Source organism: Pyxicephalus adspersus, chromosome 3 (genome assembly GCF_032062135.1).
Source record: "Pyxicephalus adspersus chromosome 3, UCB_Pads_2.0, whole genome shotgun sequence".
Lineage (NCBI taxonomy): Eukaryota > Metazoa > Chordata > Amphibia > Anura > Pyxicephalidae > Pyxicephalus > Pyxicephalus adspersus.
In genome coordinates, this window is record NC_092860.1 from 143,446,040 (window position 1) to 143,518,128 (window position 72,089).

The window sequence follows — 72,089 nt, forward strand, 5'->3', positions numbered from 1 at the left end:
GTGATTCATAAGCAGTTTGGGCTCTACAGGTTACTTCTGCACACTTTCCAGCACAAAAAATTTATGATACATTTGTTAAATATTTCTTTTATCCCCTGTGAGAAAAATGTAACAAATGTATAATATTACTGTGCGTGTTAATGAGTAAGAGATACTTGCCGGCATCTTCTCAATGATTGCAGCCGAGTCTGCAATCATTGAGAAGAGTGTGCGACCCCCAGGGCACTACATGGTCTTTTTGGCTATCTGTAAGGGTGAAATTCTTACCATTGGCAACCACACTAAAATACTGTGAGCTGTGGATATAGTAATTATAGAAGGGGTTCCCTGAAGATATAAGTTATTTCAAGGGATCCCCTTGTAAAAAAAAAAATAAAAAAAAAAAGTCAATCAAGACTGTCTGCCATAGTTATTGTAAATTAGATTTATATTCCCCCTTATTTTATGTTCAAAATTACCATCTGGATAGCTGGCAACATTTTGAGTGCACAGGAGCGACTTGTATGTCATTGTGTGCAAGAGTTAGGCATCTTGAAAGGTCAAATCTCTCTCCAGGCATGCTATGGCCATCTCCTTACTCGGAGAGCCCAAATTCTAACATGCTATGGACTTTGGTGAAGCTAGCTAGGCAAAACATGGCAGGTCTGGAAAAACATGGAACCGAATGAGGTGTAAACTGACTAAACTATACTTTGTGGAAGGGGTTGTGCAGATACAGAGACACCACTCAGGACACCATACGTACCATACGGCTATGCCCACTCACCACCACCAGTACATTAACATGCAATTCCTAACTTGCCACTACTGCTTCAAATATTCTTACTAACCGATATTGCACCAATGAGTTTGACACAACTTTGCTGACACACGTTACACCCAATCCCTGCCACTGCACAAACATGCAGAATGCCTGATAAGTTGAAGCAGGTACACCAGCATAAACTATGCCCAAAAGCCATTACTGCACCAACATGCAATGTCCCTCTTGGAAGCATGGCTAAGACACAACTTCACTCAGTGGCACTGCACTTTTTTCAGTTGTAGCAACTGCTCAACAAGGCACCTACTTGCATTCCCTCACTCCTACTGCACCACCTTGCCACTTATTCACTGTCACCTGCAAAATCAACCAATTTAATAAACAGTCATTTCAATAGGCTGCTTGTCTGGCTTTGGCTTTGAATGGCAATATGTATGAATTGTGAATAAGATACACTGAATACAAGGGGTCCCTCTTGTGGCTAAACCAGAAGACTCTATATTCTGTGCACATATAGCAGACACTTTATGCCTGATTTATTAAAGCTTTCCAAAGTTAGAGAAGATACACCTTCTTCAGTGAAGCTGTGTGATCCAGCAAATCTGGAATGGATTTCCTAAAAGTCATTTGCCATTTGTTAAATTTTTTCAACCCTGGACTAGATCCATTCCAGGTTTGCTGTGACACCCAGCTTCACTGATGAAAGTATATCCCCTAAAGCCTTGGTGAGCTTAATAAATCAGGTATATTTCTAGATTTCAGGTACAACTGCTATTGGTTTATAATATACAGTTGGGGAGTATAACAGAGTATTATACTCCCCACGAAACAGGTATCCCATTTGGAGGATTTCTCCTCACATCTTCTGGTGATAACAGTGGTTCTCCTATTATAATGACTACAGGGACAGACTGAGTCTACCAAGCAGAGTCAGAAACCGTAATAAAAAATGAAAGTGGTTCTAATTCCTCACCACTGAAAACCCTAAATGTTTGCTAAACATTTCCACAAAAAGAGTATGCAATTAAAACATAAACATAAGAAAAATTACTTTAAAACGAAAATACCGCAACATTAGCTCAAAAAAGATATTACTACTCCCCTAGATACCAAGGTACCACCCTCATAGAATATTGCAAAACCACAAACTGACAACCAACTGAATAGTCTGAACCATCTGGAAATAATGGCAAAGGGAGCTACATATTCCATACATGGGCCCTCAGTGACAAGAAGAAGAATAAGATACATGCATTGGTTGGATACAACAAAAGACAATATCTTTGTTCCCTGTAGCAATCATAATGGGAGAAGCACTGATGACACCACTTGAAAGTTCAAGGATAAAGGTCAATTTTAAGCAAATTGTGAAAAACTCAAAAAAAGGGACCTGAAGGACAAGGCAGCCATACACAGACTCAGACACCTGACACAGTGAGGTGATGTCCACCAGAAAAGACACTTTCTGGGAGAGAGGAAAGTTTCTAAAATGTTTCTGAAAACTAAAATCATTGTTCAAATGTAACTATTGCACTGTTTCTCTACATGTTTTATGGTCCCGTGGTAGTTTTATAGTGGCCTAGGATATCTGACTTTGATTGATGTTGCTGACCTCATCCACTTGTTTGTCAATTTTTTGTATTGTTATCTTTCCAGTGTAAAATTTATTAAAATACTTGTAAAAGGAAAACTAAAAGCATCCAGCTGAGGTCCTATTGGTCATCAGAAGTCGCACTGGGGGCACAATCTGTATTGCTCCTGGGATTTAGGCGAGAAGCAGACAGTGAGCGGTCAAAGGTTATTGAAGAGAAATTGCCAATGCTCAAGGCAGGATACACTGAAATAATGCCAAAGTTCTAACAACCAAAAAGGTACAAGGAGGCACTTAAAAGAGGTTTGCACAAGAGATATCTTCAAGGTGTGAGAGTAAAGCTTTGGTACCTGGATTTCAACAGGACATCATTAAGGCCAGGAATTGTTAACTAGAATGTAAGGTTTTGGCCAGGGACTGGTAGTAGCCAGGTGTGTCCATGACCAAACAGACTCCATTTGTGTAAAGTGAGACATTTAGGGTCTATGAGGACAGCCAGAATGCTCTGGAACATTGTTGGCTAATTAAGGTTCCTCATACAACCAATGACTTTGTATTGACTGAAGGCCCAATACACTTTCCCAGCTGTACAGATCATAGTGTTTTGCATACAGACCTGTCTGTGGCCCAGGACTTGCATTTAATAACTAACCAATGTCCATCTACAGCATCACAAAAGATGAACATAGCTTAGCTTCTAAAATTTAGAAAAAAAAAAACCTCAGGCCAGAATCAGCCCCACAAGCGTTATGTTCTCAAGAAGCAGAGAGTCTATTAGTTTGTAATCCCCAAGTGGGTTGAAGGTCACCTTAAGAAGATGTAACAGTTGTCCTGGGTTGATGTTCTGATGTACAGTGAAGTTCTGACCCTTCTGAGGGCTTAGAAGAGGGTGGGGGACACATCCAAAAAAAAAAAAAGGTGAATTGAAGGGTTTCTAAGGATATATCCTTTATATATATATATATATATATATATATATATATGCCTGAGACTTTGGAAGGATCTAAGAAGGATTTTGTGGAAGCTATTAGGGCCCACATACCAGAGGTTACGGGAGGGAACCTCCTTCCTCACGGGTATACTCACAGGGCACTTGCACAGGGAAAAAGCAACGCAGCTGAACCCTCCATAGGGGGAAATTGCATGCTCTCATTGGCTGGTTGGGGGGGAAAAGAGTTTACAAGAGTTTATCTAGCCAGCCGTTGATTGAAGAGTCAAATAAAACAGTGGTTGACAACCTTTTCGGACCTCCTACGGACCACGAAATGCACGGAATCTGGAGCTGTGTGTCACTCAAAGGGACATGGCCTGTGGCTCTAGCCGGTCTGCCCCCCCTGCTGAGGGGTGCACTGGCCAGAGCAGCCGACCACCAAAAGTTTATCCTGAGCCACTTGTGGTCCGGTGACCGCTGCTCTAGAAAATGGGGCAGACACCTAGGGTGTTATTTTGTACCTATGTGGTAGCACATAAACCAGTAGTCATTGGTCAAACCTTTGTTTTGTCCTTCAATAAACAGAAGAGAAAATCAACTTTTATATTTTCATGTTTACAATGATAAGCACTATGACTAATAAAATAAACAAGGAAGGGGGAGTGCTCCCTAATGCTCTCGCGCAAGCCTCCAACCTTGGTAAATGAGGACAATTGGTTATCGTATGTATGCAAGAGATGCTACTGACAAAATAACCTCAACACAAGACATTCTGTCCTCAACATAACAAAAAAGGTATCACCAACCCCAAAAGGAATACATGTAACAAGTCTGTTATTGCTTTCTTTTCCTACTTCCTAAATTAATATACAATGGTTTATAATGCTTTGCAAGTGGTTTTACCTGCCAAGCGATTTGCATCCCTGTCTAGCTAAAACTAAGAACTGAACAGGACTGATGAATAGCCAGGGCACACAATCTAAACCTCTCTGCTACAGTTTAACATTTTCAGGTCATTGCATGTAAATGGATAGTGAAATGAGAAGCAGTAAACTGATGAGCTCATCTTTATATCATTCTGCTTTCTTCTCCTGTTAACATGTTAATTGTTAGCACATGCAGCATGAGCGATTATACACTGGAACTTTTTGTCTACAGTGGTATTACACTCAGGCTTTGGCTGCAGCATAATAAAAGGAAACTAAGTTGAAAATAAGTTAGTAGGTTATATGCATAATAGGAAATTTGAAGGTCAAGCCAAACACAGAATTCTGTAGGATTTAAGGCTCACTTTCCCAATTGCATAAGAATCTGATAAAATAATTTCTTATAAATGTTTTTGGTTACTTTCATGACCCCTTATTCTATGTAGAGGAAGGGATGTGGTGTCCTGGTAGCTCACAGTACATTAGTGTGGTGAACAGTGGGAAGAATGGCATCCTTACAGAGAGCCAAAAAGATCACTGGGATCAGTAAACTGACCTAGGAGGTAAAAATTGATCATCGTCTACGAAACCCTGGTTAAGAAACGCTTGTATAGCCAAGCAGAGGTTGGTTCTGCTAGACGGAGGATGCTGTACTGCTTATTCTAATAAAAAATTGGAGTTTTATCAGAACTTTTTTGGATAAGCAGTAAATTATATTCAACCTTACAGAACAACAGACGTGGAATGTAACCAATGATAGCTGACAACACTATGGCTAAATGAGAACCTGTACAGACATGATGTTTGCCAATGGTATTATTTCTTTATTACAGTCTACGGGGAATCTTTTTGCCAACTTGTCACACCATCAATAGAGATTACTGCAGTACCAGCTGGAGAATTAGGTTGGCACTAGCTGCAGAAAATATTTATAAATTTGTGTATAGCTAGTTGTGTTGCTGATAGAATTCCAGCCAACCTATAAATCCTTCTAAACATCCAACATTTGGTTCAGTTCAAGTAAAACCAAATAAACCTCCGATTTGAGTTAACTTCATTGGCTCATCCACAGTACACTGCAGACACCACTGCCCTCTACATTGGGTTGTGAGCCTGTTAAGATATACAGTGGCAAATTCCCATTGTCCGGTGGTCATCAGGGAGGGGCAGTTAGCTGGTTGTAAAAGTTAGTTTGCTTCAGTTTTTTACATTGATAACCAGGGGCTGCAAACCAATGCAATTAATCTTAATCTTGCCAAATAGGCAATAGGAAAATAAACTCAGCTCTGTATTTGATATTCTGAATTCAAATTTTCACCCCACTTCAGATACATGGACCGCAAGACGAACTGAGGGGGAATTGCAAGCAACACTGGTGGCTAGTAGAAGTTAGCATATATTTAACTGGGCTTGATCTGAAATGTTTAAAGATGATTGCTGCTTAACCATGCAGCTTCTTCAACTAAATACCCCAACATTTAATGGCACATGGGTAACTCAGTCACCTTATATGGCAGTATGAAGTGAGATGTTGATTATCCAAGAACATGGGTATACCAATGAAACCACCTTGTGCTAACCACACAATTCAGTCTATAGCACAAGTCTAAAACATGTGCTAATCATTTCCATTACATTTTACAAATTCTGGATTGTCAAAGAGGAGATGTTAAAGCAACAATACATGTGGGTGACAGGTGGATTGAAGTTCCCCCAACTCTGATTATCACACATTTGGAGCAAATTGTACCAGGATTTTTTGCCTTCCTCTGGATCAACTATGTCTATAGAGGTTTTTATCTAGGATATGTTTATTTCACTAGTTGTTGAACTTGATGGACTTGCATATTTTTTCATCCTATGTATTTATAAAACCTATCTATTCAAACTTGCCTACCTATCCTAATACCATTTTCATACCCCCTTCTTATTGTGTGCTTCTTCCTCCTCCTCTTAGATTGTAAGCTCCTCGGGGCAGGGTTCTCTTCTCCTCCTGTGTCCCCCTGTCTGTATCTGTCTGTCATTTGCAATCCCTATTTAATGTACAGTCCTGCATAATATGTTGCCACTATATAAATACTGTATAATAATAATACTACTAATAATAGATCCAGTTTGACATAGATGGCTTTTTATCACAACTTAGCAAACCAGTTTTACTCATTCTGCAGTTGATCTTAATAATGATAAAACTCACATCACTGATTTAGGGTCCTGTTTGAATGTCTTTAAAGTTCAAAAATCTCCTGCTACAGAGGTAAATGGTAGTATGGCGTTTGGATTAAGCAGTTATAACAGCAGCTATGCTGTTCTTTGACATCATCTGCTTTGAGACATTCCAGGGACATTACATGAAGGCACTGTTTTCCAACCAGGGTTCTTGTGGAACCTTAGGGTTGCTCAAGTATCAAGCTATTTGTTTATATTATATAGTAATATGCAGTAATAGTAATTATAGCAGCGGTTACCTGAAGACCTGAAAGTTATTTTAGGCCCCCCCCAGCTATAAAGGTCAGAAATGGCTCTAAGGTGACTGCATTACCTGCATGGCTACAAATACTGGGTAGTTTCCCAACACGTGTTAGAGCTGAAGAACCTGCTTAGATGAGTAGCAAAACATCTTCATTATAGAACAAGTACAGTTCAATTTGACCATTACCATGATCTCGAGAAATTAGAACCATGACAACCTTTAAAATGGCAATATGACAGTAAGTCTATCAGAGACAATCAAACCATCATAAATTACATAACAAAAAAAAAATAGTATAAAAAATTTACCGTAAAAAAAAAAAAAAGACAAAAAACACGTATAGATGGCTCTTTTTACTGATAGAAAAAGTAGCTAACTTACTCATAAGAACATCACAAATTTATAAATCCTCTGTATAGCAGCTGAGAGACTTTAGAGCCTAAATAAAGATTAACATGTAATAAAAGAAAAACAAACAGTCCTGTCCGAAAGAAAAAAAAAAAGTTAAAAAAAAATGTAAATAAATTAGACGGCATTATAGGTGGGGCAAAAACCTGCCACAGACGCTATAAATGCCAAACAGTGGACTTCTTTCTCTTGCTGATCTCATTCATATTCAGAGACAAACTATTGCATAACAATAGCCTCCCCACTGCCAAGGTCCTGGACCTAGGATTCTCTGTATAATATATGAATTATATGTTTTTTTTAGAGTTCTTTAGAAACCCAGAATGGATTCGTCCCACAACATCTCCTCTTCTGTTCTTTGGTCCTCCACTTTTTTGGACTTTTTGTGTTTTTTGCTCTCTTTATCAGTAGACAAGTCATCTTTCTTTTTCTTTTCTTTTTTGTGTTTGGATTTGTCTGCAGAAGCTCCATCTGATTTCTTTTCCCTATCGCTGTCTTCTTTCCCTGAGTCGGTTTCCTCGATTTTCCGTTTTTTTCTCTCGCTGCTACCATTTTCCCGCTTTGATTTGCTGTGGTGTTTCCGCTCTTTGCTTCGATGTTCCCGTTTGTGACGTCTCTCCTTTTTGTAGGAGTCGCTGCTGTCATCCGAAGAAGAGGTGTCGCTGGAGTCGGAGGTAAGATGTTTTCTGGGTGGGGCATGTTTGAGGGGCATTCTTTTCGGCTTTTGTTGCCAGTAGCCAGCCTGGTCCCAGCCAGCCATTCTAGGATCAGTCATGTGAGGGGGATTATAGGATTGGTACGGCATGGCTTGATGACCAAAAAACTTGTAAGCAGCAGGATTAGGGTGCGGATGAGTTGGTGCCGGCTCAGTTTCCTCAGAACTGTCCTGCTGATCTTTTTCCGGTCTAAATTGAGTTTTAGGTTCTAAGCCACGAGCCTTCTGGACTTTTATATAATCCTGTAATTCATTCTCAAAAGAGGCATAGGTCTTCTTTGTGTTCTTCATTAAATTTGCCACTATGTTTTCTCTGGAAGATGAGAACAATTTGAATAGATTATTTATTATCTTAGCTTTGTTTTAACAAGCATTTATACAATAAAGTGTTCACAGTGACGGTGCTTTGGGTTTCCTGGATGTGAGAAATTCTACTAAAATGTGCTTAGGAACAAATGTACTAATTAATAAGAAACTGTACGCCTGTGAGTGGTGAGCTTCTGCCAAATACATCAGATATAAACAGCATACTTGCCGATTTTGGCACAAGTGGCAAATAGTAATGACAGGTCCAGGTTTCTGTTCTAGGATGCTGTCAACTGTAGGCCTTAGGTCCCACAGAGATCCACTTTGGCCATTGGATAGCCACTCATTATGCAACTCCTACGCATGCACTCGATCCCTGGGGGCTGGCTTTGTATGTGCCACTGTCACATACAGAGCCGAGCTTTACACTAGGGTGCATGTGCCGTGCAAAGCTAAAACAAAAAGTCACCAGGAACCAGCGCTTATTTTTTTCCCCCAAAAAAAGAGGAATTACATAACCTTACAGACATGCTTTTCAAAGCACACGTTCCAAGCGCTTTGCCCTGATCTTTTCACATCTGCTCCTTCCCCACCTCTTAGATTGTAAGCTCTTCGGGGCAGGGTCCTCTGCTCCTCCTGTGTCACTGTCTGTATCTGTCATTTACAACCCCTTTTTAATGTACAGCGCTGTGTAATATGTTGGCGCTTTATAAATACTGTATAATAATACCTATGAGGGGCACAATGGCCAAGAAATAAGAAACATTATCAGCAAAAGTAGCTGACAAGTGATTGTAAAGGTCCAATTTTTTCTAAAAAAAACTATAGTGTTGTCAGCTCTGCTTGAGTTTGCCATTCCTGCATTTACAGTATATATTATGATGAAGAGGGAAGTTTTATTTTGCCTGACAAATAACATTTTACAAAATTTACCAAGCACACATACTTCCACATAATATACCATACACTTGACTATTTGTTGTTTACAAAACACTAATGGAAACTACCAAAAATAACAGAGCTAGACAGTAATGAGAGAAAAAAAAAAAACCTAAGTAGACCATAAAAGCCGAAATAAAGTCTGACATGCGACCGACCTATTGGCAATCTGTTAAAGTAGCAAGTTACTTAGGGACTTGTGTAACAACGTATTTGTTTATTCAACTGACAATATGCCAGGGCTGTGGGTTATTTTGCTTGCTAATGCCGATGCCCAGTCTGCTTTTTGAATATGGAAGGTTCTCCTCCCAACAAGCTTTCAGGATGTCAAGCCTTATGTCGCTGTATTGTTTATTGAAACATACAGAGAAAAATAATGTTAAACAACAACAACAAAAAAACGAAATATATATTGTGGTATTGTGTAAATATGCTTCTACAAATGGTGGGTCAATGACTCTAGTGTGTTAAATGACACAGGCCATCATTCAATCTAAAGGACTGGTGGCATGTTGTGGTAAAAATGTCTAACTGTGGGGGTAGTTCTGGAGTCTTACTGTAATTAGGATTATTTAGAAGGGTGTAGGTTTCAATGTGACAAAAAAACTGGTCCAAGTAATGGATTCTGATTTGGCATCCCCAGGAAAGATGTATTCACCCTTCCACTGCTGATTTTGTCTTCTGACCTGTTAAATCATATAGGCCCGTTTAGTTGAGAGGGACTCCTCTGACAGCAAGTAGTTTGAGTTCAGAATTTTAGCTACTAAGAAGTAAAGAAAACGGTTTAAAATATTGTATTTGGAGGATTTTCTCTGGGCTTTGGTAAAGAACTTACTTGATTTGATGCTTGTTTCCTTGCATGTGGGATTGGTACATCTCTATGGAGGTGAGGGTAATGCTGCAGATTGGACACACGTATACTCCGTCTCCTGAAGAAAAGAGGAAAAAAAAGGAATTATTTTTTTTGCAACTAGAGAACGTAATCACACCTCTACTGAATATGTGGAGGGAGCCTTCAACAGCTGCAAATGTTCCTAGCCTAAAAAATTATAACTAATGCATATCTAGTAAATTGCTAAATATTAAATTTTGTGCTTGGGTTAAAATATCCTTTAAAGGCCTTACAGTAGAAACTGGTGGAAAAACAGGTATTCAGTAAAAATTACTCCTTTTTTTATTATATATATAATAAAAAATAATAATATATTTTAATATTTTTTTATTAAGATTATCATTGTATATACTACTTTAGGTGCATGTACAACTGCTGCAAGAGAGCTGTGTGGTGGGAAGATGTAACATTATTATTGACTGTCATATGGCCTAAAAGAGAGGAAACCAATGAGCTTGTGCCCCTTTATTCAGACTTACCCCCAGATTCCACAGGGAGCCCATTATCTCCCATCTCCTCCATCATCTTCCGTCGTAACTCATTGCGGGCATGCTTCTTGCCATTGTAATGCTGCTGGGCTACCAATGGGTTGTTGAAAGAGGCACAGCACATCTTGCAGTACTTGTTCGGGTCAGTGAGATCAATCTCATTATTATTGTTGGAGGTCGGCTCTGAATTGGCTTCGTGCTGGTTGGATTTCTCCAACAGAGGGGACATGACAGTGTCCTGCTCACTGACAGGTGGAACAGCTAGAAAAGTGCAGAGAAAGGCGAAGTAAATAGCTGAAAAAGCAACTGGCACCACAAGCTGTGCTATTTACACATATGTGAAGTAACTTAAATGAGACGATAGAGCTGAAAATGAACAATGAATTTGCAACACTCAAGCACCAAAAGCAAAACAAATTGGTCCGTCCACCCACAGGTAGAGTCTAATAAAAATGGTCAGAGTTCCACTTAAAGTCACTGTGTCTATTCAGGTCCAACTGTTGTGACATTATTGGGGTCCAGGGTTTATATAATTTCCTGACAGTTTTATCATTAGATTAGACAGTGCCTTTAATTTTTATCACGTTAGAGACAGAGCTGAATGCTTGTGGCTGCGTTCTATTTCCCACGTCTTACCATTTACTGCTAGCTGTAATGGATAATCAATGGCCATTGGTATTGTTGTATTTAATCTACATGTGCACTGTAACTCTATGGACTTTAGGAGCTATGGGGGAAATAAAAGTGGCTTGCTTGAATGTGTTTCTAGAATACAACATATATCTGAACAGTGTCATTAGCAACTCTTCTAAATAATTATATTGTGCAGAGACCACTTCAGAACACATTCTCACCTTCTTCATTCAGAACAGTAACTGTAGAATCACCAACTTCTGCCGTCCATTCATTTGGATCCCCAGATAACTGCTTCAGCTTTTTGGCATGAATCTTGCCCACATAATGTGATTGGGCAACGACTGGAGAACTGAACACCATGTTGCACAAGCTACAAAACTTGTTTTTATCCTGGGCTATTTGTTGATCCACCTGAAATCAGAAAATTATATTAGATACCTGCAAAAAAAAAGGAGAATGCCAACCAAAAACCAGGCAGTTGTAAAGTTTTACTCCTAATCATGTTACTGTTTATCCATATATTGAAGGGGATAATATTTTTATATTACCACATCCCCACATAAATTCTCTATTTTCCAAAGTTGATTTTCATGGGACTTTTACACATTACATATAAAAATATAACAATATTTTTCACTACAAATAAATATAATTTACACCAATTAAAAATACAGATCATCATTAAGATACATTTGAATACTCATTTCAGTCTTTTAATGCTTTTGTCATTGGGCTTCTTCAAAAGGACATTTTAAGAAGTCATACAGACTTTCCAAATATATTTCTGCAAGACATTATACATCAACACAAAACAAAATAAAAACACAAAAATAGAATGAGAAAAAATGAAGTAAAATTTCTATTTTTGTGTTTTATTGTTTTTTTTTTTGTGGAGTTGGGTGTTGATGTATAATGTCTACAACAGTCTGACTTTTCAATGACAGGAATAAAGGTTATTCCACCCTGGCCAATCAATATGGCCTAAGATCGAAAGGAGGAAGTGAAGCTAAAAGAAAATGAGAATGGGGACAGGTGAGAAACATGGAATTTAGTTCTGCTTAAACTTGGAACAGTAGAAAATTATTTTACTGCTTCTGCCTGTCTACAACAAAAAAACAAAAAACAAAACAAAAAACACCGATCCAATGTATCCTATATGACGGAGACAAGCACAATGCTCCTTCATCGTGCAGGGTACTTTATACTGGAGTTTCTACAGCATGGAGACTGTAGAACCGTATATTTATCTTGTTTAGTATCACATTAGTTGCTCCTGTTTAAGCGGTACTTCATATTACTTGCACATTACTAAATATATGCGATCCGGGTGAAGAACTAATTGATATTAACTTGACATAATATTTTTAGGTGTTTAAATTAAGGTATACGTAGCGTAAGGTTTTATGTTCAGCCTTTGATTTTTGGTTGTAATTTTGTATATTGCAAACTGCCATTGTGCTTTCTTTACTTTTGTTATGGTGTGGGGTGTCGCAGTTACCTTGACTGCACCATATATTAACGTTTCTAAAGTTAGTATCTGCCCAAAGCTATATGCTGCAATCCCCTGCATTAAGCTAAAGAAAATAAAAAATATGTGACACTGGGTGAACAGGAAAACTTACATGAAAATTAGTATGCTCTGTTTTCTGATCAGCTTTCTTTTTAAATGCCATTTCTTCCAGTTCTTTATTTAAGAAATAAAGGCGAACTTTCTGAGCATGTCTCTTGCCCTGCAAAGACAATAAAAATAAAATAATAAACAGTTACTCCAGTAACACCCTAAGGGTCCAATCATACCTATGAGTTTCCTAATTCAACAGCATTATACCCTAATGTAGAGGAACTCAAATTGTCTCCTAAAGATAAAAGATTCTGAATAAAATTAAACCTGGGCTGAATATGTTCTGCCAAATTCAAGAAAGACAAACGGTAATCATTCTCTTTACACTGCTTAAAAGCTGACTAAAAGTAGAACGAAATTTTCACTTAAAATTTTGCATTAGACAGAGCTTTATTGCTTTATTGGTGACTTCCCCTTTGCAATGAGTATTCTTACCTGCCTGAATGCTGCAATAATTTGCATATGCGGCTTAGCATTGGTTACCAGGGGAAGCCAGGACTAATTGTACTCCCAAATACATGTGCGGGAGTTACGTCATCCTGGCCGGGCCAATCAATAAAGAAAAAGATTGGAATTCAGATGAGATGGTGGCATCCGTATTAGAAGGGGGATAGGTGAGTACCCTTCCTAAGAGGATTAACCCCCCTAGCGTTCTAATTCTGTCAGTTTTTTGATGCAAAACGTGATCCTATTTTTTTTTGCATAGAAATTTTTGTTTATATTGTGGGCCTGTAATTCTTAGGATTAACTCCCGGGTATGATAAATATATTTATTTATTATATTATAATCATAAATTATAATATAATACATAAATATAAATAATAATTTTAAAAAATAATGAAATAATAGACAACAATGTAATCTTAAAATAAAATATAAAATTAAAAATGTACTTTTATTTCATGTTGTGTGGTGTTTTTGTACTGTAAAAACCATTTAAAAGCAGATTACATTGTAATCTGCTTTTAAATTTCCCGCCCGGACACCCCCCCCAATACATCACCAATCGCATCAACCGGAAGATGACACCCCAAAGCTGGAGCTGCTGCTCTGCATCTCCAGAGAGATGCAAAGCACAATGCAGGACTTCTGCATTGTGCTTCGCATCTCACTGCTGATGCGAGCAGCAGCGTGGCCGGGACCCGGGTGGTATTTAAAAGCAGATTACTCAGTAATCTGCTTTTAAATTTCTCGCCTGCCTACGGCCCCCGACGGACCAGCACCCCGGCATCACAGCGGGACCATCCGATTGCCACTGGAGCGCGGGGCAAAGGTAAGGGGGGCTTCTAAAGTTACCCCGAGTGTGACTTGGGATTACCGCTTTTTGCATGTAAAAGCCACCTCGAGTCACACTCGGGTTTACCGCTAGGGCGGTTAATTCCTCTTTAAAACCCCTACAGATAAAAGAGATCTGGTGCCCCACAACTTCCTATTTTCTAAATACTTTATACTCTTAGGTTACGAGTTCAGGCCTGATGGCTAGCTGGGTAAAGAGCACTACTTTTAAGGTAGGGAAAGTGTAACTGACATTAAGAAAGTCTAAATTTGGAAATAATTAGTGGCAGGTTTCTGTTTTCTTAAGAAACAATATCAGATCAGCCTGGTGAGTAAGAAATCATTTGAATAAATATTAGTAATTAGTAACATACCTCATAATGTGCATTTCTGTGGGATTCAAATTGTAGAACTGCTCCGCAAACTCTACAGAATGTGTCTGTGAAGAGTTCCTTTTTGGTTTTCTCATCCAAAACAACTTCTGTGGAGAAGGAAAGGAAATAATTAGTAATTAACAAATAATATGTCAGGTGTCAGATTGTGGAACTCTACCCATTTTTGCTAGAACCTTTTCTGTGCACATCAAGGAATCCCAATCCCACCGAACACCACCCATCTGAAAACACAAGTTGAATCACAGATCTAGGTCTAAAATTGTTTTTCAGAAATAAAGTAATTTACATTCTTCATCCACTGTAGTCAACAAAAATATTCTAAAGCAATCAAGATGGCAAAAGATCGGAACAAGGAAAAGAAGACAATGGCTACGCGTGCCAAAGAACAGAGAAAAGAGTATAAAAAGGCTTTTGTTTCGATTTATTGACTAAAACAGACTTAACTCAGTCCCCTTTGGGATAAGATACCTGTAGCAAAGCCAAAAAATTCCCTGACTATGAACGCATAATCTACTATTCTGTTTTTTGGGGTTCTCGTTATCCAAGAGCCAAAAAGAATGACTTTACATTTTCACTTTATATGTGAGTATGGGAAGAGAAAAAAAGATGCTCACAGTGATGTTTGCAACATTTGGCGATTAGAGATAGGATATCAAATGTCTTGCTTTCGACTATTGTACTTTTGCTGATTGTTAAAAAGCTATAGAGGGCTACAAACACTAAGGCTGGGTACACACGTGCAATAATTGTCCCTGGAAAGGATTTTTCACGATTCTTTCCAACGACAAAAGACTGCACTATGAATGAACAAGTGCTGTACATACAGCTCCATTCTGCTACACAGAAAGGTAAGGGGGAAGAATCAGTGAGCGTTACCCCGCTGCACTCTCTTCCCTTCACTTTCAATATGATCGTTTGTCATCCATGGATCTGCCAGGATGGACGACCAGCACTGTACATGTCAGATTCCCGTCCGATATCAGCACTGAGGCGAAGAATAATCTGACGTGTGTACATAGGCTAAGTGGTGGCTAGTCATCAAGTATAATCAGTTCTATTGCATTTTTATCTTTTTCTACCTTTAGAGAATGGACAGTCCAGCACGTGGGAATCCATTTAGGAAAAAATACTTTTAGGTTTTAAACAGCCGGGATTTTGAGCCTGTAAATGCAGTTTATTCTGTTTCCTAGCAAGAACAGCAGCCTTGACCAGACACATTGAAACATTGACTGACATCCACCCAGGATCACAGTGAAAAGCCTGATAATTAATAGTTACAATATAACATTAAAGGTAATCTAAACCACTGTGTTCAATTTGGCCCTCAGAAGGTTTTTGCTATAAACTGCAGGTGTACACAGCATGTCCGCCTGTACCCCGACCTGAGCATATAGGGCTCAGAGTACATTATCAGGACTGAGACCTGACAAGCAGGTACAATGGTATATGAAGGGAAACGACTCACACAGACAGTAAGTAATATGAAGAGAAGTGATTACATGCTTCACACACTCCATATCACATTCACTTTTGAAGAACTTCTAGGAGCAGGCCATGTTTTCCAGTGATCTAAACTTACACCGATGATATCCAGATTTAAAGAACTTTTAATTCCTACCCCATTCCAGCAGGCTTTCATCCTTCTGCCAAAACAAAGTGTAGACATCTGTCTAGGCTTTGTATCACACTAACAAAACTGGATTTCATAACCACAAGACACAGGGTTGAGAGGTTCAAAGGGACCAAGAGATTGGTGGTTCTATCAATTCAGTGTAGTAAGGCTCAGGCTAAACCTGTCAATGTATAGCTCAACATACACTTGAGGTTAGTATACTGCTATTAATAATAAACAGGATTTATATAGCGCCAACATATAACGCAGCGCTGTACATTAAACACTACAAGCTGATTTTCATTAATGGAAAAGTGCAAGGAGACTTACCACCGTGCTGAGGTTTCATAAACCTGCATCTTCATAGTGCTAATTTCCATAAATGATGTGCCCCCTTTCTGCAATTCTCTTATGTCTTAGTTGATGCTAGGACCCCTATAGAAATCTATAAATCTGATCTGGATCAAAGCTATAAAAACCTGCTGCAGACATAACAGTACTCGAATAATAGAAGCTTTTCATGCAGAGCAGACTAGAAAATAAAAGTGCAGATCTTCTGATCCCCAGGGTTTATCTAAATGCCGTAGAGCGTTGTTTTGTTTCTCACACCTGGGCCAGGTAACACCTGAGCGCCCTCATTGTACTGCTGTGTAAATTGCTCATTGTACTGCTCACTGTTAATTAATAGCAGCATGAGTTTTGTAGAACCTAAACTTCAGCTCCTTTACATAGATTACAAATATCTGATCAAATGGTATTGGACTATAAAGAATAAATTTAAAACATTTTTAAAAAGCCTTTAGATCAACATTTCTTTACAAGTCACTCTTATGCACTTGAAATGTTGCTATTGCATCTAAATCTGAAAAAAAGGGGCAATGCAATCTAATTTTAATTGACTTTGGCATAGGACAGCACATATAGACTTTTTACTGTGAGGGAACCCTAGAATTAATTTCAGTTCTTAGGGAGCCTTCTATAGTTATTATATCCACAAGTCACAGTATATTAGTGTGGTGGTGATTAGGAAGAATGCCTCTTACATTGCTGGCCAGTGGAAATAATGTCACCATTACAGATAAAAGATCATTAATGTCTGTAGTAAATGACTCGAGTGTCACAAATTACTTATTGCTTAAGGAACCCTGGAAACATCTGGAGTAACTCATCATATGTATATCTCCTACTTTGCTCTCCATGCCTTGCATTGACACAAATAGAGACAGATCTGTTCCAGAAGTTGTTATTCTTACTAAAAAGCGGAATTCAGGATTTTTGCAACCCCCACCTCCCCTTTCCTGAACACACATTGTGGGATAATGGAGACCTGCACGTATGTCTATGCCGATCGTACACATAGGTAAGCATGCTTTCCATCTGTCTTTATGGACAAATAGGTAAAAATATCAATTAATTGGGAATCTGTATAGAGGCAGAAGATTACAGTAGCAATATCAAACAAATGCTAACTTCTACATTTGATGGTGCTGAACATATGGAAGGGGCTTACAAGTTTTGCAACAATTTTGTGTTTGGGGGGGATGAAAGTCTTGAGAAATTACAAGGCACTGGACCCAGAACATTACTTGCAACATTGCAGACAATTGTAATATACAATGTTGGAAGGTGAGTACTTGCAAGCATTTAGCACATAAGGCTTCCAAAGTTGGGCTTTCTGAACTTGTCCAGGCTTTCGAGTTTGGTGTTGCGATTAGCAGGTTGTTAGTTTTAGGAAGAAATTGATGCTTGGGATGGGCTGGGATGAAAAGGAATGGTATGCAGTATTCTCCCCAGACATTTTTTTTTTAGGCCCTATGTATTTTCATTTCCCAGATGTCACTATTCTGCACTTTCTACCACTTTACAATCTGCTTGAAGACTTAATGCATTTTTCACCAGATAGGACTTTAATAAGTTTGGGTTTTATTAGGCATAAATAGTGAACATATGACGTTATATGTGGGATTTTACTGCTAAAGACACTCTACATTTGTCATATCTTTGTGAGTCACTGGAAGAATGTAAATAGAAATGAGTTTGCAAAAAAATTATTTTGTATGCAAATAGTAATCACAATCAAACTCAGCTTCAAAGTCTGCTTGGCCCATTTGCAGGTCACTTTGGTTTGCATGCTCTTTGCATACAAAAGTCACATTTTCTGCATCTCCATCAGCATCTATGGTTTTAACACCTAAAGCTGGGTACATATGTGCAATAATCTTTAAAGACTGAATGAGAAACCTGCAAGGTCCAAAGGTTGGCCATGTGCAGAAGGGGCTTTCCTGGGATGTAAAATAAAGTGCCAATCTCACACATGTGCAGCACGAGATCGGGTGATGTAAGAAGGAAGAAGCTGGCGACGCCACTGTCCAGTCTGTGCCAGGAAGCCAAAACAGGACCAACTGGACTCAGTTGGTACATACACCCCGCTGCGCTCTCCCCTTCACTTTTATTATAATCCTTCCTCATTCGTGGATCTGCCAGGACGGACGATGAGCACTATACACTGCTGATGACATTTCTAAATCTGCTTGGCTGACCCTCTTCTTTCAACACTTGCAGACAATGACCTAAAACACGTATTTATGAAAATCTATTTAGATAATTTTTTTGTATGCTTTGTATACTTATTGTAGGGACACAAAGTACTGAAAACTAGGGTTCAGTCTAAGGCTGCGTACACACGTCCAATAATTGTCTTTGAAAGGATTGTGAAAGATCCTTTCCAACGACAAAAGACTGAACGAGCGCCGTACATACAGCTCCGTTCTGCTCTATGGAATAGGGGGGAGAGAGCGGCACTCTCTCCCCTTCACTTTTATTAAATTGGTTCCTCACTCGTGTAACCATAAGGATGGATGCTGTACACAAGCAAGATTCCCGTCCGATACCAGCCCTGAGGCTATTACTGGATGAGAATCAACTTATGTGTGTGTAGGTAGCCTAACACCCAGGCACTGAGGTTAGCCCTTGGCAAGTCTGCTTTTCTCAAAGAAAGCTTACTTTTAAGTTTCCCTTTGTAATCTAATCTTGTGCTGAGTCTTCATGTCGAAGTGCAGACTCTCAGCACAAGTAAACCCAAATTCCTGATGCCCAAAAATTACCTTGGGGGAAGCGGCTGGGGGTAAAAGGTTTTTAAATATGATTAATATATATAAAATTAAAATATAAATAAAAAAATAATAAACATTTGTTTGAGTTTATGGTTATTGTCCTGCTCCTCCTGGTTGCGGTTGCTGGGCAGTGGGTAGATTACTGAAGACAGCTTAAGTGTGGTTGGCAGGCAGGGGTAGGATATCAGAAACTGCTGACACAGCGTGTGTGCCTGGTGTTATGAAACCTAAACCATTTTTACCCCATTTGGAGTAGGTAAGAAACCAACATCTTTCAGAATGTTGACTGCAATCTTTGTCAGGCAGTGCAGCCTGATAAAAATATTGTTGGAGGACCCAAAATTCATATGAAATGTTTGTTTTGACTTTCCTTATATGTATACTTATTTTGGGCCAGTAATACAGAAAGATCCAAAGCCATTGGTTTGGCATAACAGATCGGCAGTTTTCATAATAAGGAAACAGCAGCAGACTCATTTTCCTTGTGATAGGTCTGTTTTAAATTATGACCAAGACCAAGACTAGTGGCCAAAGTCAATCTACTCATAGAAGTGTAAAATACTGCTGAGATAAAACAATATAAATGCTAATAATAAAGAACAACTGCACCTATGGCGCTTTGGGTATGATCTGGCCATAACTGGCTTATCAGGACTGGGGGAAAAAGGGGCGAGCAGCAGCCCACTGCACTCTCTCCCCTTCGCTTGTATTACAATCAATAGTCAATCTGCCAGGACGGTTTCATGAATGACGACCGCTGTACACGTCAGATTTTTAATCCATACCAGCCCTGAAACGATATTCTGATTAGAACTATCTGACAGCCTAGTTGCTCTCAGCTGCCCCTCTTCAACTACTTAGCTTTCAGCCACAATGTCTAACAACTGCTCTGTCATGCAGTTGAGTGAGGCTGAGATGTAGCTCTTCCTTCAGAAGAAATGCAACCACATGGCCAGAAGCCACTTGTTACTTTTAGGATCCGCAGCCACATGCAAACTTGTACACAAATTGGTTCCCAAACACTCCCATTCAGTTGAATAGGATTGAAGTTCACTGCATAACACTGTGGTTACCTGCAAGTTTAAAATGGCCCTAAAGAATTTATTACACTTCAGGAAATGTTGAAGTTGGATTGTCATAGAACACTGAATCTGCCAAGAACAGTACACCAACAATGAGTGAAAGAGGAGACAAATGATAGTGGCCACCAAAAGACCAGGAGTTACAAGTCTTGTGTAAGTCTGGAGTGACTAGAGACAGATTATGGTTGCTGGAAATGAGGGCTTGTGCTGGACATGGGCGAAAATCTGTCGTGTACAGCATCCTTACCGATCAGGTAGAACCACTGTGCATTTCAATGGAGGAAAGCAAAGCAAGGTGCTACCTGCTTGTCCTCCCACTCTCTCACACAGAATCGGCGCTCATTCATTCATCTGTCACTGGAAATGATCACAAAACATCATTCTCAGCAACAAAAATTGGACATATTTTCTACGTATGCATTTACCAGTTGCCTAGGTGTTTTACCTATTGCAGATTTATGGGAAAGTGAAAAAGCTACTGCTCTCTAGAACTGTGGAAGTTGAAGAGACAAAAATGAAGATACTTAGCCACCAGAATGCCAATAAACTGCACATAAACCTAACATCCTAACTATAAAGCATTGTGGTGGCATCTTCAAGCTGTGGAAAATCTTCAAGCTAAGAAGTCCAGAAGGACATCTGAACTAAACCTGAGGCCTTTAGGAGATAATTTGTTGTCCCGCAGGCCAAAACACGAAAATGGCTTAAAATAATGGTAAAGTATTGCAATGGTGTAGCCAAAGGCCACAAAAAAAAATGGGAAAATTGCAGCATCAAAATGTGCATTGTTGGTACAGACCTATCCAGACTAAAGCCTGGTTCACATATGTGGGTGAATATTTCTTACAGGAACCATATGTGACACAAGTTGAACTACTATAGGTCTTAGGATTAACCCTCATATGGGACAGTTCTGTATGGTTTGTATGCTTATATTATGTGGTTTCTTTGGTCCTCTCCCGACATTCCTAACTATACTAGTAGTATAGAAAGCTTCTTCATGAAGCTGCTCTGACTCTATTAGGTACATTTGACTTGATAAAGAAGATTTGTAATGGTCACTCGATTACATATATATGTATGAGATTCCTGAAACTTTGTCTCAAAATGGGAGTCCTTTGCAGTATAAATGAAAGCTCTTGTAAGCCAACGTGGGTTTACGAATTGCGTCACAAAAAAATAGAATTTGCCATTGCCAAGCAAATACTAGTGTTCTACATGTGATGCTTGCCCAATGACTTGGAATAGACATTTAGATAACTTGTGGCAGCACGGTGGCTCAAGGGTTAGCACCCTGGCCTTTGCAGTGCTAGGTCCCAGGTTCAAATCCCAACTGCATGGAGTTTGCAGGTTCTCCCGATGTGTGCGTGGGTTTCCTTCAGGTACGCCGGTAGGGACATTAGATTGTCGACCCCTTTGAGGGACAGTTAGTGACATGACTATGGACTTTGTACAGCACTGCGTAATATGATGGTGGTAAATAAATACTGTGTAATAATAATAACCTCTGACTTTTCCTTGTCTGGGTGAGTCACTAAAGGGCAAGTATAACTTTCTCTAACGCTAAATCCTTTTGCCCCTTTTAGGAAACTTCACCATTCAAAATGTTAATATTGGAGTTGACATTGTTTGTAATACAGAGGGGCTGGGGGGGAAGTTAGGATTCATTTAGAGAAAATTGGTGTTGTCCTTGAAACCCAGGGTCTGGAAATGGCAACCCCTAAGCATCTCATTCATAACTTGGAAATAGAAGCCCCCATAAATCTCGTTTCTATCTTAGCAATGGCAAGCCATCATGTCAGAACAGATTTACATTTGACTGAACTAGTCAGTTCAGTCTTAAATCCAATTTGATTGCTTACAAACACAATCTAAAGCCCGTACAGTGAAGATGTCAACTTGGCATTTCTTTTTAGCAAAGTGATTATTAAGGGAACATCACAGCTCTCAAGACACCAATGATACAGATAGGCTTTAAAAGGTGTCAGCTACTTTTATAAAGAAAGGTCACTTCTGTGCGTACCCGACAATAGTTGTAGTGTTCAATAAAAATCATCATGGCACACATTTATTCTGAAAAAGGGGGTAATGTGTGTTTCCTAGTTTGTTACATGCACCACAACAGACCACAATAGTTTGAATTCAATCCAAAGTATGGATGATTCCATTGCTGATCTCTTTCTAAAAATGCTGGGTGCCAGGATGTCAAGACAGCTTTCAGTAAGTAGATCTTCCTTCCTACCCAAAAATAAAACCAGTTGCTTCAGGTACTCTTTCTGTGGGATAAAAATAAAAAAAATGTAAACACATACTGGTCCATGGAGTCCAGCGCAGTCTTCTATGCACCAATATTTCCCTTATCTTTTTGCTGCATATCACTATCTTGGATTTGGAAGCCAGCTGTCAATTCCTGATGTTCACAACAGGCCTTCTGCTGGTGTACCGCTGTGTTTGCGTGACACCTGAAGACTTAAGAAGGTTTGACACCACTTGGGATGTGTAAGGTTGATGTCCTAGGTGGGTAAAGTGGAACTACACTCGTTGATTGGTGGTGAGCCTCTGCCATGATCAGCAGGTATGCACAGCGTACTTGCCAATTATGGAACATACTTGTCTTGTGTTATCGCCTTGCAGTGATGACATATCCAGGGCCTGTCATTGCTGTAGGGATGGGAACCGCCGTCCTCACTGCTGGCTCTATGGCGGACTTCTGATCCTGTTCATTGAATGGATAATGTAGCTACTGCCTATGCATAGAGTTGCATTACCCTCAGAAGTTGTGTGCTGCATCTGAGCATGTGGCATGCACCGTGTAGATTAGAGCAAAAAAAGTCCCCAGGAGCCAGGGAGTTGGTTATTGCATGTCTCTTGTCAAATAGTACTACCTCCCGGTGGTTTTTTGTTTTCTCGGTTTAAGTCCACTTTAAGGTTTAGTCTAAACAGACTGTTTTTGTAAACACCTATACTACTTCTAAATGGGAGTTATCCAAGTCCAAATTGCTTTTATGGGTGTTTGTAAGAGTTTACAAACATTTAAAACACTTCTAAATGCCAGTAAACTTTTTTTTTTTTTAATGGAAGTCTTTTTAAACGTTTATAAACACTGCCATTGGTTTAAATAAAAAAGGTTTATAGGCACTCATGTTTACAAGCGGTTCAAAAAATTTAAAACGCAGCAAAAAGCATTCTCCTAAACACTCACAAACGTGCCTCCTACAAATGCCATGGTGTAGAATAGCCCATTGGAATGCATGGTAAATTTAAAGAGGGTAAACGCTAGGGAAACAGTACATGTAGACCAATCCTTAATCAACCTTGCCTAGCTGAAGAAGTCAGACACAGCACCTCTAATTAGGGTATTTGCTGTAAGTTACTGAGAATGGAGCCTGGTGGCAAGACGATAAAATTCCAGCAAGCACGCATAGATGCTACATCATCACTTGCAGCCCAATGGCTAAACCACGAAGAAGCCGGATGTGGAAGAAACCTGGGAAAAGATGTTGCCAAAGGGGAGCAGATTGTGCATGGCTAAAAAAAGACCAAACCGGGGGATAAAGCCTATAATGTGCAAGTATTCTAAAACACATTATGCAAACTGTTCTTGGGGCACACTACAGATTTATTTCTTTGTTAGGACTCCTATAAAAAGGAGTATGCAGATTAAATTTTTTAATTCTGCAGGCTTAAAGGATACCTGCACTTATAAAGAACAGTTATCCATTGGCCCTCACTTGTACTTAAATGGCTCTCCCTATCTGGTGTGCACCAATAAATAGATATAGCTACCGTGGAATTCCTGACTTCAGTCCTCCGAGCAGTATACCAACATACGCAGGATCCATTTACAGCTCCAAATTCTACTGAGAATAGAAGCTGGGACTCCTTTGAAGCTGAAAATAGACCTGCATGGTTTTTGACTTTGGACGGCCAAAAATTAGGGCACAGCAGTTTGTGCAAAGTATATTTTATATAAAATTATATCCCAAATAGAGAGTGCCATTTACATTTAAGCATAGGTAGGGGACAATGGGTATCTGTACATGTCTCATGCAGGTTTGGCTTCCCGAAAGATGATTGAAGAAAAAACTGCATGCCTGGTTCATGTTCTAATCCATTTTTAATAGCGTTAAAGCAAACCAAACAGCAATGAGGAGAAAGTTATTTACCCAGGTGGGCTGCATTAAATTGGATGGGGATATTACTATATGTAAAGAGTGTTTATCTGGGATATGTTGATTTCCCTATTGGTTGAACTTGATGGACTTTTTGTTTGAATGTCTTTTTTTCAACATATGAAACTATAATTAATGGACTGCTGTATCAATACATGACAACCAGGTAGTTCTGATTTTTAAAACATGGTCCTCAATGGAAGCCACTATAGTTTACAATGTCTAACTGTCTAAAGATTAACTATATTGAAATCTTCAATGTGTTTTTTTTTTTTTACTAGGCAGCCAACCTATTACTATACTGAGTGCACCCTGACCAGGAAATGTACATTAGGTTTCCCTATTTCAGTTAGTAGGATTTGTCATTGGCAGTAAAATGGCATATCCAGTATGCCATCTGCATAGGCTATGAAAATTCACTGGTAGAAGTATGCCCAGTGATCTGCTTCTAATGTTTATTGGGATGTCAACAAAAGAAGTGCTAAATTCACCCTCATTTAGTGGAATGTACAATGAATATTGCTTGGCATTTAATGGTATATGTAATGCCCCAAGTCCACATTATACAGTGCTCTATGGTGTGAGTCACTGTGCCCAACTTATTCTAGTGATATAGATGCAATGCTCTTCTGGATCTACTGGTATATAAAAACACCAAAATTCCCAGTATGTAGTGATACAATGTCCTATTTCCTGGTATGTAGTTGGTGTACACAGTAAAGCAGTGTTTTTCAATCAGCACTCTGTGGAGCCATAGGGTTCCTCCAGAGGTTCTTTGAGCAATTTGTGTCTCCCATGTCAGGTTACCTCACACCAAGGGTGCCATTCCTCCTACAGACCATCATGCCAATATGTGAGATGCGGATGTTATATTTATAATAGGGGCTCCTACTATACACCGACCTAAAGGTAAGGTTCCTGGTACCTTACTGTTACTTAGCTCTACCACATGCCGGTCTTTTTTTTACCCAGAACTAGAAGCCATGCTGCATGAATGACTGATGTGTGCATAGGGATTTACGCTTTTGTTCTATGGATACAAAAAATAAACAAAGTTGCTAACACTCATATCCAGTATATGTCTACTGATACAAAAACGCTCCATCTACGCCTAGCTAGTGAAGTGTACAATTCCATGGTATCTTAGGCCCACAGTAGGCAGTGCTTGGTATGCTATAGACCCCAGGTGCACAACATGCAGCCGTTTGGTATGTGTGTGATCCTTAGACCCCACCAGTCAGTAAAGTGGGAATTTCAGGGATTTCTACCAGCCTAGACTTGCTTATAAAGAACGTCTCCATTGACATCTACAGCATATTCAGAGCCGGATCATCCTTTCCTATTGTGTCTGCAGTCCGACAGTCCTCACAATCATTATTCTGAATATTACATACAATTCTTGGTGATATCAGGGGCCAACCACTATTGTAGATACTTACCTCTGGTATGCCTCCTTGTAAATTCCCAAAACTATATCATGGATTGTTATGAAATAAAACACTGCCAGGCACAATGCTGGAAGAATTTAGATTCTATTTGTGCAGGGACCTTCATAAAAATGTGTACAAAGATAAAAATAGGACACTGGTGACCACCTTCCATAAACGCTAGATGCATTTTAAGGCCGTTCCTTACGTGTCATCATATGTGCTTGCAAAAGTGCCTGTCATGGTGCTGGAAAAGCAAAACTAACAGTCAGCCTTATTCAGCTATATCATATTACCCCAATATAAATAAAGCCCAAATACAGAGTGTAAAACTGAATGAAAAGATCAGCTTTAATCAGCTGATCCTAAAAACTAAAATGCCATCCAGCGTCCTAATGAGATTATTTGACCTACAAATAATAGGAATCTATATTTTCCTCAAGACCTTTTAGCCGGGTGTACCACCCAGCTATTTTTGGGTGGTTACTGAGAAGCTGGGTGGCAAAACAGAGGTATCGAGCCACCTACCGCTTTTCCACTCAGCTAAAAAAAAATTCAAATGTACCAAACATGATTCTGAGTTATACAAAGCCCTGTAGGGTCCAGTGTCTGAAGCAGCCAGGGAAAATCTTCCTCTGACATCAAATGATGCTCAAAAATTGTGTTTGGTTACAATTAGGTTTATTGGCTAAAGCAGTGAGCGTGCATATCCAGCCCTATTTCTAATAACACAGAAGGTGTAGACGGTTGGGTCATCTCTGATTATATCAAAGGATACAAACACAATGCTAAGCAAAAACAGTATATTTAAGTCATAATGCATGGAGAGGCCGTCAGGGAGGGTGTGCTTAACTTTATTTCTCCATATACAGAAATGATAGAGGGGCTCCCCAGTTCCATAGATTATCATACAGCGGATCCAGGGGGCTCCCAATCACATCATATATGAAAGCAGAACAGTAAGGTGTAAAAAAAAAAAAAAAAAAAAAAAAAAACATGAGTGTGTGTATTATAAAGCCCCACAAACTAAGCAAAGATGAATGAGAAAAATTCCAGGGATTTTTCAAAATTCTCAGTTTCACTTTCCCTGTGAATCTGCTTATCAAACAGAACAGACACAAATGAGGAACAGGACGTCTCACAATATATCATACACTTACTATTCCAGGGACATCGGTGTTGGTTGCTGTGATTATTTTTGCACTGAGGATATTGGTCTCTAGATGCATTTTAGGCATTGCTGAAACCTTTAGGAGGTTCCCATTGGCATACTATAAACAGGTTTTTTTATAGAATATCTTACTCACATATTGTGCATCCAGGAGAACTGGAAAGAGCACTACTCCCATATCACACTGCGCAGTAAATCCCACTCCCATAACATACATTAATGAGGTTATAATTAATCCCAGGACAAACATAAAAGGGAGGTTGGAAGGTTCTTCTGGGGAAGAAGATTTGTTTAATAAAGACGCCACAAAGTCCCAAGCTGTGTGTTGGATTAGGAGAGCAAAGGGTTATCAATTACACTTCCCAATATTACCCGCAGGAATCAGACAAAAAACTGTTGCTGATTCTTTACTGTACTAAAATCTTCAATGTGTTAATTTTTATTAGGCAGCCAACCCATTACAATAAGGAGTGCACCCTGATCATTAAATGTTGCTAATTGGAAAACCCAATACCACAACTAAGAATCTAATGCAGAAAATGAGCAGATTAATCAGAGGGTAAAACTGCTCAGCTTGCATTTGGATGTCCTGAGACCTCCCGGGTCAGAATTTTGGTGCATTGATTTGAGAACCCTTGGAAGCTACAACACAGGCTGAATTCACATTATTGCAATGCCCTATATAATATATAAATAGGTTAGAAATGCAGTGTGCTCCACTGACCCTTTTAGCTGGGCACACCACCCAAAACCCAGCTGTTTTTGGGTGGTTACTGAAGAGTTGGGTCACAATGCCAGGGCTGCCATTCGTCTACAGCTCCAGCCCACCTTAAAAAAACATTTAAGGGAGAATATTGAAGATGGGTCAATTTTTTTTTCATCTTTTATCCTATTAATACTGATCAATAGGTGGGAGATCTAAAATTTGGGAGTCTCCACTAGAACCATTAGAGACGAGCGCTGTGTAGACGTCAGATGATTCTCCTGATTGGTTATGGGCTAGTATGGGATGAGAATCTGACGTGTGCACACTGCTTGTCTGACGTCGTTCATCGATGGTTCTGGGCGGATCCATGAACGATAAGTGATCGTAATGGAAATGAAGAGGAAAGCGCAGCGGGGTGCCACTCCATCGTTCTCCCCCTCCCCTCTGAATGGTTGCTGTATGTACATCACTCGTTCACGCATCGTGCAGTCTTTTGTCCCTCGAAAGGATCGTGAAAGATCCTTTCCAACGTCTTTATGTAGCCCAAGTCATCCAAAGAAGAAACTTCTGGTGCCAAATGTGTAGCCTAGTGTTTCTCAACCAGGGTTCCTCCTGAGTTTTCCTAAACTCACAATTTTCAGTTTACATTAAAGAGTAGGAAACCTTTTAATGCAAGGTAAAAATTCTGTTCGCTTTTTTTTTTAATGCAATACTTTATTTTTTAAAAAAAGGGTGCAGCACCGCCCCCTAATTCTCGATTGCCTAGGCGATCGAGTAAATGGGAGTGCAAAGCCGGGATACGTATGTCACGCATCCTGGGAGGCTCTTAGTTGCTCCTTCCGCGCATGCTCAAGCATCTCAGGCATGGGCAGAAGGAGCTTTTTCATGGAAAGGGAAGAAAATTGCTGAATAGCACACATGCGCAGTGAGATCCGCATTTTTTTCCCCAATCTACGTCACCTGAGTCGAGTGACGTAGGATTAAGAAGCTGGAAGGTAAAATTGGTGATTTTTTTGTTTTGGGGGACTTAGTTCCTCTTTAAGCAATGAGCAATGTGTCAGTTTAGTGATCTTTCCTGCCCAGTAATGTAAGAGGAATTCTACCTACTGACCACCACACTAATGTACTGTAATCTGTGGATATATTAATTATAGAAGCGGCTCCCTGAAAGTTATTTTAAGGGTCCCCCCATGGTAGAACATTGCTCTAAAAGGTGATTGTGTTAACAGGAAAGGGCAGGCAATGTCCAGGCTGCAGTAAGCATGTCACCTGCTGATGGCGCTCTTCAGCATTGTTTCCTGAATGAACCCCATGCAAGTTACATCATCTCACCCTGACCAATCAAGGGCAAAGAGCAAAAGATGATGGTGTCTCACACAACATGGACAGGAGAGTATTAATAAGGTTTAAAACCTGCGAAGGAAGAGATATAATGGGTGAGAAAGCCAAGCCCTAGAGGGTCTCATCAAAAAAAATAAGTTTGGCACAGAACTTGGAATAGTGAGCACCCTACACACCTTGCTACAAAACCCAGCTCAGGACTTTGTGGGTCATGTGACCAGGGACACCAGGGTGCCATGGCAACCCAACATACAATAGGCAGCCTCTCCATCCAGGCCTATAGGGACACACAGGGACCAGGGGGTCCCCAAACAAACATGGCCAGTGTCCCAATAGCAAACAAAGTAATAAAAAATGATGAATTATTTAATATCAACACAACACACTGCCTATAATGAGGACAGGGCAAGCTGGAGGAACTACAAGTCTCACCATGGCCCCTTGTGCTCCTCCTCAGATCATGTACAGTCCTCTGTAGTCCCCCCTCCCCCTCCATGTTTGGGGCCTGGCTCACTCACACTCACCTGTCTGGCAGGGGATGGTGGTATGGGTACTACTACTAATGTCACCCCCCGCCAATGGCACGCTACAAGTGGCTGTAGAGGGGCTGCTGCTCTGTGTTATACTCTCCACTAGCTGCGGGATGATGGCACCCTCCGACGCCATGTCTCACTCTCCTACTTCCCCCACCCTCCAGAGGGACTGGCCAGCAGCAGGGTGTGGGGGCAGTGACGTCATTCGTGACGCACCCCGTTAGAAAGCGCAGGCCGCTTTCAGTACAGGTCCCGGAAGTGGCTCACGTCCTATGACCGGAAGTTGTGTGGGATTCCACCATTTTTGTTATTGGCAACATAACTCCCTGTGAAAAAGCTGCAATATTTCTAATGCTTATTAGAGAAGTCAATGAAAGTGGAGGAGAAGGCTGGAGGTTAGCTTTAAAGAGACCCTGTCACTAACTAAAAGCAGAACATAACTCACCTGTGCACATTACATCGCAGGGCGCTGCCATCTTCTTCCTGGTTGCAATTTTTGGCCATCTTGATTGGCCAGGCTGGGATGGCGCAGGCGCCTGGGGGTTCATTTAGCTCCAGCAGTACAGGGGGAGCCGGGAATGCTTGGTATTCTGGGAATCATGCATAGGGTCTTCTGATTATTCCAGGAAGAGTTATTCCCAGCACAGATCCCTCTCTCCTGGTATCTTCCCTTCTGTAGTACATAAATGCTTGCTTCTGTGCTGTCCCAGCTCCTTTGCCCCTCACATTCCAATATAGCCTAGATCAGTAATCACTAACCTTTTTGGACCCACGGACCACTAATTTCATGGACTTAGGACCGCGCATGCCCTGGGAGCTGCGTGTCACTCAAAGGGGAATAAACTTCCATTGTGACGTCATCATGCCAGAACCCACCCACTCCAGAGGCACACCCTGCCCATCGCCCTGAGCCTGTGATCTGTACGGGAGACATGGTCCGTGGCTCTGGCCAGTTCGCCCCCCAGCGGAGTCAGGAGAAGGACGTGCCAGAGCCACGGACCATGTATCCCGTACACATGGCTCCTCGTGCATGCGCGGTCGGGAGCCCATAGGTTTAGTGGTCTGTAGGTCCCAAAAGGTTGAGAACCACCATTTGTTGGCTGAAATGGAGCCTAGACCGCCATCTGCTGGCCCAAATGGAGCCTAGACCACCATCTGCTGGCCACCACCATCTGCTGGCCCAAATAGAGCCTAGACCACCATCTGCTGGCCCAAATAGAGCCTAGACCACCATCTGCTGGCCCAAATAGAGCCTAGACTACCATCAGCTGGCTCAAATAGAGCTTAGACCACCATCTGTTGGCCGTAATTGAGCCTAGATCACCATTTGTTTTCTCAAATGGACCTTAGACCTGGCTGCTGGCTAAAATGGAGCCTAGACCCCCATCCGCTGGCTGAAATGAAGATTAGAACGTCATTTGCTGGCTAAAATGGAGCCTAGACCACATTTGTTGGCTGAAATGGAGCCTAAACCTCCATCTGGTGGTTGCAATGGACATGATAAAGCCATCTGCTACCTAAAATGGAGCCTAGACAGCCATCTGCCTATTGAAATAGAGATTTTAAAGCCATCTGCTGGCTAAAATAGAGCCTAGATCACCATCTGTTTGCTGAAATAGAGTCTTGACCACCATTTTCTGGCTAAAATGGAGGCTAGAATGCTGTCTGCTTCGTGAAAAAGAGCCTAGGCCACCATCTGTGAATAAAATGGAACTGAACATGCCCTTTGTTTGCTAAAAACGGAGCCCATATGGAAAGGCGCCTAGATCGCCATCTACTGGCTGGAATATAATTTATATCGCCATCTGCTGGCTGAATTGAACACTGCAAAATAAAAATAAGCAACATTTCAAATTTTACTAAAAAATTAGGACTCTTTTGAATTTGCTTGTTAGTTTTTAGGTTTGACCATAATTTTAGATAATATATAAAAGCAAGTTGCAGTTAACATTTACTAACGTTGTAACCTAACAAAGACAATGCTGAAACCAAAAGATATTTTATTAGGCGTTTTAGTGTTATATTTTAGTGTTCTGAGCTCTTCCAAGTTCTGTCTGCCAGGGGTCTGATTCCAGCAGCTGTCACCCCGGCTTGTTGTCTGGATTAAACAAAAATACGTCTATCTATTGTCAGCTATTTTTAGGTCTTACATCTGTTTTCAAGGGTTTGGTATTGCTGAGCTTCAGATAAAGGAGGAATTTGGCATTTGCACTTTCCACTTGGGACTGATACTATTAATATTTTTCTTCCTAAAATCTCCTTACCAGAATCCTATCTATTCTTCCCTCCTATTGTGTGATACTTCCCCCACCTCTTAGATTGTAGGCTCTTCGGGGCAGGGTCCTCTCCTGTGTTCCTGTCTGTCATTTACAACCAATTGTACTGCGATACGTAATATGTTGGCGCTATATAAGTCCTGTTTATTATTAATATTATTAATAATAATAATAATAATAATATTTTGTTGTCACTCTGTATATGTGTATAGAAAATGTGATGTCATCTTGTAGCTTTTGTCCTTGTATTTAGTTCTGTACTCATGTGCAAAGTAAGTTCCATAATTACTTCTTCAATGATACTTCAACTTTATTCAGATTAAAAGAAAAAATATTAAATCACCTTCCTAACAATTAAATATTAGTATCCCGTGTTGAGCAATTACATTATCAGCCAATCAGAATTCATTTTTTTCCTGGCTAAGCTTTAAGCTGATTGGCTGCTGTGGGTTAAGGTGCGTACACACTTCCAATTTTTATCGTTCCAATCGAACGACGAACGATCGATTGGGCAAAAAATCGTTCGTAAAAAAGTAACCAACGACGCCGACGAACGAGGAAAGTCGCTGGAAACGAACGACCGGACCGACGGATCGGATTGGACGACGATCGTTGAACATCGTTCGTGTGTACGGTCGTTCGTTGATCGTCCATGGTCAGAGCATGCGTGATGAACGAACGTCCGTTCACTTTCCTGTCGTGCACATAGTTCCTCTATCGCTCAAACGATCGTATCTATTGTGTGTACAATATCTACGAACGATCGTGTCGTTAACTCTATGTGCAGGATCGGTGCTATACGATCGTTCATATATATCGTGCATGAACGTTCGTCGTTCGTTTTCCAACGATAATAATTGGAAGTGTGTACGTAGCTTTACTGTTGTCCCTCCATCATCATTTCTTTGCTTTACCAAACCAACCTATTTTGATTCCTGGACCGGTTCAGACGTACATGTGACCCGTCTGTGTGATTTAATTTCTTTGCCTGTTTAATCTCCACATCACTAAACATTGCTGTTTCAGAATAAACTCTGGAAAGAATGCTGCAATACATTTCAGCAGCACGCAGATATTACGTGTTTATATTCTGAACAGAAGCCATTTCAAGATCACTTTAATTTACAGCCTACTCCTGGCCGCCGGCTGCTGACATTACAACTCCGCCAAATACTTGCTGAGCATTGGCCATCAGAACCAGTTTTTTTCACTCGGGATAGAAATCAGAGCAAGAACAAAGCTGAGAGTGAATTGAGAAAAACCTAGTGGTGGATATGGGAAACACACCCTGACCTTGCCTGGAAGATACATGCATGCTGCCAGGCGATTAGTATTTTCGGAAGAGTATGAATAATATTTCAAATAGTTAAAGATTTTATTAAATTTAGTATTCCATCGATGATTCCTTAATTAAAATGTTATTTTTTGGTTCCTTTGGATTTATAGCTTTCTGAATCACAGAGCTGATACCAGTATGTTGCAAGTGAAGTCATCTGCAATCTGTGGTTTTGACTCATTAGGCCTGATTTATTAACATTCTTCAAGGCTGGAGAGGATACACTTTCCTCAGTGAAGATGGGTGATCCAGCAAACCTGGAATGGATTTCTAGCAAATGTTTTGAATGCTGGACCTGATGCATTCCAGGTTTGCTGAATCACTCAGCTTCACTGATGAGAATGTATCTTCTCCAGCCTTTGGAGGGCTTTAATAAATCAGACCCAGTTAAAGAAAAGATAAATGCACCAGTATGCACCTTAACCATCTCACTTACATTTACTTCACCTCACTATCCCCATAGTGGATGTGTTTGGATGAACAAGCCCACCAATGAAAAAGGCAGGGGAGTAATGCACAGGAATTGGGTGAAGCTTCATTTCAAAGAGAAGCCTGGGATCACCAGTCATCATAAGTCATTTGCTAGCAAATGTTTTAAATCTTGGACTAGATCCATTCCAGGTTTGCTGGATCACCCAGCTTCCCTGATGAAAGTGTATCCTCTCCAACCTTGGAGAGCTTTAATAAATCAGGCCCAGAAAGGACTAAAGCCTGTAACCCAAACAAGACATCCAAGAAACAAGCTTTTTCAGAGCAAATGGAAGCTTTTCTTCAAAAGGGCAATCCAACAATATGGATCAGGAAGTCCGGTTCAGGGCCCAAGTAGAGGTTGTTAAACTTTCCTTGTGATCTTGCAATGAAGACATAGTAACATGGTGTTGCCTGCAGCAACAAAATGAGATACTATAAGTAATTTTTATTAATATTATTACACAGTATTTATATAGCAACAACATATTATGCAGCGCTGTACAAAGTCCATAATCATGTGACTAGCTGTCCCTCAATGGACCTCACAATCTAATATCCATACCATAGTCATATGTCATTAATACAGTCTAAGGCCAATTTTGGGGGGAAGCCAATTAACCCAACTGCATGTTTTTGGGATGTGGGAGGAAATCCACACAAACACCGGGAAACCCTGCAAACTCCATGCAGATAGTGTCCTGGCCGGGATTCGAATTTGGAACCTAGCAATGTTCATAATGAGCCACTGAGCTGCCTCTACAATATTTTTTCATAGGTATAAGATAATTTTGTAAAAAACTACGGGCAACTTTTTAGTTATTTGCAAATACCAAAATATTTGTTGGGGGAGGAGAGGATCAGTAGAAACATGTCCTAAGTCAAAAATAAAACAATGTAAGACCCCCCCCCAGAGGCTTTAAAAAGCAATTATCCCAACTGTAATTTAACTTGTATTTACCAAAAAAGGGTTTTTTATTGTTTTAGAACATTAACATGTTTGTTAGAATGTTTTTTTGAGACTTGAGACTTGTTACAATAACATTCCCTCCCCTCTCAACCCCTGCAACAATTTTGATAAAAAACTGGGCATTTTTTAAGAAAGCGCTCCATGGCTGGGGAGAATATACTTTCATCAGTGAAGTTGGGTGATCCAGAAAACCTGGAATGGATTTCCTAAAAGTAATTTGCTATTTGTTCAATCCTGGACCAGATCCATTCCCTGGTTTGATGGATCACTCAGCTTAACTTATGAAAGTGTATTCTCTCCAGCCTTGGAGAGCTTTCATAAATCAGGCCCACTATGTTAAGGGACCTTGGAACATAAAAAGACTTGGGACATGTTCCCACTTGACCCCCTTTCCCCTAACCACCCAACCTCCCCACCAGAGAGATATTTTAGCATCTGAAATGCAAACTTACAGAAAATCTGCATGCAATAATGCAAACCTCTCTGTTCATAAAAATATGATTGGAATCTACTAAACGCTTATTATGTGCAGCCCCCCCAGGTTTATGCATGTGACATCAATGAATGGTAATGAGGAGCAACCCAAATATTTTTCACAGCTGCTGCCTACAGCCCACATTTTAGAAGTAGGAAATTAATTCTCTCTTCTTGTGACTTAATAAAAGAGAAGCTGCCGCCATATACATCACACATTCCAGTGCCAATTAGATTGTCTAAAATACCTTCCCTTGTGTTTACTTTTCTATTAGATTTTTGGACCTCTGTATAGAATCATAGTTGAGTTCTCGGTTACAGACAAAAGCACACATGAAAAATCAAGCAGTGTATATGTATACATTGAGAATTATTCCATCCATTCCATCTGGTAGGAAATTTATTGCTGACTTTGTTCCAAGATGTGGTGCAGGTATGTATATCAATTTCAGTGGTGCACGCTATGAGCTTGATTTATTAAAGCTCTCCAAGGCTGGAGAAGATCGCTTTCATCAGTGAAGCTGGGTGATCCAGCAAACCTGGAATAGATCTGGTCCAAGTAGCAAATGAGTTTGAAGAAATCCATTCCAGGATTACTGGATAACTCAGCTTCACTGATGAAAGTGTATCCTCTGCAGCCTTGGATAGCTTTATTAAATCATGCCCAGCATTTATAGATGTCAGGAATAAGATTTAAAGAGCTTGGAAACCTTAAGTTTGGTTTATATTAAACAACTGAAAGCAGAACCCTGCTTAAGAAATAACTTAAAGGGAAAAAAGCTATGGCTTCAATACTAATCTTCAAACTGGAGCTGTCCCATACAGTCATTTCTAACTACCACTTAAATATAGCCTGTCTGCAGGGTTGAATGACGACCAGTGTCATTGAACCTAAGTTCTGTAAACTCAGGCTGTCATGGACCCACCCCCTGAGGGTACAACATCACCAACCCTGGCCTAGGTTACTGTCTGGAATCCCTTTAAAATTTAACCCCCTTTACTAGAGCTCTTTATACTGTGAATGTTACACCTCCTGTGTGTCCGGGGTGCAACTCATACTTAACAATGAGCGTATACAAGCATGCAGGTCAGGAACTGAAGTGGCGGAGATAACTCCTCAATGGGGGCAGCAGGCAGACAAAAAGGGCAGATACATGCTGATAAGGGAGTTACAAATGAAGCCAATTACAGTCCTGACATAAATCTAGACTGGTGCAGATTTTCTGTAAAAGAAAGTATGAATCAGGCACAGACTTGCTTTAAAGTCTGCTAATGTGGCCAGCTGTGAAGCCCAAAACATGGAATTACTGCACTGCAGGAGAAGGTCCTGTTAATGTAGGTGACACAATGGGACACAATGCAGCAACTCCGGATCTTCTGCATACTTGAGGCAAGGGCTCCAAATATAATGCAGTAAATATTACATTTAAGAATCTACAGGTCTACGTGTTTCTATATAAGTGATTGATTCTTCATCAGAGAATGTTTAGTAAATGTTTGATTCACTTTTTTTTGAGGATCCCATATATTTTTAAACCTAGGTAAGTACTGAATGTGACAGATTTGTAATTTTTTTCCTTCCTAGACCAGCTATCTTGCTGTGAGGCAAATATAGAAAAATGGCCTTTATATTAATGGAGAGTCATTGGTGTGAGCCATGATGGTTGTGGGCAGGACAGCCCTAAGCTAAGCTCTTTTATGTATTAAAATATTAATATAAAAGATACAAATGTCACCCTTAGTGGCCATGGCACCCTAGGCTACGACTTAGGTAGCCTTGTGAGAAATTTGGCCCTGATAACACTAATTATAATTACAAAGTTTGATCCTGTGGTTTGGTCCTGAAGTCTAGGGTCGGAAGTTTCTTCCCCTTTGAGTAACAAACGGCTTCCCATGCATGCGCGGTCCGGTAAATTTAGTGGTCCATGGGTCTGAAAAGCTTGGCAACCACAGACTGAACTCTGAGCCGGATTGAATTGGCCATGACCTTTATAATTGGCCTAAATTATTTTATTATTATTATTAATAAACAGGATTTATATAGCGCCAACATATTATGCAGCCCTGTACATTAAATAGGGATTGCAAGTGACAGACTAATACAGACAGTGATACAGGAGGAGAGGACCCTGCCCCAAAGAGCTTACAATCTAGTAGGTGGGGAAATTTACACACTAAAAGATGGGAGATATGTAGTGGTGGGAAGTAGTGACAGTTTCAAATAACAGAAGAAGACGGGTAGGCAAGTTTGCAAAATGTGTTTTGAGGGCTTTTTTAAATGAGCAGAAAGTAGGAGCGGGCTGAATAGGACGAGGAAGACCATTCCAGAGAATTGGGGCAGCTCTAGAGAAGTCTTGTATCCATGCTTGTGATGAGGTTATATAACCAATAACAGTTTCTTACCCAAATCATTAGCAATACCACCAATGCAATATTTTTATATACAAACCAAACACTTAACCAACCAAAAATCTGGCCACCATGGCTCAAGCTCCACCATCACTATTAATCCTCCAAACGTCCTCCTGTAAATGGAGACTAAATGCTTGACTGCTTTTCTTCCGATGTGTCTAACTGTCCTTTCTTCTTTCTTTTATACATTCATTGGGACATAAGTTGGAGCCATTAAAGTCATGAGGACTCCAGTCACCCTGGTAGTCCAATAATGAAAGAGCTCTCCACCATACTGGTAAGTACCTGCAGGTAGGGAGAGAAAGAAACGGAGAGGAGCAGTAGTAACTACAATTGTCCCCAATTGTCCTGGTATAATCTCATGCTGGATGATGGGTCACATTTACTTCTACTCCCCTTCCATTCTATTTCACCTATAATGTTGATTTTGCAAGCTTTTACTGTCAATGCACCGATCTGTGACCAACCCCTACCAGCCATACCTAGCACATAGTCCCCTTTCCTATAAGCAGATGGACAACACTGACAGTCCATTTTCTCTGGGTGTTCCTGTTTCAAAGACCCAGTACAGATGCCTGGAGTATATTAACTTCCCCAATCTGACACTCCACAAGTGATAATACCTCTCCGACATGGACACTCTCTGGTCATCTAAGCAGTTCTGTGGAAAGCTGAAGAAGTTTCATGAACACTTTAGATACAACCTTCTATTTCCTAAAGGATATTCCCTTACACCACCAGCTATTTTCAGCATGATTACATCACAGGGACCTTCTGGACCTTTCCAGATACCTCCTGTATCTCTGTGATATTTACTACGCCTGGCTGTGATACCTTCCTCCTTCCAGAGCTGCCGGTTATAGAGTTGTTAATATAACATGTAATATGTCCTAATCATAAATACGTTCATGTTTCATGAAAACTCAGGCTGGTTCAGATACAATTTTCAATGTCCTTGTATATTAATTTATGGGTTTTTTTTAAACATCTTTTTTATTGGTATTTTTTCCATACATAACAACAAAGCATGTTTATTATAAGCAGCAGTATTAAGAAAGAGATAACACAATAGTTAGTACAAACAATAACAAAATTAAAAATAATAGTAGGAAAAAAAAAACAAAAAGAAAAATAAAATTAAAAATAAAGATAGAAATAAATATAATAAATTAATATAAAGAGAGAGCGCTCGGTATATACAATAACAGGGCATACATTGAATATGCTTAGTATTCCAGAACAACACAAAAATCTGGAAAACATCTAATACAGAGGTAGGCAAACTTTTTCAGCCACTAGGCCATTTATGGGGTGGGCAGGAGGAGGCCGAACTTTCTCGGAGTCCTGCCCTAATGGCTCCGCCCCCCACTAGGAACGTATGCATTGCGGAGGAGATGGATTTCCCTTCAGGGGACATTCCATATTTACCGTGGCGGCAGAAGTGTTAATGCCAACCACGGTAAATACGGAAGGGAGCCACAGCAAGAGGAGGTTTAAGAGCCGCATGCGGCTCCAGCTTCAGTAGTTTGTTCCAGCCTAATCCCGGCCTGCAACCCGCGGCTCCGAAACCACGGGTTGCTGGCCGGCATTAGGCCGGATAGGCCAGGGGGTGTTAGGCCGGAACAAACTACTGGCTAGGCTGTATCTGGTCTAAAGGCCGGAGTTTGCTGACCCCTGACCAATCTGTGCCCAACTTTGAAATAGTCAATATAATTCTGCAGATAAATTTATGTTTTTTAAAATTGCAATTTAAATTCTTAATTCATAATTAATTTTTCTGAGTTCATGTGAGGCTCTATTGACATTTAGGCAGATTTTCAGCAAACATAAAATTAGTGATATTAAATTAAAATTAATCAGGTCCAGATATATCTTTGCTGCGCAGCTTGGTGCATTATGGGGAAATTTATCCTGCAGGAACTGGGACTGTGTCAATGTGGAATGCAAGTGTTTTAACCAGAGAGAAGTAATATAAACGATTCTGGTGGTCACAAAGCCACCAGATCACTGCTACAGATTTATTGAATGGCAGCTTCTGCAAAAGTACCGCAGCAGTGTCCAGTACAGGAACCACTCACTGCCACTCCGCCCCTTCTATAGGGCTGCTGCGGGGAGACGCTCCTAAGGCAGCATTTCAATTGCAGAAGGAAGCTGTAACCTCACTGCAACCTTGCTGCCCGTGTGAACTAAGAACTTACCCTTTTTCTCTATCAAAAATGTTTAGTGATTGTCAGAGTCGCTGCTTTATAATTGGACCTCAAAGTGTTTGAATGTTTAAAAAATATAACAAATAAAAAAAATGTACAAAAAAAAATCCATGCCTAAAGGTACAATAAAACATACATCAGGACAAACAGATCAGACCTCTATTGCACTGTACAAATTGTAGGAAGCTTGGTGCTTAAAATGTGTAAATAAAAAATAAAGATCAGGCAGGTAAATTTATTTTACTGCAAAAGAGACATCACCTGTTCCTCCTGCAAAAAGATTTTCCTAGTCACCGTTTTTTTATTTTTAACATTTTGTTCCACTTTAACAATAATATCTGGGGAACTGCTTAAGTGGAATGCTGAGTAGATGAAGAGGTAATCATTTGAATTTAACTATTTAACAATGTTTCCTATTCGACAATTTAACAATTTATTTTTATATATAAAAAATTAATAATATTTGTGTGCACTAAACCAACAACAACTATCAAAGGACCTAAAAATAGGAGCCTTTTTAATGCTATATGTCCTATTTTTATTTTTTAAACTTTCAAATCTGCATGTAAAAAAATGAGAATAAAAAGTTTTAAAGAGATGACATCAAATTTGCGTGTTAAGATAAAGGGCATTAAATGGTATAGAGTTTATTTTATAGTCTATAGAGATCTATAAAGAGGCAGAGCAGCATCTACCCTATACTTTCTCAGCTGTTGTGATTTGACGCGAGGGAGCAACTGCTTCCTAAAAATAGGGACAAGTTGTTTCGTAGGGCCTTGGGTTAAATGGAAGAATATACTAGATCATTGTGGGTGTGCATTGTGCAGCTTGGCAGAGCATTCATAACCTTAGACACTGCAGCAGCTCAGTAGCAGATCCAGCAGCCTGGCAGAATTTTAGTATTAGTAGTCACCCTCAAGTGGTGGGCCAGGCGTGAGAAGAGGAGAAGGGGGGCTGATGTTCCTTTTATAGGACTGCTCTTCTGGAATGTGAAGGTGCTGAAATAGCAGACGTGACTAAAGACTGAAGTTGTGATTATCAGCCAGGCTCATTTCACTGTTGTCCCATTCTTGGATAAGACATGGAAAACGTAGAGGTTTTCAACCCTGAAAATAAAGGTCGAGGGCTGAAAGCCACCAAGGAATTTTGGGCTGGGGACGTGATCTTCGCAGAAACATCCTATGCCGCTGTAGTGTTTGACAAGTAAGTTTATGCAATTTTTTTTACATCGGTTTCAAGAAACATTCGCTGGAAAATGTCTCTGTTCAATGTCATTGTGCCACCGGCTATTTTGGGCTTTTATGGAAAGGGGTAGAAAACAGAGCCCCTGGGCATTCCATAAATGTTTGCCTGGCCACCAGTTATTCTTACATACTCATAAGTTCCAAAAATACTGATTTTGCTAGGGCAGTGCCAGTTTTGGGGGGATGCTATTGGTGTCCCTGCACCCTTTTTATTGCCCCAGACTGGTACTGTCAGGGCAAAACCAGAATGGTTGCAGGTTATCTGCTCTTTAAAAAAGACCATTGCCTTATATTGGCCAGTAATTGCTATCCAATTAAAACACAATTATCCCAACAATGTTAGAATGCTGGAAGATTTTCATTGCTCTGAAACATTTTATAACAATCACTTTTTCCTTATGCACTACTTGGGATTGATTTGACCTTTAACTTTTGTTTTAGTGCATTCTAGTGCATTTCTTGGGTTTGCACACACACACACACACACACTGATTTTAGAGGTTTATACAATACTCATTGTATATGTATCACTGTTCCATTTGTTTGAGTGTATTTAATCTCCATTTCATCTCCATTTTATCTCCATTTGTTCTGCTGGCTATTGGCAGTAGATATGAAAGAAATGATGGTTAGGAATACAAACTTTACAGCTGTCACCAGTGGGGAATCCTTTCACTGGGGACACCTGTTATGGTGACAACTGTCTCAAAGTGGCCATGCATACACTAATAGATGTGAAAAGACATTAGACGTAAAATGAACGCAAACTCTGTTAATTATCTTCAAACTGGAACTCTCTGTCTAATACCACCTAGCTCAGGGGTGGGCAAACTTTTTTACTCAGGGGCCACAGAGGTGCTGGACCGGATTTTGGCCCTTAACAGGTAGCAAAACATGAATGTATATATATATATATATATATATATATATATATATAAATATATACATATATACATATATTATATATAATATAATTCTTAGGCATAACTCACCAAAGTATGTCCAATATAAACTTTGAATAAAAAATAAAAAAACTGTTGAAACAAGAGTGCATAAAAATACTAAAACCTGTAATATAAATGTACAGTAACATGTATAATATATATATATAACTAGTGCTCCGGGCTGGCTGTGCTGGTGATTAGATGCAGTTGTCAATCATTTACAATGGCTGTGCCCCCAGTTTCTAGTGTAAGGCCACCATAAATGATTATATTCTTCAGTTTTCAAGACATCAAATTATATTAATTATAAGTATATAGTATAAATGTTGATCATTCCCATTAAAAACTTCATGGGAAGAACTGAAGGGTAAGTACAAAAATATATACCTTCTTGTTTTCCAACGCGTTTCGCCTACACGCTTCTTCAGGGGATTTGTACAGCGCGTTAAAGTAATCTTGTCCTAGACTGAAGTGTCTTCTCGCATTATTTGTGGATCTCATCATTTCCTAGGAATCTCTACAAATAGATGCAGAAGTGCAATGCAAATGGGGAGAGAGGGGTATTTTGGGATGCTTCTTTGTTTTTACATTTGAGCAATTTTCCTTGTGAGAAAGTATATTAACCATTATATCATAACACTCTCTACAAATCTCCTGAAGAAACCTGTAGGCGAAATGCGTCAGGGAAGAGAGGTTATATACTTTTGTACTTAACTATCCCGGATTCCTCTGTATACATACAAGGTACTACTTTCCATGAAGTTCCTAATGGGAGAGACCAACATATAACATTTATTTTGTATTGTATTGAAACTTGTGAATGTAATTTAATTCACTTCAACTTGATTTCTAAAATATAATCTAAAATTGCCGGTTAAAAAAACCCCAGCCTCTTTTGCCTCTTTTGTGATTTTGAATGCAAATTACACTGATGTGAAACTGAGCCAATCCAACTTTGAAACCTGCTCAGTTTAATTGGCTCAGTTACAACTGCATATGATTTGTATAAAAGTTGAATTTATCTTAATGCAATCTACTCAAGAAGCCAAATGCAAATAATAGGGTGGCTCATGGGAAGAATTATGCCAAAATAAAAATGCCTTGATGGGTGCATGTCAATAGTAAGGTGTAGGTGTCCCTTTATACATCCAGACCACTGTAGATAAAGCCTACATGTGATAAAGAGCTTCAGTGTTTGAGAACTGAAATTCTAGGAATGAAAGAGTTGGGCCGGGGACATCCTGCAGAGGAAAGAGCTACCTAATACTAGACATCCTCTAGCCAGGAATTGAGGTGGAGGTACTGCAGGTTCCAATTCACATTGTGAGAAGCTCACAGTGTTCAGGAAAATCAGAATAGGCAATGTAGACAGTAGGGCTGGAGTTCAGCTTTAAAAGTTGAAGCTCTACAGTATCTACAGTACAGACTGGAATTCCTCCCCATATAAACAATGGTGTAAGAGTTTGTGCATTAAACTATCCAAAAGATTTATTTCATGTTTTTTTTTAATTACATGTTAAGGTAATTAAAGTAGATATTAACCTTAACTAAATGACATTTAGTTTTCCAACGCATACGTGTATCATAAACTATTGCCATGGGTGTTTTCTAAAGTGGGAAAAAACTCATTGGTGTGGGTGGGATTTTTTCCATACTCAGCAGATATACACGGCATACATGCAAATGATGGCACATACCAATCTCTTTCTTTGTGCCATGATGGTTCCAGGGGATGGGTCACTTCTTCATCCTCTGCAGCTGCCACCTCCACTGCTGACTTTTCTGGGTTGGCTATGATGCTTTTTGGCCATTGGATAGCCAATGATGATGTAGCTCTCATGCATGCAGTAGGGTTTTTTGTTCTTTTCTTACTTTGCATGGTGCACTGCTGAAAATAGACTAAGGCTATGTACACACGTGCAATAATTGTCATTAGAAAACTACCGATTATTGACCGATCAATGATTATTCATAATTATATTGAACGACCATAATGTGCACAATTCTGTGCATGCTGAAATGATACGATCGTTCAAATATAATCCACCAACCATGTACACACACTAGATACGATTGTTTGAATGATGCAGGAAGTGACATGTACAGGAGAAAGTGTATCACAGAACAATCCACGGTCACTGAACGACCGTACACACAACAGATTATGAACGATCGTTGCCCAATCAGATCCACTGGAGCGGTCGTTTGTTTCCAGCGACATTCCTCATTCATCGGCGTTGTTGGCCCATCGTTGTGCACTTTTTTTGTTAAAGATTATCAGATGATCAGTCGTTAGTCCTTCATTTTCAACAATAATTATTGCACGTGTGTACGTAGCCGTAGAGTAGGAGTTACATTATCAGTGGCCACTCTAAGTGCATGGCGGCCATTGGGTGGCCACTGATAATGTAACTCCTGCTTTGCTATCTAGGTCTATTCTAAAGCTGCGTAAACACTTGCAATTTTTGTCGTTGGAAAGGATCTTTCACGATCCTTTCCAACGACAAGGGAGTGCACGATGCATGAACGGTGCTGTACATACAGCACCGTTCTTGCTCTATGGAGAGGGGAGGGGGAGAGCGACGGAGCGGCACCCTGCTGCGCGCTCTCCCCTTCCCTTTTATTAGGATCGGCTTAGGACGACACCGACTGTACACACGGCAGATTTTCGCCCGATAATTGGCCGATGCTGATTATCGGGCGATAAAAATCTGACGTGTGTACGTAGCTTTAGTCATGCAGAAGGCAGTGTATACAGGGAACAAAAACTATCAGGAGTTAGAGAAAAGTTTGTTTTTGCAAAAGGGTTTTTATCCGACCTTTACCCAAAAGCTTTTACATGGTGGAACACTTAGAATGATGTTGATTCACATATTTTCTAATTGAATCTAATCCAATTGAAAAAATGTGTACATTTTGTATAATAGTTGGGTAAATCTTGGGTGGAAACATTTATATATAGAGCCTGTTTTTTAATCTCAAGGTAGCTAGCTGATCTGCAGCATTTTTCAGCCACTTCCTACATATATGGATGGTTTTGTGCATTTTATCAAAATTCATTATGCAAAGTCAGGGAGAAACATTTCAGATCTATTCACTTTTGCATTGATATGCATCTGAGTCCATTTATTATTGTCATTTGTTTTAAGAGGTGGTTATTTTATTTATGGTCAGAATAAAACCTTTGAATTCAGTCCTGCATTTATCTAAAGTACCTGGCAATTATGTAACAATGTGCAACAAATAAAATCCAGGCTTGTTTTTCTTTGAGAGCAGGAAATAGATGGTGACATTTAGTAAATGATCTGTCATTAGTGTGATATAAACCATACACTTTTACCCAGGCCACAGAGAATGTATTACAGAATAGCTGGAGACAGACTGACGCACAAATGAAGAGGGTTTTGTTTTAGGTTGGCCATAGAAACACATTTGGAAATGGCCATGGATAGGCATCTGTGCCAAGCAGTAGTTTGATGAAAACAAAGAGTGTGTTTGAGCAACAATGTAGTGCCAGGCCCTGCATGATTTAGGAAAAACTCAATATAGTTTATAACTATAGCCATATATCTATCTAAGGTAATTCTACAGTACAGAAATTGCACAGTATGTATGGAGTATGGTCATTTTAGGGTTTAGGGACTCCTATTCTCCAAAACATCCTCAGCCAGTAATATAAATATGAACCTCATTAGAAATGCCACATTGCCACATCCAAACTGTCATCTCCTGTCTATGGGCACCTCTACTTACTGATTTATCCAGTGCCCTGTTGAAGCTGGTGGTATAAATGTTCTCAGTGTTTGCTTCTTGAATCCTATCTATACCCAAAATCAGAGATGCAATCTATTTCAGCTTACAATTTCTTACATTGGGTGGCTGCATTCATCTTCTTTTTGCAAGCTTTTTCATCTGGTAATCAGGTAAATATTACTCACTGGCTATACTCACTCACTCGTGTATCCATAAGGATTACCCATGCTTGACTACTCTGTACTTGCTGAAAATCTACTTAGCGTATAAAGAGAAAACAATAGACTTATTTTCACTAGCCCTAAAAACCACAAACAGTAGAAACACTTTTATTAAGTTCTCTATATAACTGGTGAAGATAAACTATCGTAAGAGAACCTGGGTGATCCAGTAAACCTGCAATGGGATTCCTAAAAATCATTAGTTGGTAAATGATTTAAATTCTGGACCTAATCCATTCCAGGTTTGCTAAATCACCCAGGTTCCCCCATGACAGTGTATATTCTCCAGTCCTAGAGATTTTTCTTAAATCAGGCCCAATGTGTGTTCACATGCAGTCTTCATGCATTATTGTGTGTTTTGTGCACAACAATATGCATTATTTAGTGCTGTCCTTGGGTACGTGTTGGGACCTCTCATAAAATTCAGAATGTTCTTCTACGTCAATGAAACTGTTGGGATGCCTAATGCATTCCCAGTGGAAGCATTTTCACATTTTCTGCATTGCCGACCTTGAACATTGCACTGGGCATTTTTTTAGACATGGCATGAAGCTGCCACTTCCATCTATAATGTCACATTGAATAACATAATTGCAGTTCTGAGAGACATTTATTGGGTGTTTCAGGAGCCGTCAAGTTTACAGCCAGTGGAGACCGGTTCTAATACAGGTACCACGTGTTAAGCTTATAATGGGTCATCTCTCAAAGAACTGCAGATAGCAATAACAATACGGCTTGCTCTACTTTGCAACCAACGAAGCAGGAAAAAGGTGTTTGCACAAACCTGGGAAATATCTGATATTTTTTTCTCTAATACAGCACCCCTGATGTTAGGTTTAGTAAGGTGCCTTGCAAAAATATTAAATGGCCCATTTACAAAGGAGCAGTATGGCTACACCAAACCAAGCTGATATGAAAGCCTGATCACAACCTGCTCTAAGATTGGCTGTAGTCTATGGCCCTGATTTATTAAAGTTCTCCAAGTCTGGAGCAAATACACTTTCACCAGTGAAGCTGGGTGATCCAGCAAACTTGAAACGGATCTGGTCCAAAATTTAAAACATTTGCTAACAAATAGGTAATGACTTTTAGGAAATCCATTCCAAGTTTTCTGTATAACCTAGCTTCACTAGTGAAAGTTTATTCCCTCCAGCATTGGAGAACTTTAAAAAATCAGGGCCATTGTATACAAGAAGTACAATTTAAAGGGTGGATAGTGTTATCTGCTTTCCATTATAAATGAGCTCCTGGGTCTATGTAGTGGATTCAGGAGGCAACCAAATGGCTGCAATATTTACTTTACACTTTACAATCTGTCAGGGTATCAGGCGTGATTGACAAATGATTATTTTTAGAACCTCTTTCAAGTGAGTTTTATTCTTGTTGTCCCATTTATCTTTGAAGCTAATTCTTTTTTAAGTGGCACACAAGCAGCAGACATCTATCTTCTGTTGCTGAAAACAGTCTTTCCTGAATTTTACCATTGATGGTAAAACAGACTAGAGCTATACACTCAGCAGTGTTCTATGGAGAGCAATGGATGAGTTGGAGGATCCCCTCTGTGTCCTCCCCATTAGGAAATGACAGTGACCATCCCCGCTCAGTCATATAGTGGTCTACCACAGTGAATTGCTAAAAGACGCTTGGGAACAGCTGTGCACACACTTGATTATCGCCTGAGACAATCACAATTGTTCATCTAGGGCCACAAGTATACAGCTTGTGTACAAAAGTTAAGACAGCTGTCACTATAACAAGTGTTCCAAGCTTAAAATCTAAAGTTTACCTCACTTTTAGACCTGGTGACAAAAGTTACCAAGACTGAACAGGCAGCAGTGAAAACCCAATAAACCCCTCACCATTCTATTCATAACACAAATAATGAAAATAGGTTTGACTCTCTAGATACACTTTAGATTGCAATCTGCATTGAAATTATTAATAAGACTGGGGTCCATCTTTTAGGAAAACACAGTGAAGGGCACAACACTGGTAACCAATATATTACACAAGTATGCGGACTTATAATCATCTCCTAATATTGTTTTTATAATTCGATTTGTTTTGTTAGTTTTTATTGAGTTTTACGAGGTTACAAGATATAATAATTTTAATGTTTTTATAATTCTCTTCTCAGCCTTACACACAGTGTGTGTCACACATGCTTCAAGAGGCAGGAGAAGCTCCAGCGCTGTGGACAGTGTAAATTTGCCCATTACTGTGACCGTACTTGTCAGAAAGAATCCTGGGTGAACCACAAACATGAATGTGCCGCCATTAAGAAACTTGGAAAAGCACCAAATGAAAACATCCGGTAAGTTATAATGCATAGAAAGTTTTTTTGAAAATAAAAATAGATATGCAGAGGATATAGAAATGAGCAAACATATTCAGAGCACTTTGGGTGAGTAATGTTCTATTTGTGCTTTACCATTTACATTGATAACTTCTTTGTACGAATCAAAAAATTAGATCTTCTTACTGAAAATGTACAGCAGATACTTTGCTATTTACATTATTTTGCTTCCTTCTAAAGGCGATAAGACTTACTTACCATCCAGTGATATGACTGGAGAGACATTTGTGCTCCAACTGCTGGGTTCAGTGTCTTGTCATCTAATGCACATTCCGTGATGATTTATCTGGGCACAAAGGCATCCCTAGAATGTAATTTTGGTTGAATTGTGGTTGTCCTATATGATAAAATAAAACATGTGTCTTTGTTATATAACCAGGCTTGCAGCTAGAATTTTGTGGCGGGTAGAGCGAGAAGGAGGAGGCCTGACTGAGGGATGCTTAGTCGCTGTAGATGATCTCCAAAGCCACCTCGATAATTTTGACCAAGAGGAGAAAAATGGACTTATGGAAGATGTTCAAAGCTTTCTTGATTATTGGCAGGGTAAACAGTATGGAATGCAATACATCTCTCACATCTTTGGAGTGGTAAGTCCTAACTTTGGAAATCTTAATTAAAAGACAAAAGCTGAAATTTATTTGATTATTTTTTTTTTCCTTCGTTGCCCCCCAAACCATCCACATGTCATTAAAAAAATAGTGCAACTGAAATGGAAACCAATAGGAATGGTAAATAAAGAATTATATGATACTGAGTGTCCAATAGCCTGGAAGAGAGATGAGTTCTACTTTACTTGACCGGTTTCTAATGTGCACTAAGAGAAGGTCGTTAATTGAGATTTATTTAAAGCGTTTCCATAAAGCTGCGTACACACCTGCAATTTTTCTCGTTGGAAAGGATCTTTCACGATCCTTTCCAACGAGAAAAGACTGCAAGATGCATGAACGATGCTGTACATACAGCACCGTTCATGCTCTATGGAGAGGGGAGGGGGAGAGCGACGGAGCGGCACCCTGCTGCGCGCTCTCCCCTTCCCTTTCATTAGGATCGGTCGTCGTCCATCGTCCATGGATCCGCCAGGACGGTCGTCGGACGATGGACGACGACCGACTGTACACATGGCAGATTTTCGCCCGATAATTGGCCGATACCGATTATCGGGCGAGAAAAATTTGCCGTGTGTACGCAGCTTAAGGCAGACCTAATTGATAAAGTTAGGTAATCCCCAAGGGATCACCAGGACATCAAGAAGGTTAAGGCTGGCTAAGGCTAATAAAGTCAAGCATTTACTTAAAAAGCAAGTACGGTACAGAGCTGTAGCAGGAACTAGAATCATCCTATTACTGCTGTAGTGTTTGAGGGCTTCACTACGTGTGGACCATCATCCTAAATTCCAGATGATCAATTATTGAGGATCAGCTAGGTTGATTAGGTTAGTGAAATTAGCTTCACAGTAACACTCTAGACCAGTGTTTCTCAACCAGGGTTCCATGGATCACTAAGTTTCCTCCAGGGGTTGCTAGGGGTTAACAAGCGATTTTTGACTTTCAAGTCAGTTTAACAGATACCAATGATCGTTTTGGCTATCTGTAAGGGTGGCAGCCTTCCATCTGGCCAACTATGTAGGAGGCATTCTTCTCACTATCTAGTGTCTTATCACACTAATGTGCTGTGAGCTGTGGATATAGTAATTATAGCTGGAGTTCCCTAAAGCTGCGTACACACGGCAAATTTTTCTCGCCCGATAATCGGTATCGGCCAATTATCGGGCGAAAATCTGCCGTGTGTACAGTCGGTCGTCGTCCATCATCCGACGACCGTCCTGGCGGATCCATGGACGATGGACGACGACCGATCCTAATGAAAGGGAAGGGGAGAGCGCGCAGCAGGGTGCCGCTCCGTCGCTCTCCCCCTCCCCTCTCCATAGAGCATGAACGGTGCTGTATGTACAGCATCGTTCATGCATCGTGCAGTCTTTTCTCGTTGGAAAGGATCGTGAAAGATCCTTTCCAACGAGAAAAATTGCAGGTGTGTACGCAGCTTAAGACCTGAAAGTTATCGTCCCATTGTCCCTTTAGTCCCTTGTTCTCTTGGTAAGAAGCTCGGTAGCTTGGTAACGAGTTGTTTTGCAACATACTTGTTAAGCTTACTACATGTCTTTAAATGATGGAGAAGCAGACCTCATTCATACCCAGATATAACCACAGTTCATGGTGATTCTATACCACTGTCTCAGAGACAACAATATGTGGTTACCACATTCATATTTGCTCACTGACTCTTCTGTTTCTTCTCTCTTCTGTGTGTTGTTTGTTTAATGGAAAGATAAGCTGCAATGGATTTACTTTAAGTGACCAAAGAGGTCTTCAAGCTGTTGGCGTTGGAATTTTTCCTAATCTCTGTCTAGTCAACCACGACTGCTGGCCCAACTGCACGGTTATATTCAACAATGGCAAGTAAGTCAACTAATTCACACAGCAATGCTATATTAGAATGACATTTATTAATATATAAGATATTGTGGCCTTTTCAGTAATCAGGGGACAATAAATACAGTTAGCGTTCAGTGTAGGCATCATTGGTAAAAATGTCTGCCCACTAGTAGAGCCGGTAGTCTGTCCTGGAACATACTAAATAACTATTTCTCTCTGAAGGCTTTTGAGACACCTTACAATGTATGAATTGATAAAATAAAAACATATCAATATATATTCAATATTTCTGTGCATTACAAATAGAAGTTATTCAGTCATAAATCCACGCAGCCTGTAAATTTCTTTGCTGTCTGTATATTCTGGAATAAACTCCCCAGCAATATTATCAGATCAATTCACCTCTGTGGACTCAAAACAGAGATCATAGTCATGTCAATAAATGTCTCGGAATCCTACAATCTAACTTATCTTAGGACAGTTTTTAGGGGATAACCAATATACCTACCAGTATGTTTTTGGGCCTATGAAAACATGAAGAGAACATACAATTTCATAATACACAACTGAAATTCACACCTGTTACCTTAGAGTTGTAGTCACAGAGCTGCTTTGATGGAAGGTGTTTTTTAGTCCTAACATACTTTTTGCTTCCTGTTCTTGAGGGGAATGATAATGATATTTACCTCTATACGTATACATTTACCTCTATAGGTATATTTATAAAGTATAATATAATATTTATTTTTATATAAAAAAAGTATAGCTACACTTTTCCTAATGTCGCACCCTCCTATCACAAAAAGTCTAACCTAAAAACCTTCACTCAAAATTACTTGGACACATTTGTCTGCTAGATATTTAACCTACTTGGGTGTATTATGTCACAATCTGAAACAGATATAGGATTCTGCAGTGAGGACCAAGTCATGTGTTTGGCACATCTCCTATACCAGGGGTCGGCAAACTCCGGCCTTTAGGCCAGATACGGCCTAGCCGGTAGTTCGTTACAACCTAACACCCCCTGGCCGATCTGGCCTAATGCCGGCCGGCATCCCGTAGCTCCGGAGCCGCGGGTTGCCGGCCGGATCGGCCAGGGGGCGTTACGAACTATCGGAGCCGGAGCCTCCGGAGCTCCGGTGCTGCCTCCTTGCTGTGGCTCTCCTATTTACCGCGGTGGGCCTGATACTTCCGCCTGATACTTCTGCCAGTAAACAGGGAAAGCTCCCTGAAGGTAAATCTCTCTCCTCTGCAATCCATACGGAGGAGAGGGATTTCACTTTAGGGGACGTTCCCTGGTGGGGGGCAGAGCCATTAGGGGTGAATCAGAATCCAGCCTATTGTGCTCCTGCCCCCCCCCCTGAAATGGCCTACTGGCCATAAAAGTTTGCCGACCCCTGTCCTATAGTTTGCTGGAGACAGTGCTGGGGGCAGTTGTAAGACAGATGCATACATGGGCTACTGCTGCAATTTTGCAGCTTCACTTGACATTGATGTTGTAGCTTTGATAACTCTACAAAAAAACTCAGTATGCACATATTGAGTCCACAGCACAGAAAGCAAAATTGATTTGGTTTCTGGTGATTGAAACGTGCAGCAAAAAGTGACACTTAGAACAGTTAGAAAGGGCTGAAAATAAAGTATGCTGTAAGCTCTGATCTGAGCTCTGTACACAGAGGCAAGGACGTAGATTTTTCAATGAAAGCAGAAAGTCTAGTTCCAATGTAATATATTACAAAAAGGTATGTAAACATTTTTTTAATAAGTCAACAAGATTGACATTTTTAGGTACATTTTGCTTCTTGATATTATGTAATGCAACATGCAGTCAATTTTTTTAATATAGCAAGGTTTATAAATATGTCAGAGCAGATGTAATATCAGAGCCCTGTGTCTTGTTAATGAACATTCATCTCATGACCTTAAGTGTCCTTGTTTAGTCCTTGTTCAGTAGGGAAAGTATAATGTCACAATATGCACATACTAAATGTCCTAAAAATAGGAGCCCACCATATGCGGCTGACAAGATGTAGTGCTATTTGACATTTATTCTTTGTAAAAATATGATCGGAGTTGTCTTTGTGACAAAGACATTTGTATCCCCGATGACTGGATCATAGTGGGACAGATGTTTTTTCAGCACAGGAAAGCTCAAGCCCAGTTCTGGTCTTGAAACATCTTTACTGGGAAATTTACTGGAGAATAATATTCTGGAGAGTATGGGGTAACTAGAATAAAACTTTAGGCAGAGTCGCAGATTTGGCCCCCCAAAAATTAAGAACTGCAATAGATACAGAAGAAGTCTCCTTATTTGCACCTAGTTGGTTGGCTCTCAACAAGAGTTCCCCCAGAGGTTGCTAGGGGTTCCCTAAGCTGACCATCCTTCCATCTGATATTCTCATCATAGTTTGGGGTCTAATGCTACTTGACCACAATGTCTGTCTATAAAAGCTCAATTCAGACCATCACAATAGGAAGGACATTTTTCACTGTAACCATCAATGTAAAAGGCATTTTGCAATTAATTTATTTTAGTAGAGGCTCCCTGAGACCTGGACTTTTTTTATGGGCTTCTATGGGAGAAGATATTTGGTTCATTAGCATGGAAATGTTTGTAAGTAAAATACAGATTTCATATGAATGATACAAAATATAAAATGTCTGATAAGCTCATGAACATTACAAAAATGTAAAAACGTTAATTAGAAACTACTCGGATTCCCTTCAATTTCTGTTTTTGGTGACAATGGTCACCAGAACACATAGAGAGTTGAATCTTCCCTCAATATAAACTTCTTGAAGAGTCCAAGACTGCGTACACATGTCCAATGGTTCTCGTCCGATAGTCTATATGATATGACTATAGTCATATGTCATTAATGTAGTCTAAGGTCAATTTAGGGGGAAGCCAATGAACCTCACTGCATGTTTTTGGGATGTGGGAGGAAACCAGAGTACCCGGAGGAAACCTGCAAACTCCATGCAGATAGTGTCCTGGCTGGGATTTGAACCTAGGACCTAGCGCTGCAAAGGCCAGAGTGCTAACCCCTGAGCCACCATGCTGCCCACTGTAAGTATACATTATACCAAAGAATACCTAGGGCTTCATGTTTGAGGAAGTGTTATAGCCTTATTTTGGCGATATTGCTGCTTAAAAAAGAAAACAAAAAAAAAAAAACACACACATACACAAACAACCCACCACACATTTATAAATTAATTGATAAATTAATGTAAAATAGAAGGTGTGCTTAGATGTGATGCATCTAAGATGTATTCCAAAGAAAATGAAGTGCTAGTCAATTGAATAAGTAAAACACATTATAATATTAAATCATTTTTTTTGTGCTAGACAAGACTTTTATTTAAGGATTAGAAGTTAACCTCAGCTATAGTATGGGATAAAATGGGACCTTTAATAGGGACAGTTTTTTGGCAGAGCCATTACCAGAAGTTGTTATATATCAATATCTGTCTTTCTCTATTAGTGAGTTAGTTTAGCATGCTGTGATAAAACCATTTTTACAAGCAGAGTCTTATGTGTTCTTATAACATGACATTTAAAAGCCATTTCATTCATTGAGGTATCACTGACCTGTCTTACCCTCGGCCCCAGGAACAGCTGATCCTGATTACTGACTGACAAGAGGTGGCAGGTGATGTGAAGGAGACATGTACAGTTCCCACATGTCTAACTGCAAATGCCATGTGACAAAGGTGTACGAAAGGTGAATGCCTTTCAACATTCCCTGAATGCTTGTACTGGTAATATGGAGCATTCAAGAGTTATTAAAAGGGGAATATAGTCCTTCTATAGAAGGTGCTATGAAGGTGCTTCTAGTGTAATGTACTTATCTATTTGAATTGACAGCCCACTGCACTGCATTACACAAAAATAAAGTGCAGGCTGCACTTATAAAATCCCAGTGCACAACAACGCATGGTATTAGGTTATATTGCCGTGCTGGTAAGATGCATTTGCAGCGCCATTAAAGCAATTAAACCTAAAATAATTGTGAGTAGGCAAGTTCTTTATTGCTGTAGTCTGTCTCTTCTGCAATAAAGAACCTGCCTGCTCACAATTATTTTAGGTTTAGTTCTAGGAGATATCATGAATTGCTTTATTATGAATTGATTCCATGGGCCTAATTTATTAAAGCTCTCCAAGGCTGGAGAGAATACACTTTCATCAGCGAAGCTGGGTGATACAGCAAACCTGGAATGGATATTTTGCAAGATTGAAAACATTTGCTAACAAATAGCAAATTAAATTTAAGAACTCCATTCTAGATTTGCTGGTTCACCCAGCTGCACTGATTAAAGTGTATCCCCTTCAGCCTTGGAGAGCTTTAATTAATCAGGCCCATGGAATTAATATTACACAGTATTTATATAGCACAATCCAATTATGCAGTGCTGTACAAAGTCCATAGTCATGCCACTAACTGCCCCTCAAAGGAGCTCACAATCTAACGTCCCTACCATAGTCATATGTCATTAATGTAGTCTAGGGTCAATATTAGGGGGAAGCCAATTAACCTAACTGCATGTTTTTGGGATGTGGGAGGAAACCCACACATCGGGAGAACCTGCAAACTCCATGCAGATAGTGTCCTGGCTGGGACTCGAACCTAGTGTTGCAAAGGCTGGAGTGCTATTCCCTGAGCCACCATGCTGCCTGCCCCTGGAATCAATTTACAGTAAAGCAATTCATGATATCTCCTACAACTAAACTTAAAATAATTGTGAGCAGGCTGGTTCTTTATTGCAAAAGGGACAGACTATAGCATATCTCTTCTTCAATAAAGAACTTGCCTACTCACAATTATTTTAGGTTTATGTGTCCTTCTTAAAATAAGTTTGTCTTTCCAGTGCAGAAGACCTACAAGAAGGCCATGTGCTCTGTGTACCTCTATTCTTGTATCCCTCCCATTTTAATAGTTATTGATTAGTGGGAACCACCATGGAACTTTGTAGCATATTTACTGGTCCTGTGAAGGAGTCAATAACCCCTTTCTGTTAAAAAAAAATCAATGTACACAAGTGAACTCAGAGTTAATGTATTTATGAACTAAGCCCTAAGTTAAGTTAAACATTAGACACCAGGACCCTGTTAAACCAGTTGTACAATGACTTACACCATATTAAACGTGAACATCATAAAATGGTATTGTCTTTTTAGCTGGTCATTGATAGGCTCACACACACAACCCATGTACTTTGAAGTAGCCAAATTTGCCATGTATTTGGCTTTAGCCTTAGATTTTATGATAGGTTATAAGATTGTTAGTTTACAAAATGGAACAATTTGTTTACAATACAGAATCCTGTAAATGTGCATTTTTACTGGCCTGTATTTAAAGTAGTTTAAAAATTATAAAAACTTTTATTATGTTATATTGTTATGTTAAAAATACAAATGACTTATAAGAGGACTTATTTAAACTATCATGTTTATATGTTACTGGAATGAAAACTATAATTTATAAATATTACTTTTGGTTTCAAACATTAAAAAATGTTACAGGCTATGTATCACACTCGAAGCAAAAAAGCAATTGATAAATGTAAAATATAATATACAAATTGTAGGAGATTTGATTGACAGAAAGCAAGGAGTATCTAAATCAAAAAATGAAAACTGAAACTTATGAAAGCTGAATTGATACATAGCCTCTGTAAATCATGAATGCCTTAGTGATCCCATGATCCCACCCTTTTCTATGAAACTTTTACCAATATGCATTGTAGATTCTTGTTTTGTTTTTCAGTCATGAGGCTGTAAAATCAATGTTTCATACACAGATGAGGTGGGTCGGTGTCCAAATTATCCTTGTCCATCCTTCACTCCCCATCACATGGATCCAGTAACCACTCCATGTCCTAGCTCCCAGATTCCCATCACCTCTTCCGTAATTGTGTCCATGTGATCATGTTTGGGAGCACCATTAATACCGTTCTTTCTGAAGCCTGACCCTCTTGTTCTAATCTCACCCTTTGTTCCATGCATTGCACCTCCCACCTCACTGATTCCTTGGTGCACAATGATATCATATGAGCATGAGTTGTTGTCAATACCGATTGTGAAATAAAAATGAACCTTAGTCAACTGGAATTCTGTTCCTGATCTAATTAATGATATTCTCTAACACCAATAAACCTACTAAAAAAGAATAACTTCACTATGAAGTCTAACATGTAATAGAATTACTTTGCATCTGTTATATCTACTCTGTAGTGCAAATAACAAAACTGGTGGAGGAAGCTGTATTGTGGTCCAATAAGCATGATTTATACTTAGGGGTTTTTAGCTAAGAAAAAAATGATATATATTATGTTCAGACGATAGGCCATAGTTAGGGAGGAACAGTTTTTTTAAACCATTTTTCATGTTAAGATGTTGTAATTTCTTGTTGGTGCAATAGGTACTAAAACAGTTCTTCTTTCAGGCAGCAGATACATATTTAGATCACATGTGGCCATCTTAACAAAATAGTATACCAGTATTGACTTGATTTTAAAGGTAAATCCACAAAAAACTCTTTAAGAAAAAGGCAGACCAGGTTTTTTTTTTTTTTTGAGAAAAGTTCAAAAGTTATATGCTAAATCCTAAAGCCATACATTTCTACCTATAAACCGACTCAAGCAACGTTTTTAGCAGCATTTGGAGTGTATGCCGGAAGCTAACTTACCCAGTCTACTTATATCACGCCAACATCACAATTTCTGCATCCCACTTCCCTCATTCTGTACCTTCACCAGAAATCTCCCACTATAGGTGTCTGCAAAATATTTAAAGACTCTAGACAGTGGGCCTGAATTATTTAAGCTCCTCGAGGCTGTAAAAGATAGACTATCATAGGAGAACTTGGGTGATAGAGCAAACTTGGAATGTTTCAAAAAATCTTTCTTCTCCAGTCTAGAAAAAGGTTCCCCCGTGGTTCAATGGAGAAGGTTCATTCATGTTCTCCAGTGATAGTCTATCTTCTCCAATTTTGGAAAAGGATCATCCATGATTTGATGGAGAAGATTCAATCAGGTTCCCCCACGGTAGTTCATCTTCTCTGGTCTTGGAAAAGGTTCACCCATGGTTCGATGGAGAAGATTTATTCAGATTCTCCCATGGTAGTTTATCTTCTCTGGTCTTGGAAAAGGTTCACTCAATGAAGAAGGTTCATTCGGGTTCACTTGTGATACTCTATCTTCTCCAGTCTTGGAGAGGTTTAATAAATCAGGCCCAGTATGTGCAACTCATTCCACCAGTCTTTACTTAGAACAATCCTCCAATATCTTGGTGGTGCAGAAGAAATGCCATTGTATGAATATCTCTGCCATTTTTGTCAAGATATTTTATTACATTATTATAATATTAACACCGTGATTAAACAAGTAATTGACTTTTGTAACTCATGTAATCTACATAGTCATCTTATACTAACATTTTCACAGAATGTTCTGGCTAATCCTTTATTTGAAGGTCTGTTATAAATTGATATGTTGGAAATGAAAAAGCCACATGAAGCATATGCATATTGTTGTTTTAGTTACCCTGTCCGAATTTGTGTTGTTATATACGGTATATATTTTTAATCATTGTAAAGTTGTGAAAAATGTAATTAGTGCAAAATACTGGGAATGCACAGGATGGATTTATTTCTGCATAAAACTTTTTGAATGACATGGAGAGTTCGGACAATGGACTGCGATGGTAAAGAGAATGGTGATGGCATGCTCGTAGGATTTACAACTAATATTGACTTATAGGGTCAGGCTACCTAAAACTGATATCTCAGCTCTAGTTGGAGCTTTAAATAGTTTCTTATGTGAGAGTTTTCTTGAAATCCCAGGTCTCTTAATATGATTTTTTTTAAAATATATATTGCGGATATTGGTACATAGTACTGAAAACTTAAGTTGATTGGGAATACCAAATACAAAAAGACTGATATTTATCAACTAAAGTAAACAGGAAATTTAGTATAGGAAAATCACCAGGTGACCTCTTGGAAATTTAAAAAAAAATAACATTATGAAATAACAATAAAATTATGGGCAGATCATGTTAGGTCATAAGACTCACCGGCTTTTTTTATATCTATATTAGAAATTTAGGTCTCACTAGCTATGCACCCATGCTATTGAGTTTTACTCAATGCTAACCATTGGAATCATTCATCTTGATGGTGAAACATCCTTGCAATGACTGTGACAGGTAGCCACTTGTGAAGTCAGATGCAGAAATTACTGATATACCTAAGAAACACAGGAAGTGAATGGGTAAAATTAACCAACTGGAATCTACCAAGAGCTGAAATATCATTTTTTGTTGAACTGACCCTTTAAAAAGGATCTGTCCAATTTGAAGTATGTTGCTCATCAATCAGTTTTAGAGAAAAGTGAAAAACTTTAAAAAAGAATTTGTTTGTCAAAATTAGGAAGAGCTAAGTTAGGCTTTCCTATTCATTGTAAAACATCCCAACTATATAATAAACTGTAAATTATATTATATATAAAGACTATATATAGTCTGATATGGCTACTATGTCATAGCTGACATCATCCCGAACCACCCAGATTGGTTCCTGATCTCTAATGGGGATCACATTTATTGTGAAATACATTAAAATACATGTATTACCTATTAATTCTAATTAGATTAAATCACCTGCATCCTCCCCATTACCGGCACATTTGGAGCAGCACGGGAATGTCTGTGTGGGGAAGCCCCCGTGACTTAGAACAATTCAGCCCCTACCACACACCCATCTCCTATCTGCAGCAACATTTAATGTAGTGGGCATTACTGGGAAGTGGGTAGAGCCTATTTTTCATAAATTCTTCCCTGGTCCAGAGCCACCATTACCACTTTGCAACCAGACAACTTTGCAGGAGTTAATGTTTGAACAGAAACTTGAGTAAAAGTGAAAAGTAAAAAAAATATTGGGAAATTTCGAGACCATAACATGAATCTAGATGCATGACATTGTATTTCATATCCAAGTTTACCTTTAAATTGTTTATAGCAGTGAATGATAAAACTCATAAAGCAGTAATATTCTAAAATCCACTTCATAGTCCAACTCTCACTTGAGAAGTCTGCTGAAAGTAGTTCCTAAAATCTTTGGCAAACACACATTTTAAATATGTGATAACTTGCATGAACATTGATATCAATGAGTAACATTTTTCAAATGGTAGAGGTTCTTTTTATGTAATTTAAAAAAATATTAGGGGTTGACAACCCTAAGCAACCTGGCAGTCACCAATCTTGCATGGTGTCCCTAGCTGGAACGCCAGGGGTTGCTTAGCCTACTCTTGAACTTATCTCTTAGGTGTACAGAATCTGATATTCTATGCTTGTTTTACTACAGAATTGAACTTCGCTCTCTCGGAAAGATCAACAAAGGAGAAGAACTCAGTGTATCCTATGTAGATTTCCTTAATCTAAGCGAAGAAAGAAGAAAACAGCTAAAGAAACAGTACTATTTTGACTGCACATGTGAGCACTGCACTAAGAAGACTAAAGATGACCTGTTGCTGGCTGTCAAAGATGGTGAAACTAAGGTAGGAGAGTTGTCATTTAGATTTCATTGTGTTGACTGTTGGCAGTAGGTTTCATTGATCTGTTTGATTAGTGTGCAAATGAAGTCAAGATATTGCCTTGTGTATGTGCATTTTTCCATGCAATACAATTATCAAAGTATAACATTTCTATTTTTTACCAGTGGAATTTTAGTTCACCAATACAAATAAGTGATACAATATTTGTTTTCATGTTGAAACTGAACAGAAATGGACAGGCTTGTTTCATGAGACAGTGAAGGTGCAAAGCTTAAGTCCAAAGCTAAGTTTATTTTTGTGATTACTGTCAGCTTGTGGAACACCAAAGTACAGGTAAAGTTCCACTATGACAATCTAAGCAAATACCAAATCCAGTTACTAAGTGATACACAAGCTCAAAACAGAAAATAGTAATAATAATATTAAAAAATCCTCTGTCTTCCAGTTAAACCAAACCCTCCCCTATTCTGTCTCATACACTCTCTTTCCAGTCACTGCAGATCTCTATGGAAGGAATTCAGCAATAGAGCAGTGTTGCCAATACAGAAAGCAGTGGGTTTGACTATGTGTGATCAGATGCTGACTGTCAAGTTACAGGCTTCTGAATCAAGTCTGATAGAGTTGATAGCCATCCCGCTGTGCAAGCCTACCTGAGGGTTTCAACTCTGTTCTGAATTCTAGAGCAGTGCAGTATTGATGCCACCCCATCACAAGGTGCAGGCATATGTTTAAGTAGAGACAATGGCCCTGATTTATTAAAGTTCTCCATTGTTGGAGAGAATACACCTTCATCAGTGAAGCTGGGTGATCCAGCAAACCTGAAATGGATCTGGTCCAGGATTGAAAACATTTGCTAACAAAAAGCTAATGACTTTTAGGACATCCATTCCAGGTTTGCTGGATTACCCAGCTTCACAGATGAAAGTGTATTCTTTCCAGCCTTGGAGAACTTTAATAAATCAGGGCCAGTATTTTAAGATTAGGTGCTTCGGCAGCTTTATCTAATGGAAGTCCATTTTGGGACCTCGTGGCTACTAAAATCTGTGCATTTCTCATTTTCTAATACATACAGCAACTATTTTTTTTGCAGCCTTCAGAAAGTGTTGTTAAGGAGGTTATACAATTCTCACAGAATACCATGGAAAAGATCAATCAAGCCCGTTCTGAAGGGGCATATCATGAGGTAGGTATCCTTTTCTACACTTCTTTTTTTAAAAGGACTACTTAGTATTCATGTTTATATAAAATAAAAATAATTAGTGTCTTACAAACATTTTAAATGTAATAAAAAGTGAAATATTTTTCAACCTAAGAAGAAGAAATGTAGATATGATAGCTAACCAGACTTTAGATATGGTTTGTGCAAATGTTTTCCTAGTTTGTGCAAGTACAGAACAATTCCTATCGACCTTTGCCTAATATTTGTAGAGGTGTTAGTCTAGATGGGAAAAGCAGCCTAGAATAATGTGTGATCCAACCAACCTGGAATGGAGTTTTGTAAAATCATGCCCTTTTACTTGGCAAATGTTTTCCATTCTTGACCAAATTCATTACCAGTTTGCTGGATCACACATGATAGTCTATCCTCTCCAATCTTGGATAGATTCAATAAATCAGACCCAATATGTAAAGGATACATATTTATATTTACATTTTTGGAATTTTATTAAATAAGGCCCAATAGGTGGAAACCTATGGAAAGTAAGGGAAAATAACACAAACTTGTATATTCATAAAGCATTGTACAAATAAAACTCTAGTAAGAGCTGACCACAGGAGGCTATTGCAGGTAACCCAATGGCCAATTAAACATTGAAGGATTGAAATGTAGGTGGTAAAATTACATATACAGTTGGTCTTTACAGGATTGTCTATAGTTCGATGTTAAAAAACTGTTTACACTGTTTTCCATTTGGTGACCAGGTGATTAAGCTTTGCCGGGAATGCCTGAAGAAGCAGGAACCAGTTCTGGCTGATACAAACATTCACATGCTGAGAATTCTGAGCATATCTTCCGAAGTCCTCTCTTACCTGCAGATGTTTGAGGAGGCTGCTGAGAACGCCAAGAGGATGGTAGATGGATACTTGTAAGTAAGACGGATAAATGATACCTATGTTTAGCTGACCGTTCTCTTTTCAGTGATACATGTTTTTTTTTCCTTGAAATTTTTTTATATGTATTGAATTAATTTTCTTTGTTGGTTGCCTCTTCTGAGTTATTTTGGTTCAGAATTGCTAAACTGAATGTAAAATCTGCTACAAAACAGCTACATAATATACAGTATATGAGATGTCCTACCGGGCGATGTCCTACCGGGCAAGGGTTATGTTTCTGCCCATGCCTATGCAGTTCAGGCCATTATACAGGTCAAAGCAGCCTGGTGACCTGACTTTTCTCTACTGTATTGGAGCAACACAAATGGTTACCTCCTATCGGCCAATCATTAGTCAGTGGATAAGCAGCATCAGTCCATAAAGGACTACTATTCTAATAGGAAGAATGTTACATTAAATGCATTACATGAAATGTACATGCCGATTTGCAAATATACTATATGGAGCTAAAGTACTTTTTGGTTACCTAAAGGTTTACTGTAATCTAACTGCATTTCCATAGCATATATAAAAATACATGTAAAGATCTTTAAATTATATATACAATGAGTTAAAATATATTGTATTTTTCTGTAATGGCACTGATGCATTTTTTAACAGGAAAATATATCACCCAAACAATGCCCAGCTTGGAATGTCAGTAATGAGGGCAGGAGTCACACACTGGCATGCTGGACTCATTGAAGTTGGGCATGGAATGATCTGTAAAGCCTATGCCATTCTACTGATTACTCATGGACCCACGCACCCTATTACCAAAGATCTGGAGGTCAGTAAGCAAATCATCAGTAAATTTATTGATTAGGTAAACATATGTCCATGAAAAAGGCAATTACAACACTCAATATATTAAACAATAAAAAATAGAAAAAGTAGCCCAAATAAAAGACTTGTTAAAAAGAAAAGCTCATATAAGAATTTTTACTAGCCAAAAGTTTCGAAAACTGCAACTGAACAAAAACAGAACAGAGCGCACCGATCTGCACCCATCATTTATAAACACATGAGAAAAAAAGGATTGTATTTACAAATTAAAAGAAAGACACACCATATAATACCCAGAAAGAGATAACACTGATGGGGAACTAAATCTACCTTGAAATATTTTGCAGCATTAGGAAATGAGTGGTCCACCACAACCTATTATCTAACCTGATACAAATAATGAGGCACTATTCCTCCCTCTGGCACCAATATTGGACCACTATTCCTCCCACTGACACCAATCATGGGCCACTATTCCTCCCACTGACACCAATAATGGGCCACTATTCCTCCCACTGACACCAATAATGGGACACTGTTCCTCCCACTAACTCCAATATTGGGACACTGTTCCTCCCACTAACTCCAATATTGGGACACGATTCCTCCCACTGACACCAATATTGAGACACTATATTCCTTCCATTGACCACAAAGCTGAGACAGTACTTTTTCTATTCGTGGCAAATATGGGACACTATTTTTGTCACTGACACCAATGATAGGGCAACATTCTTCCACTGACACAAAAGATAGGAGCACTACTTTTTCTACTGACACCACAACTGGGATACTATTCCTACCACTGACACCAACGACAGGGCACCATCTCTCCCACTGATACCAATCATGGGACACCATTCCTTCCACTGATACCAACAATAAGGCACTATTTCCTCCACCAAACCAATTATTCCTTCTACCAGTAACCACAGATGTTGGGACCATTTTGTAGGGTGTAGATGTGGGGCCTGGGAGATTGCCCGATCCCACTGACCATTGACAGTGGGGCATTTCTTATTTCCAGCGGTTACATTCCAGCCCTCCTAGGGTATATAAATAGCTAGTCTGCTGAATGTTGAGAAAGTTTGAAGACCCCTGTTGTCGAGTCTCAGGGTCTCTGATTAATACCTACTAGGAAAAAAGACTCCTATAAGATACATGGAGAAGAATTGTAGGATCTCTTGTACAAAAAACTTTGTAAATGTTTCTAAAGCCAGTCTCTTTTCAAAAACAAAAACATTTCCTCTTAAAGCAAACTCTGTGAGCAGCACCCTTCATAGCTTGCAGCCTGTAAAGGTGGCGTCACTTTGCAAAAATGGTCCTGATGTTCTAGGAAATTTTCCTTCATGCAAGACCCAAGGTTGAATATAAAGAATAGACAGTGAAAACCATTAAATTACCCACTTGGTTTGATGATCTTGGAATTCACCCAAACAAGTTGTCAGATGCCAATTCAAGGTCAACTTTGAATACCCCCCTCTATTTTGGATAGACTTGGGAAGGGTAAATGTTTTTTGTTAAGTTTTATCAGCTTGCTTCCTATTACAGTGAGAACAGGACAAGAAATGGGGGTCATGATTGTCACCTGCACATAAAAACTTATGGTGTTCCAAACATTCCTGACTCATGAAAGTTTGGTGATAGGCTTAGAGAATTAAAGTAAAATTAAATGTTCTTTGCAGGGGGGCTAAGAGAAACCTAAAGTTTCAAACTTAATATATTTAAGTGCTGTAGCACATATTTTTAATAGGAGGCAAAACTGGACAATATAAGTCATTAGAAGCCTGCAACCATAATATTACTTATAATATTCTATATATTGTGACCTGGCAGGTGATGAGGGGTCAGACCGAAATGGAACTCAGAATGTTTCAGCAGAATGAATTTGTGTACTACAAGATGAGAGAAGCAGCTCTATCCAGCAAACCCATCACTGTTATGCAAGAGCCCAACAACGAGAACCAGAACACCATATTCCATAAAAAGCAATAAAGAAAACTTTAAAGTCATGTGACCTTCATGGACAGAAGACAAGTAGGGGGAGAACCTGACCACTGTGCCCAGTCTACAGGAATCCCCTATTCTGACATCACAGATAATTGCTCTGCTTCATTGTGTAAACCTGCTGAATTGTTAGCCTTTTGTGTTCCCTGTCCCTATGCTTTATTTAATTTTATGCAAATGTATGTAAATTGAAAAGTCATATTTTACAACAGATAATAAAGACTGTTTAGGAAACATTTGTGTACAGTGTGACTTGTAATTCACCAAAACAATTTAAGGTGGAGAGGGCACAGGGGTATGCGAATGGGTTCCTTGGGAACCAAATTATAAATTGGGGCTATCTAACTCCAATCCTTGATGGCTGCAAACAGGCCAGGATTTTCATATAGACAGAGTAAGTTTCTAACTCTTATAAACCATTCCATACCAAATTTACTTTTATCTGTTGGAGAAATACTAAAAATGTGTGTAGGGCAGCACTGTTAATAAAAGTTATTGCTAAACTGTAACTTTGGTGGACTAATGTTATTTCTGAATATATCTTCTGCATATTACGTTCATACCATCTCTTTGATTGACACATCTGGATGGCCTCAGTACAATGTATAGACACCCCACCTCTTTACCCCAAACACACACTGAGACAACAACTTGGTTAAATGGCCCCTTTGGGCTGTTTATTAACAAATAACTTAAATATTTACTCTTTTAATAAATAACCATAAAATAACCATAAATAACAATATATAAACATATATTCAACAAACAATAACCACTTACAAATAATCACAAATAACTGTAACCAATACATTAATAAAACCTCCTTTCCTAAACACACCCCCTGGTTACTGGTCCTCGAAGGCCCCACTATTGTAACCCCTTGCACCTTATGGGTCTGCACCGCCGTGATATGTAATGCTCCCAGCCGCACCCTACCACAAAACAATTTAACACTCCCAACATCAACCTTACCGAGGGTCCCATACCATAGATGAGACCCTCACCCCCACTGAAACCGTCCAATACCACTCCTTCCCTCGAGGACCTCACCGACACACCTAAAACAGGGCAGGTGGGTGGGAAAAACTTCCTTCCTTCTCTCCATCACGGTGAAAAAAGACCCTCCCTTTCCGGCTCACCCACCTTTTCACTCCTCTTCACCTTCCCCCCCTGCAGGTCACTGCATACGAATTCAGCAACTCCCCCCCCCTTCTCTATGTTACCTCTTAACCCTTCCCCTGCCTGCTTCCATCTCTTCCCAGTCATGCAGGCCTTCCACGGATTTTTTCACTTCGTTCTCTGCTCCAGGCCTCACTTTTTGATAAAACACCTGTCAGTGTAAAAGATGTGAAGGTGTTAAGTGATGTAATTTTGTGATTTGTAATTCAAACTATTTGTGTATTGCATTGCAAGAACGTATTTTTAGAGGCAAATTGTGCTGCCTGTGCATTAGCTTGGGGGTCTCTGCATTCTCTGGGGCCCATTGTGCTTCTGCTGCCATGTTCCAGTGCCAAGCTGTACGCCAGTGGTAATTTTAGCCTCACTTCAGGCTGCTGCTCTTTATCCCCCACACTGTGCTTCAGTTTGTTTGCCACCGCTGGACCCTACTAGAATGTAACACACAGAACCCTATTGTCTTATTGTTTATTTTCTCCATGGACTAGCAAGCACAGCTACTGAACTGTGTATGCATTAATACGTTATACATAGGCTAACATAGGGACTTCAAGAACTGCTAGCTCCAAGAGTATTACTGAGGATGCTGGGACATTCAAGAATATCCTTATATACTGTCGTTGGTGAAAGTTGGTGGGAAAACGTTTGACAATTCAGATTTTCAGCTAATTTATTACGGCTGTACAAGCTGCAAGACCATGCTACGACTGTTTCATCAGTTGCAACGGACAAAGTTTTCTCAATGCATTTTTATTATTGTCTCAAAATTGTATATTATTTTGCAATGTCATTAGATCTTTGCAATATTTGCCTATTACACTGCTTCATGGTATCCTGTGGTTGCTCTTCGATACATGCAAGTCTACCTGTCAGGTGTGAATAAAAACAACACAATGCCATTTTTATTTTCTATCCTATTTTTATGTATTTTTAGCGTTGTGGCTTTGTTTTTTTTTTTTATATTGCATGAAATATGCTGTTCAATATGCTGAGCTGTATTACTAAAATCTACAAGCAGATGGCAGAAATACACTAACAAATGATTTGATATCTAGGAAAATATTTATAAGTAAATCCAGGCACATTCGCCTGTAATCACAAGCTGTTCTCTGGCAATCTTTCTTTAGATTCATAATTAGTATAATGAAAAGTAGCTGACACAAAGCCCTGGCTTAAAGAGGAACTAAACTAAAAACTGCCCAAGAAAGAAAAAAACCCGCAGGGCAGTCTGATCTCTCCGGGGGGGTGGGGGGGTGTGTCTTGCATCGAGTCCCATGTAAACCCGACATCTGTCCCGGAGCCAATGCTCTGGATGCCGACATCTTCGTCTCTTCTTTCTGGTTCTTCATCCTACGTCACCCAACCCAGGCACAAGATCAGGTGATGTAGGATTAAAAAAAATTTGCTGATCTCACTGCGCATGCGTGAGATCGTCCATTTTTTTTCCCCATGAAAGTGCTCCTTCTGCACATGCTGGAGATTCTTGGGTTTGCGCAGAAGGAGCACCCAAGAGGTATCCTGTATCCTTGTAGGTATCCCAAGAGGCTTTGCGCTTCCATTCATTCTTGATCCCCTAAGCTTTTTTTTTTGCGCCAAAAAAAAACAAAAAAAAAAAACAGAATTTGTACCTTACATAAAAGGGTTGTCTGAGTTTAGGTATGCTTAAAGGCCTCCTGGAAACTTTTTAGAAGACCTGGAAAGCCAACAGTGAGCAAGGTCTTGTTGTTTAACCTTCACATACCCCCAGACCACAGACCTTCCTAGCATAATGAGGGTTGTTATGGTTGGGTTAACAAATGACACATATTCACTAACAACAATTGTGGGGCTTTAATGGTGCCGAATAAAATTTGTTTTTTATTACACACTTTATTTACAAAAAATAAAAACAATATCATGCATATGTAGCCACATTATAAATACATCAAAATTTGTAATGATCCTTTATTCATTGTTTCCCAACGGGTTTCATTGTACCTTGTAATAATATGTATTAAATACAAATACAAAGCATAATAATACAAGGTACATATGTAAGGTATTTATGTTGGATAAATTATGGTAAGTGTTTATTACCATTGGTCTAATATGAATGACACCTCAGAAAGTGTTGGGAAACAATAAATGAAGGATCATTACAAATTTTGATGTATTTATAATGTGGTCACATGTACATATTGTTTTTAATTTTTGTAAATAAAGGGTGAAAAAAAACTAATTTTTTTCGTTACCATTATAAGTCCCACAATTGTTGTTAGGTAACATGTATATTAGGGATATGGTACTGTAATATTTGGACCCATTACCATGTTTAATGGCAAACAACACAATAATGGTCTTGGAATGGGATATCCAAAATTTTTATATGGGTGTCATGGTCTGTTGGTCACAAAGCATTGGGCATTTAATGAAATTAATAAAATCTGAAAAAAATTTATTATTTCTAGATATGCCCCTGACCTACTTGTATGCCAACCTGGTACAATACCATTTTCATGCACCCACAACCTTTGCTCTCTATAACACAGACCGTGGTTAGATAAGCTTGTTTGAATCACTGCTGCCAAGTTTGCCAATGACATTTGAAAATATGCAATAAAACATCAATAAATGTTACAAGCTTCAGCTTTACAGAAGAGTATTGTAACGCAACACACCTTACAGAAATAAATGCAGAGGTATTACCATTATTACATGCACCTCACTTCATTTATTTAATGTATGTTGTGAGTATAGTATTGGTGAATTTAAATATATTTGAGCGATGTATAGTATAATAACACTACATTGGATTTTGATTGGTATTATTTTGTGACTTAGTTTAGTTTATATTGCATGACACCACTACCCCGAGGAAGCCTGTTTAGGCAAAATGCTTCAGGAGTTATTAAAATGAAAGTGACTGCTTACTGGATACCCCTTTACTAATAAAACATGCTATAGTCCTTATGGTTAATTAGCAGTATTTGTATAGGGCTGAGTTGGCCAGATTTATTTTGTTTTGTACTGTTATAATTTTTGCTATTATTTGTTACTTATAAACCTTTGTAAACTTTACCTGCATGCCCAAATGCCTTCCATCTGTTTCTCTATCCAAATCTGATATAATGAGCCTGCTTTATTAAAGTTCTCCAAGCCAGGAGAGGATACACTTTTATAAGTGAAGCTGGGTGATCCAGCAAACCTGGAATGGATTTCTTTAAAGCTACTTGCAAACAAATCTTTTTATTACTGGACCAGATTCATTCCAGGCTTGCTGGATCACCCACCTTCACTTATGAAAGTGTATCTTCTCCAGCCTTGGAGAGTTTTCATAAATCAGGCCAATTGATCTAGGGCTGGCATATTAGTCATTTTTGTCATACAGAAGGGTGGAAGTAAACTCCCTAACCAAATACTAATAACTACAAAAATACACACTCCAAATTTTGTCTTTTTATCTTTTTTTTACAAAACCGTGGTTGTGACACAATGAAAAAATGACAGCCCTACAGAAAGCAATAGAGTAGTGGGCTATGTAATGTGCAGAGTCGGAGTTTGAATTTTTTTAATTAGCTAAATCAATGACAGGTATAGTACAGATGAGACATAGACAGCTGTAATCATACAGCAGATATATTAATATCAGATTGGACCTGAGATCAAAATAGTTCCGATCCAAGTCAGAATCAACACTGACCAGTATGATCTGATCAGCCCTAGCTATGATACATTCCGCACTTGCAAATAATCTATGGCTGCTTTACAATCAAGCTCTACAATCCCTTCCTTGACTAAGTTCTAAATATCCTGCAAATATCCTGCAAGTTCGATACCAGGCAAAGAAAATACATTAATTTAATTTGTGCATTAAAGGAAAAATAAATAGGAAAGGTGTGCAAAGTGCAGAACCTTTAAACTTTCTACCATCTGCTGTTTTCTTTCATCACAGGCCCCTACCGCATACAGCTGGCTGAATAATAATAATTAAGATCTGATCTTCTTTTTGTAACATGTGGGATAATAAGTGGCATGGGATGGGAACGACCTTGAGAACAGATGATAGTGTTTCCCAGGGAAGAACTCACTCATCACTATGCAGTTATACAGAAAAAAAAGATTATTGATTATTTTACTGTGTGTGATCAGTCTCCAAGCTGTCCCCTATTTCTTTTAGTGGTTTCTGGTGCATTACTTTAGCCAAGTTTTCACATGGGGGTGGTTTACAAACATTGCATTGCTGACTTCATTGTTTTTTAACACCTTACAGAAGCAATGAATGCTGAGACATAAAACCCGCTTGTTCTCTTATTACAAACCTCCCAATTGGGAGAAATAGGAAACTTGTTTCAGTACAAATCTTTTGGTTAAACTACCATCTGTTAGGTCACTTACATACAAGCAGATATCAATATAAATCTCTAACAAAAATATTTTACATACAGCAGACACAGTGAGGTGCTCACATAAAGAGATCTATAATCCTCATTATATCCAAAATAAGAAAAGTTTGCCAGTTTGGTTGGTAGTAAAAGTGAACAGAACAGAAAAAATCGGGTTGGGTCAAAATAATAAATAATAAATTCAGAAATTCAAAGTTGGAATTCCAATTTATTTTAAAAAAGAAAAGAAATGAAATGATTATTTTTTGTGAATCACTAAAAATAATTTCCTTAGACAATTGTAGGAACCCTGGGCATCACAGAGGCAATCTGAATCTTTCAATCAAATATGAAGAATGGGCAAATTTTATCAGCAACAATGGGAAAAAATGTTTGTATAACTGGAAAAAATTGTTGTGATTAAACGTATCACTGTCTATCTCTAGATTATCGTCAGGCTGTCTTCTTGATTAGCATAGCATCAACATCTGCCCCTTTATGTTAACTGCTACCTTCCCCTGGTTGTAAGCTTTTTACATGACTACAGTAAAAAAAGTTGCCTTGGCTAGCCAATACTGGACCTGGCTGTCACTGCATGATCTCAGGCAATTGTCCAAACTCAGGAGGTTGGAATAGCTCAAATCCCATCCAGAACTGAATTAGATTGCCACTATCTAACCACCACTAGTAGTGAGTGTTTTGGGTTTTTTTTGTTTAGATATTTTTCTTGTAGTATAGAAATTTGTTTTGTTCTATTTTATACAAATGATCCATCGTTATGATCATTGATCATAAGGAGAAAGCCATGGATGGAACAAGAATGAGTGAAGAATGGAAACAAATGGAGGAGAGAAGAATGAAAAAGGAGGAGAATAACTGCAGAAGAGTATTAATGGAGAGGAGAATGGCTGGAGAGGTGATTGGGTATTGATAGATACAGAAGAGAATAAGAGAGGAGAGTGAAAATGGATATAAACATAAACAGAAGACAGCGGACATATAAAGAAATGAAGGAGAAGTAGAATGACCCGAGATAATCAATGGATTTATTTCTAAAAAAGAAAAAAAGTAAAAAAAATATTACTGCTACAGACAACATCTACAAATTGATATTTAGGGGGGTTATAGCACTGCTTTTGTTAATTAGTACACATGTTTTGTAAACAAATTAAAAATGACTCATAACTCTATTGTAATCATCTTGCATTTCATTCTTTATCTTTATTTCATTCAATTCTTTATCTCACTTGCGCTTTATTGTCTATCTTACTTTATATCCTTAAGCTACATACACACGTCAGATGATTCTCATCTAATTATCACTACAGGGCTGGTATTGGATGAGAATCTGACATGGGTACAGTGCTTGTCTGACGTCGTTCTTGGATCTATCCTGGAGGAGCCATGAACAACGAACGACTGCAATGCAAGTGAAGAGGAGAGAGCACAGTGGGGTGCTACTTGCTCATTCTCCCCCCTCCCCTCTCAATAGAA

At 39.2% G+C, this 72,089-nt stretch overlaps 2 protein-coding genes across 6 annotated transcripts; one reads left to right on the plus strand and one right to left on the minus strand.

Moving 5' to 3' along the window:
• Nucleotides 1–6,047: 6,047 nt before the first annotated feature.
• KRCC1 (lysine rich coiled-coil 1) lies at nucleotides 6,048–29,678 on the minus strand. 4 transcript variants are annotated; one of them, XM_072406617.1, is made up of 7 exons: nucleotides 29,509–29,678; nucleotides 14,340–14,446; nucleotides 12,691–12,798; nucleotides 11,287–11,479; nucleotides 10,424–10,693; nucleotides 9,888–9,981; nucleotides 6,048–8,120 (listed from the first exon to the last, which is right to left on the minus strand). In XM_072406617.1, exons 1-7 carry the CDS (start codon nucleotides 29,648–29,650, stop codon nucleotides 7,403–7,405), a joined length of 1,632 nt encoding a protein of 543 aa, XP_072262718.1. In that variant the 5' UTR covers nucleotides 29,651–29,678; the 3' UTR covers nucleotides 6,048–7,402. The 4 variants fall into 4 exon arrangements, with proteins under 4 accessions (XP_072262718.1, XP_072262719.1, XP_072262720.1 ...); XM_072406618.1 differs by lacking the exon at nucleotides 29,509–29,678 and adding an exon at nucleotides 29,417–29,495; XM_072406619.1 differs by lacking the exon at nucleotides 29,509–29,678 and adding an exon at nucleotides 16,303–16,923.
• A 10,881-nt stretch (nucleotides 29,679–40,559) lies between these two features.
• SMYD1 (SET and MYND domain containing 1) lies at nucleotides 40,560–65,292 on the plus strand. Of its 2 annotated transcripts, XM_072406621.1 has the most exons (10): nucleotides 40,560–40,863; nucleotides 47,960–48,136; nucleotides 48,558–48,765; nucleotides 50,504–50,634; nucleotides 56,382–56,420; nucleotides 59,982–60,174; nucleotides 61,262–61,354; nucleotides 62,095–62,258; nucleotides 62,887–63,055; nucleotides 64,888–65,292. In XM_072406621.1, the coding sequence occupies exons 1-10, from the start codon at nucleotides 40,742–40,744 to the stop codon at nucleotides 65,044–65,046; spliced, it is 1,455 nt and encodes a 484-aa protein (XP_072262722.1). In that variant the 5' UTR covers nucleotides 40,560–40,741; the 3' UTR covers nucleotides 65,047–65,292. The 2 variants fall into 2 exon arrangements, with proteins under 2 accessions (XP_072262722.1, XP_072262723.1); XM_072406622.1 differs by lacking the exon at nucleotides 56,382–56,420.
• Nucleotides 65,293–72,089: the final 6,797 nt, after the last annotated feature.

Bases quoted from the DNA above. Each gene is read 5' to 3' on its own strand.
- KRCC1 (XM_072406617.1), bottom strand. From the start codon at position 29,650: ATGGCGTCGGAGGGTGCCATCATCCCGCAGCTAGTGGAGAGTATAACA. The intron at 10,694-11,286 runs GTGAGAATGTGT...GCACTTTTCTAG, and splicing joins TACTGTTCTGAATGAAGAAG to CTGTTCCACCTGTCAGTGAG. The intron at 9,982-10,423 runs GTAAGTCTGAAT...TCTTTTCTTCAG, and splicing joins GCTCCCTGTGGAATCTGGGG to GAGACGGAGTATACGTGTGT.
- SMYD1 (XM_072406621.1), top strand. From the start codon at position 40,742: ATGGAAAACGTAGAGGTTTTCAACCCTGAAAATAAAGGTCGAGGGCTG. The intron at 56,421-59,981 runs GTGGGTCGGTGT...GTTTTACTACAG, and splicing joins ATGTTTCATACACAGATGAG to AATTGAACTTCGCTCTCTCG. The intron at 63,056-64,887 runs GTCAGTAAGCAA...GTGACCTGGCAG, and splicing joins CTATTACCAAAGATCTGGAG to GTGATGAGGGGTCAGACCGA.